Consider the following 69402-nt stretch of genomic DNA (forward strand, 5'->3'; position numbering starts at 1 on the left):
ACTCCCCCAGGTAGCCCTGGTGTTTCTGTACCGGGCGAGGTCGTTGATGTCCAAATATGCCAAGTCATCAAGGTCTTCTTGACGACCTGGGTACCTCCCGTTAGAAGTGTTTGGGCATGTCGCACTGGTAGGAGACCCTGGGGCAGACCCAGAAAAGTTGGAGGGACTACAAATGTCATCTGGCCTGGGAACGGGCAGATGAGGTGGGACGTTTGGGGTGCTTTGCTAGGCCTGCTGCCCCCGTGACCCGGCCCCAGATACACGGTTGAAATGAAACTAAGATGATCGTGCACGAGTTGTGTTGGAGTTTGTAAACAGATGTTTTGATATATTTAGATGTTGTTAAATGTGCTCCCCTTTGACTTCAGGGCATTAAGAGTTTTTTGGATTCTGCGTTCACTGTGGAGGCATGCTAGAAAAACAAAGTTTCCTTCACAAATTCAGCGTAACACAGAGTGTGTAACTGATACTCAAATGATCATTCGAATGGTGGAGTATTCCTTTAAACGAAATGATAGCAAGTCAAAACCTTTGAAGGATCTTTATTTGTTTTCTTACAAAACAGCCAATAAACATCGCTTTAATAACAAATAACATCGATTACACAGTGGTTAAGATATATACAGCAGGAAATATGAGACAATATAAAACAACCAAATAAATAAATACTCGTACAGAGGTTTGGGTTTGTGGTGTGGGACCTGAACATGAACATTTTTTTTACATCATAGTAAAAACTGATTAAAATAGCTGCTTGTGAAGTCCTGGTGAAAATGTGATGCAATGCTGGGATGCAAAATGGTGAGGTCATGATCTCCTGTCTGCAGAACGTAGCGTTGTGGAAGTCTTTATCTCTGTCAGTATCTCTGTTCATGAAATCTACCTGGCAACAACCACTGTAGCTGCAGATGTGTAGCAGAACTGCAGGACAAAGGTAGTTTATTAAGAAATAGCTGCAACTTCTAGATACTTCCTGCCTCTTAAAGCACAATGTCTCATTTTTACAGATGTATTTTTTGCATGTTATCACGTTATAAAAACCTAAACTTCCCCTGCTGTGAGATTATTTAGCTGAGATAGAAGCTTCCTCTGCTTTGTTTCCCAGTGATGAGACACTTTGGGTTTCCTTCTGTGCCGATGGCTCTGGTTCACCTGGAGGTTTGATCGCTGCTGGCTGGACTCCAATTGTTTGGTGTTTGTCGGCTGTGAGTGGGTCTCAACCGTGGGAAATAGGGAGCTGAAAAAAGAAGACAGTTTCAGTATGACTGATACAGATCCACAAATTAAAGACAAAGAATATTAAAAACACATCAAATTGGACAGATAAAATGTTTTTTATGTTCTAATGTTTATCAAGGTTCTGTGATGGTACATAAGGGCCATTGTAGGTTCAAAAAATAGGAAGCTGGGGAAGGTGGGTAATATTCCAAGACAAAAAGTTGTACATTTATGGAAAAAAAAAAAAACTCCTCACAAATTTACAAAAAAATATTTAATATTATCTGAGACTATAAAGTCGTAAATATATGAGAAAAAACAAACTCAGTAATTTATGAAAAACATTCGAATAGTCTCTGAAATTATAAAGTCGTAAATTTGTGAGAAAAAACTCAAATTCCTGAAAAAAAAAAAATCTTAGATATTCTCTGAGATTATACAGTCATACATTTATGAGGGAAAAAACTCACAAGTTTACAAAAAAATATCTTGAATATTCTCTGACATTATGAAGTTGTAAATTTACTAGAAAAAAGTTTAAAAAAAAAAAAAAAGTACCTTTAAGTCCCAAATTTACAGGAATAAAACTCAGATATTTATGAAAATAAACCTTGAATATTCTGAGATTATAAAATTGTAAAATTACAAAAAAACTCAGAAATTTACAAAAACATATCTTGAATATTCTATTAGACCATATAGTTTAAAATTTCCAAGAAAAAAAATGCAGAAATTCTTGAATATTCTGAGATTATAAAGTTGTAAATTTATGAGAAAAAAAAATCAGAAATTTACGAAAGAAATCTTGAAAATTCTCTGAGATTATAAAATCGTAAAATTATGTGAAAAAACTCAGAAATGTACAAAATTTACTAATTTACAAACATAAATTTACAGGAATAAAACTCAGAAATTTATGGAAAAAAATGTCTTAATATTCTCTGAGATTATAAAGTCGTAAATTTACGAGGAAAAAACTAACAAATTTACAAAAAAATATCTTGAATATTCTCTTAGACCACATAGTTAAAAATGTACGAGAAATAAACCCGCAGAAATTCTTGAATATTCTCTGAGATTATGAAGTTGTAAAATTACGAGAAAAAACTCAGAAATTTATGAATAAAACCTTTAAGTCATAAATTTACAGGAAAAAATGAGATATTGTCTGAGATTATAAAGTTGTAAGTTCATGAGAAAAAAAACTCAGAAATTTCCGAAAAAGAAAATCTTGAATTTTCTCTGAGATTATAAAGTTGTAAAATTACAAGAAAAAACTCACAAATTTATGAAAAAACCTTGAATGAGATTATAAAGTCATAAATCGTGTGCTGATTTGTGAGCACCAAGCCAGTTTGCTCCTGATCTGCAGCCTTTGTCGGGGGGTCTAAAAATTAGGGCCAAAGCCACGGTGGTGTGACCTCGGCAAAACACGCCGTCATAAGGTTCCCGCTGTGACGGGAGTGTAAAACTTTATAACTTGACCTTAAACTTTTTCTTCTTCCCCACATGTTCCTGACTTCACCTGTAAATCTGTCAGATTCTCAGATCTGCCTGGCTCCAGCACATTTCTCCAGATTTCTGTCTTTAATTTTAATAACGCATCAGAAGCCTGGATATTACAGAACTGCGTCGGTTTTGTTTTCAGTAACACTTTTATTTCTGCTCCAGCTGAAAACCAAAACAGAACTGGCTCTAATCAAACAGCTGGAGTTCTGCACATTGAAAGATAAAACCAAAAGACAGCGCTACAGTTTGCTTTGATCACTGCAGCATCCACAGACTGTCCATCCACAGTCTTTTCTTCACTGGGCCTCATCACCTGTCACCGGTCAGCTCATGAGACTGGACGCATTTTCACGTGTTTCCAGTTTTCTTCATGTGTTTCTGACTCATGTGTGCAAGTCTCAGAGCGGCTGGGAAAATGTAGCACTGAATTGTTTCTGCTTTCTCTCATGAAACCTGAATAGAAGACTTAACAAGCCAGGAAAGGAGCTTTTCCAAGTCTCATTTGTTTTTAAGTGATTAAAGTAGGGCTCCCTTTTCACTTCAAAATAACACTCCATGTTTAGTCCAACTTACCCTTCTGGAGCAAAGAGAACCGGAGTATCCGCTGCGGCAGGCGCAGACGTTCGGTCGCACACATCGACTGCCGTAAAGACACTTCTGTTCACAGTGAGCTGAGGAGTGACACGGAAACAATCAGCCAATCAGGACCCAGTTTTGCTGTTATTCTGAGGACACATTTTGGTGGGATACTCACGGATCTGACACAGCATGCCTTGCCAGCCCGGGGCGCAGTGGCAGGTGTTGGGTCCAACACACTCCCCGCCGTTCAGACACTTCTGCAGACAGCTGGCTGAGAGGCGACACAAGACTTTATACAAGTGCTGAACTCAGGTCACAAATATAACTGAAGACAAGACTTAAAGGAACACTTCACCCCCCAAACGACCACTTATATATCAAATTCTCTCCCTGCGAAAATGAGAGCGAAACTGTATCAAAATATCCGTTTACAAACTTACACATAACTCGTGCAGTGTAATTTAAGTCTCATTTATCCAGTTGTATTCTCAAAGATGTACTAATTAGGTTTTTGTGGCCAAGGGTCAAAGGTCAAGGTCACTGTGACCTTGCATCCATCTCATACTCAAATAAAAAACATCTCAAGTACAGCTTGAATGAATTTCTTCAAATTTGGCACAAATGTCCACTTGGACTAGCAATGAACTGATTAGTTTTGGTGGTCATAGGTCAAAGGTCAAGGTCACTTGTAAGGAGTTTATATCAGGACAGGAAGTGGATTCTGTCATCAAACACGAAGACCTGTAGTTGTCGATGTAATGGTAATTGAGAACGAAACAACTATTGTTATGCCATGGTCAAAGGCATTATGTTTTCAGGTTGTCCATCCATCTGTTTCATTCTCGTGAACGCAGTATCTCTTTAAATTTGGCACAAATGTCCACTTGGACTCGAGGATGAACTGATTTGGGGGTCATGGGTCAAAGGTCAAAGTCAGTGTGACCTCATTCGTCTCATTCTTGTGAATGTTATCTCAAGAATGTCTTCAGGGATTTTTTTTTTTCAAATTTGGCACAAACGTTCGCCTGGACTTGAGGATGAACTGATTCGATTTTGGGGGTCATGGCCCAAAGGTCAAGGTCAGTGTGACCTCATTAGTACTCTTGTGAATGTGGTATCTCAAGAATGCCTTCAGAGATTTTTTTTTTTTCAAATTTGGCACAAACGTCACAGGGATGAACCGATTAGATTTTGGTGCTCAAAGGTCAAGGTTAGTGTAGCCTTGCATTGTTCTCATTCTCGTGAACACGCTACCTCAAGTACACTGTGAGGGAATTTCTTTAAATTTGACACAAACGTCCACTTGGACTCCAGGATGAACTGATTAGATTTTGGGAGTCATGGGTCAAAGGTCAAAGTCAGTGTGACCTCATTCGTCTCATTTTTGTGAATGTTATATCTTAAGAATGCCTTCAGGGATTTTTTTTTTTTTTTGCAAATTTGGCACAAACGTTCCCCTGCACTCCAGGATGAACTGATTAGATTTTGGGAGCCATGGGTCAAAGGTCAAAGTCAGTGTGACCTTATTCGTCTCATTCTTGTGAATGTTATATCTCAAGAATGTCTTCAGGGATTTTTTTTTTTTTTTGCAAATTTGGCACAAACGTTCCCCTGGACTCCAGGATGAACTGATTAGATTTTGGTGCTCAAAGCTCAAGGTCAGTGTAACGTCGCATCTTGTGAACACGCTATCTCAAGTACACTGTGAGGGACTTTCTTTAAATTTGACACAAACGTCCACTTGGACTCGAGGATGGACAGATTCGATTTTGGGGGTCATGGGACAAAATCAAGACCAGTGCGGTCTCATTTCTGTGAATGTTATATCTCAAGAATGCCTTCAGGGATTTCTTTCAAATTTGGCACAAATGTTCACTTGGACTCAAGAACTGATTAGAATTTTGTGGTCAAAGGTCAAAGTCAGTGTGACCTTGACAAACATATTTTTGGCCATAACTCAAGAATGCATATGGTAATTACGACGAAACTTCACACAAATGTCGAACAGGATAAAATAATGAAGTGATGACATTTTTGTATCCAAAAGGTCAAACCTCACCAGGTGGGAGGGGCTAAGACGTGAGGAGAGGAGACGAGGAAAGGAATCAAGAGGAGTGAAACCAAATGTTGCAGTGAAGATCAAACCTGAGACTTAACAGACGCCTCCTGACAGATAACAGGCCGTGCACGTGATTGACAGGTGTTAAGGTGTCCAGTGATGATGAAGGAGGAGGGCGGGGCTAACACAGACTTCTCCCCTAAAAGTAAAAGCTTCAACAGATCATTCTTATCTGTGGCTAATCCTCTCTTCACTGATGTTCGTCTTTTAGGTAGCCGTTCCTTCAGCACTGAGCAGTCTGAACATCAGCCCCATAAAGCATGGCAGACATCAGAGCTGATGGTTTCCATATGGGAAGTGTCTCTGTGGGAAGCATCTGTCAGCAGAGAGCGTTCACGTGTTCTCATCGTCCCTGCTGCTGCATGGTGAGCTTCAGAGTAAGATGGCGCACTCTTGAGCCAATTATCAAACAACAAGCCAAACATTCTTTAATTCCAGCTTCTCAAAATGTGAAGATTTGCTGTTTTTCTCCGTTTTATTTCACTGTACACTCAGCAGCCACTTTATTAGGTACACCAACAGCTGATGCATCATGGGACCTGCACCGTACGAATCTGATTCTTGTATCGCGGCACTTACGTTTATCACATCTCTTTCCTCGCCAACCTGACGGGCAGTCGCAAACGTCTGGGCCGACGCACCTGCCGCCGTTCATGCACATGGGCTCACACACACCTGCAGAGAGAGAGTAGATAAAGGTGTTTTATTTTGTCATATTCTCCTTGTTTGTCATGTCTGCTTTCACTTCCTGTCTCTGTGTTTTCCCTCCACTCTTGATTGCCTGCCCCGCCCTGATGAGCTTCACCTGTCTCTCACTAGTGCTGCCGTCACCTCACCTGTGTTTGAACTGTGTCTTTTTCCCCTGGTGTTTAGTTTCCCTTTTGCTTTGGATGCATTTTGGGTTTCTACCTGTCGTCTGCATTCATCTGGACTCTTTCAGGTTGTTACCATCTTTGAGAATAAATCATTGCACTTTTCCTGCCTGCATTTTCATCAGTCAGTTCTGCACTTGGGTCCAAACTCTGACGGTTACAGGTGACTGTGTCATGTAGTGATGTCATTCAGTTGACAGAATCAGATCAGATTTTCTGATTTGATTTGAAAAATCTTTGGTAGAAAAGTCCTCTTAGTAAATAAAAAAAGAAGAAAAGGAGGAAAAAGAGATTTGAGTGAGGAGAGCAAGAAGAAGAAGAGGGATGAAAAACAGAACTAAGAGGATTAAGCAGTCATAAGTGAAGGAAATAAATTTGACAAATGCGTGACGGTGAGGACAGTAAACAGTAAAATAAAATGTAATTTAAAAATAATAATAATAATCTGATTGAAAATGTAATAACTTAACCAATACTGTAAAAAAATGGGAGAAAAAGTAATATAATTTTTACTGGTAATGTAATACTTTTTAAAAATTAAATATATTATTATTAAATATATATTTGATATTGATATATTTATATAAACAAATGATGACAAGGACAATAAACAAAAATTAAAAAAAAATAAATTAAAATTTTAATTTAACAATTTGATTTTAAATTCTAAAAGAATTAACCAAATTGAAAATGTAATAAACCTAAGTGACGTAATAACTTCACCAATACTGTAAAAAAAAAAAAAAATAGGGGAAAAAAAGTTATATAATTTTTACTTGTAATGTAATACTTTTTGAAAATTAAATATATTACTATTAAATATTTTATATTTGATATTAATATATTTATTTATTTTTATATATTTTTTTATAAATTTGACAAACAAATGATGATGAGGACAATTAACAAAAATAAAAAAAATTAATAAAATTTTTATTCAACAATTTAATTTTTAATTCTAAAAAAAATTAACCAAATTGAAAATGTAAAAAACCCAAGTGACGTAATAACTTGACTAATACTGGAAGAAAATAAGAAACAAATGTCCTGACTGATATTGTCATATTTTTTACTGATAATGTATACTTTTAAAAAAATTTAATATATTATTATTAAATATATATTTGATAGTTATATATTTATATATTTTTATATAATATGTATTTTTCATAAATTTGACAAACAAATGACGATGATGACGATAAAAAAAATTAAAAAATTAAATAAAATTTTAATTTCACAATTTAATTTTTAATTCTAAAAAAGTGAACCAATTGAAAATGTAATAAAACCAAATGATGTAATAACTTGACCAATACTGAAAAGAAGAAAAAAAAAATGTCCTGACTGATATGGTCATAAAATCTTTACTGGTAATGTAATATTTTTCAGGTGGGTGATTTTTTTTTTTTTTTTATATTATTTCTCTATAAAATATATTTTTGTAAAGTATAAATGCAACTTAATATATTACATAAAATATATTAATCACTTAAATATAAAATATATTTTAAAACATTTAATAGGTAATACTACTACTTGCCATCTGTTGTAAATTTCCGATTCTACGTAATGCCAAGAGTTGACATTTCCAAAAAAAAAAATCTGTGTCAGATGTTCATGTTTTCAGTCGGCTAACATGACAGTAACAGCACTATACATTCTCTGTACTTGCACACTTTACATTTCAAAGAACTAGAATCACCAACTCGTGGAAAACATGTACGCTTCACACACATCTTCCCATCATCAGTGTTGAATAAAAATGACCCATCTTAAAGGTTTTATCATCAGTCAGGACATTTTATGACATTACTGGGTTTCATTATATTTTCATTCAGGTTGAGTGAACTTTTTGTTACATTTTTAGGAAATCGTTATGCTATACGAAGGAGGGAGGAAGACTGACTTTTCTCGCATCGGCTCCCGGTGTATCCGTGCAGACAGGAGCAGAAGTTGTTCCTTATACACACACCGCTGTTCTTACAGGGAGGGCTGCAGACAGCTGGACGAGGACAGAGAATAAAGAAAATATTGACAGAACTGAAGGGTTAGCGTACTCTGTCTGATCAGTAATACTCCCTTGTAAAGTTACCGTTCTGACACTGTGCTCCGTAGAAACCGTGAGGACAGTCGCAAACATTCGGCCGGACACACGAACCTCCGTTGAGACACACGGGAGAGCAGAGAGCTGGAGAGAGAGAGGAGAGCATCACTGAGAGGTCAGTACACACACACACACACACACACACACACACACACACACACACTAAAACACACTCACCAGTCTCACAGGACAGTCCGGTCCAGCCTGTCGCACACAAGCACTCATCTGGAGACACACACTGGCCCCCGTTGTGACAGTGACGGCTACACACCACTACAAAACAGTATCGTCACAGTCATGACACTTAGAGCTTTGGAAAGTAAATACAATTAAATGACTATAGAAAACAGAAGATCCCAGTAACTGAACTCACTGGTCTCACATCGAGGTCCAACAAACCCGTACGGACATGAACAGGTCTGCAGTCCCACACAGGTGCCTCCGTTTTCACATGGTAACCTGCACAGAGCTGCACAGATGCATTGAAAGTAGTTATAGAACAGTTTATTTGTAAGCCATCATAATCATCGATCACCTATGACTGTAACTGAGTTGTGAAGTGACACTTTCTACCGTGAAAAATCACCAATAAAAGCTTTTCAACTAAAATCTTCACAACAGAATATGTTGGAATATGATCCAAAATCAGGGAGATTCAACAACAACGATTACTGGTTTCCCTTTTGTTAGCATGTAGCTACATGTAGCAGTGCACTTGCAACTGGGGAATGACTGTAACGGAGTATAGCGGCACTTTCTACCATGAAAAATCCCAGATAAAACCGTCTAAACCAAGCTCCTCACAACTAGACATGTTCCAACAGGAGTTTGTTACAAAATCAGAAAAGAATGATCAAAAACAGTAACCAAGATTACGTCTATCTCTGACGTTAGCATGTAGCAGTGTACTTGAAGCCGGAGTACAGCAGTACTTTCTATCATGATAAATTGCTAGGAAAATCTTGTAAACCCAATTCATCAGAAGTAATCCAATCCAAAATCAGGGAGAAATGACCAAAATCGCTAATCAAGACTATGTGTTTCCCTGGCATTAGCATGTGGCTACATGTACCAGTGTTCTTGCAGCAAGCAAATGACTGTAGAAGAGCAGCACTTTCTATTGTGAAAAATCACCAATAAAAGCCTCTAAACCAAAATCTTCACAACCAGACATATTCCAATGGTAATATGAACTAAAATCAGAAAAACATTAACAAAATCAGCCATATATTTAACATCTCTCTCTGATGTTAGCATTTAGCTACATGTAGCAGTGCGCTTAAAGTTGGAGTAAAGCAGCAGTTTCCGTCGCAATAAATTGCCAGTAAAATCCTCTAAAACAAAACCTTCACAACTTGACATGTCCTAGAAGGAAACTGATCCAAAATCAGGTGGAAATTGACAAATTTGAAACGAAGATTGCAAGTTTCCCTGACGTTAGCAAGTAGCTACATGTAGCAGTGCACTTGCAGTCGGGGAATGGCTGTAACGAAGTATAGCGGCACTTTCTACCGTGAAAAATGACCAATAAAACCTTCAGAACCAAAGTCTTCATAGCCAGACATGTTCCAAGAGAATTATGATCCAAAATTGGAAACCGAGATCTTTCTCTGATGTTAGCATGTAGCTACAAGTAGCGGTGTGCATAAAGCCGGAGTATAGCAGCACTTTCTGTTGTAATAAATTGCCAGTAGAATCCTCGAAACCAAAACCTTCACAACTGGACATGTTGCATAAAGAATCTGATCCGAAATCAGGGAGAAATTTACAAAATTGGCAACGTTTCCCTGACGTTAGCATGTAGCTATATGTAGCCATATTGTAAACACTTGCAGTAGCATGCCTTGAGCAGATGACCATATAAGAAATCAATTGCGATGTGATGTCATCTTGTTTTGAAAGTAGAAAAAACATATATTATTAAAAAAATTATTAAACTATTGCTTTCTGAAATTAATTTGTAATATTATGGGAAAATTTAGATGTTTGTAGACTTATTTTGAAAACCAGTGTGCTGAAGAGTAACTGGGAAAATGAGGCTAGCTTTACCTTCCTGACAGGTTTCTCCATGAAACCCTCTGGGACACTGACACACACCCGGAGCAATGCACACCCCCCCGTTCACACAGTCCGGCTCACAGATTGCTGTGAAAATATGGACAAACAAAAATAACAAATTAAAACATCGATATGACAACCCAGAGAGAAGTAATATCTACAATATAAGCCATTCGTGTGTTTACCTGTCTGGCAGTCAGATCCAGTGTAGCCTGGTTTGCAGCGGCACGTGTTGGGCCGAGCACACTCCATGTTCCTGCCACATGTATGCCTGCAAACAGCTTGAAAATCCGACAGTGCAGATGTTAAATCTGTGTAAAGGTGACGGATGTTCTGCACTATTATCAAGTGTTGACGACATTGTTGAAGACATGAAGCCTCACCTCGACAAGCTCGTCCATCTCCGGTGTATCCCACAGGACACCTCCCGCAGCGGAAACCCTCGTCCACGGTTGGTTCACACGGGACACCAGGAAAGCACGGCCGGTCGGCACAGGTCGTCGCATGTTTGTCTGCTGTTGTACCACTCCTAAACCCTGGCTGGATGGAGGTAGCTCTCTGTAGTGGGGAGCTGTACGCCGTCTTGGCCGGTGTTGTGAGAGGCAACGCCGGGACCACCTGTGGCAAATCTGGGCCTTCGGATCTCGTCTCACCCTCATCTCCATCTGCGGAGAACTCTGACTCAGACAGCGAGTATGACAGAGCGGTGAGGGCTGCTGTAAGTGGGAAGGCATGTCTTGGAGGGGTCCAGGGTTTGGCGTGGGTGGATACCATGGAGTTGAACTGGGGCTGGGTTGTCTGTTTGGACTGCGCCACTTTGCCAGACTGAGTGGATATGTGAGGTGCGGGCAGTGTTACCTTAGATGGTGTGACACTGGTCAACGCTCCTTGAGACTGCTGGGAGGTAAACACAGAATGAAGGTGATTGGATGTTCTTGCTACCTAAACATCAAGACGACACAGTACAAAAACTCACCTTGGAGACCGTCACTTGAGGAACCGTAAACTCTCTGGAAACAGTCGTGCTGGATCTGGTGTATGCCCTGGCATCTGTTCTGAGGTTGCTACCGTGGTGGGTGATGTGAGTATTGAGGGCGCCGACTGATGTTCTGGGAACATCTCTTGAACCAACAGTGACTGCCTCTCTCCTCCCCGTCCCGCCTCCCCTCCCTGAAGAAGGAACCTGGCGTGGTGCGTTGTCTCGGTTCGCTCTGGTGACGGACCAGGACAGGTGTTTGATACCGTGCCTGGTGGGCAGGTTGGGCAGGTGGAGCTGGGAGACTTTGCTGCTGCTTCCATAGGGGGATCGGCCAGTCTTGCTTACTGTCTGCTGCTGAGGAAGGTGATTGGATGCTGAGGAAAGACAGGAGGTGACATCAGTGCCTCGGGCAAATTAACCCCTCCCCCCAGACAGTTATTGTCCAGTCACAGTTTAGTTCTCCACTAGGCTTGGGGCAGTACTTATATTTTCATACCTTCATACTCGTCTGAGATTCACTGGAGTATACGGTATGACTTAATTTTTCTGCAGCGTTACCGACTTAAAATATGCCGCTAACGTTATCCCCCCCACTTGAAGTCACCATATTTGCAAGCTCAGCCACCTGTTCTACCACTGACCCCTGGTGGCACCTGATGTGCACTGCATACAGTACATCCTCAATAAAGCCTCTCCATATGAGTTTAAAAGAAAGATGAACGTCTGTATTTTTTTGATGGTATAGTCGGGATTTCTAAATACCATGGTATACTGTGATACCACCCAAGGCTAACCTCTACAGCGCATGTGATTTGGTCTGTAGTAAGAGCTATGCTTTTTATCCTTTCTAAAATCAACAAGAATTAGCGCCTTGTGGTTGTATGCCTCCACGAACCACTCAAATTGCTGTTGCAGTTTATATCCATCACTGTGAAAACATAAATGCTTCATACCCGACAGCACAGAAGATCTATACAATCAGCACAGCTTCAAGATTAGAGTCTCTGATTCCGTATCTGGCCAACTGTCTCCCCTTCTGTTCCTGAGATATGACGTTAAATAATGGACAGAAAAGTGTTTTAATATAGGACACTATGATGTCACAGTGAAGCTGACCTTTGACCTTTTGGATATAAAATGTCATCTTTTTACAATGATATCCCATTTGACATTTGTGTAAAACTTTGTCATAATTAGCATGTGTATTCTTACGTTATAGCCCAAAAACACGTTTTGTGAGGTCACGGTGACCTTTGACCTTCAACCACCAATTCTAATCAGTTTATTCTTCAGTCCAAGTGGACGTTTGTGTCAGATTCAAAGAAATTCCCTCCAGGTCTTTTTGAGATATTGTGTCCACAAGAATAAGACAGATGCACGGTCACACTGATCTTTGACCGCTGACCACCAAAGTCTAATCAATTCATTGTTTAGTCAAAGTGAACATTTTTGCAAAATTTGAGGAAATTCCCTCAAGGCGTTCTTGAAATATCACGTTCACAAGAATGTGACAGACAAGGTGACAATGACCTTGACCTTAGACCACCAAATGCTAATCAATTCACTGTTGATTTCAAGTGGATGTTTGTGCTAAATTTGAGGACTTTCTTGAGATGTGACCTTGACCTTTGACTACCAACTTCAAATCAGTTCATAATTAACTCCAAGTTGACATTTGTGCCAAAGTTGAGGACATTCCCTCAAGGTGTTCTTTGGATATTGTGTTGTGACGAACAGGGTCACAGTGACCTACGACCACCAAATTCTAATCGGTTCATCGCTGAGTCTAAGTGGATATTTGTGTCAAAATTTAAAAAATTCCCCCGAGGAACTTCTTGAGATATTGTGTTGAAAAGAATGAGACAGACGAGGTCACAGTGACCTTTGACTGACCACCAAAAACAGATTGGTTCATCATTAAGTCCAAGTGGACGTTTGTGCCAAATCTGAATTTAAAAAAATTCTCAGTGTTCTTGAGATATGGGTTCACAACCATGAGATGGATACAAGGTCACAGTGACCATGACCTCTGACCAAAAACTTCAAATGAGTTAATCACTGAATCAAAGAGGATGTTTGTGTGACCTCACACAACATGTTTTTGGCCTTTACTATCGAATTAATGCCTGGAGGGAATAAACTTGGCACAAACCTGACCTTGTGTAACCTTGTGTCCATCTCAGTAACACCTTGAGGGAATTTCTTCAAATTTGGCACAAACATTCACCATGCATTCTTGAGATATCAGCTTCACTAGAATGGGATGGACGGACAGACAACCTGAGAGCTGAAAACAGTAGTGCCTCTGGCCGCACACAAGCAATTTACAAGATTCTTGCTTTTAATTTAGTCAGCTGAGGCAGTGTTTAGCGTTAAGTGCATGTGTGCTGTGCAAAAATAGGGAATAATTATAAAGTTGAAAGTGTGAGATGAAGGAAATCTGTTTAAATATCAGCGTGAGGACCAAATAAATAGTTGAGAACATCTCTCCAAGCAGTGCAAACTGATTTAAACAAGCCATGTCTTGTTTGCGGCTTCTTGATTCATCTGCATTAACACTTTGTTCTGCTTTGTGCCTTCCCAGATCAGCACGATCCACAGTAAAGAGGTTTAAATTGGAATGACTCTGTCTCCTCTGAGTAATTAGGACCCTCTGCTCCCCTCGTGAGAAAACAACGTTCAGCAGTCTTCTGTCGAAACTTTGCGGCCGGGCGCTGACTCAAAAAGCCAAGTACCAAAGGTGGTTATTACATCCAGGCCGTCTCCAGCCACTCAAACTGATTTATCCGCTGTAATAAATGGCGTTCCTTCCATCCAAGAAAAACACATAAAACAACATCAGGAAAACCAGAACATCATAAGAACAGAATAAAAGATCTTTAAAGTAACCCACAGTGTGTAGGGGGAGATTTCATATTACTGACAGATGTTTGCATTAAATCTGGATCTTCATGTTTGTTAAAATTCATGTACGCATTCTTTTATTTTTATTCGGATTGTATTTTATGTGAATGCAGATGTCATAACTAGGTGTCAAAAGTCCCTTACCTTCCTTCGCGTTCTTCATGCACACACGTCCGTTGCCGTGAAGGCCAGGCGGGCAGCGGCCACACACATATCCGACGTGCGGCGGCCTGCGGTTGATGCATTGAACCCCGGGGAAGCAGGGCCTGCTGGCACACGTCGCCGACACATTCACAGCCAGAGACTGACCAGATCCTGAAAGACACAACCCAGAAAAAAAATTAAAGTTTCTGAACAAATAAATACAGTTGGAGGACACTGTTGAAATCTTACCTGAAGCTGCACTTCCTGATGGTTGGGCTACAGTGGAGGTCTTGGCAATAGCGATGCTGATTTTGGGCTGATCAGGCTTTACTTGGTCTGGTATAATTCCTGAGATGTTCTTGAAAGTGTTAGTTGAAGATGGGTTAAGTTTTCCTTGGCCTTTTCTCAAAGCATCAGTCTTTGTTTGGGTCACAACTGGTGTTGCTGCTGTGACGCTCCGGTTAGTGTCTGCCTGTGTGAGCGCTGGGTTCAGGCTCATTCCTGGAATCCGTCCCCATGTGGGGGTCTTAGTTTGCGATCGGTTCAGGTCAGTCCTTGGAACTGTCCTCCCCGCCTCAGCCCTTGTCTGCGGGGAGCTGCCACTTGAGGTCTTCCGGAACGTGTCTATCTTTATTTTGGGCGGTTGCAAAAGAACATCTGGTATCCTGTAGTCCGTCGTACGAGCAGCAGATGTGGGGGAGATGGGGACCGGCCTCACGACTGCTGTTTGAAGAAAAACACAGATTATATTTTGGATTGCCATATAATTCAATTCTAGGACACCCACATTGCAAGGAAACCAAATGCAAAAAGGAATGGAGGAACATACTGAGGATGAAACAAATAGAAATCACAGGAAGGAAGAGTCAGCAAAAAAATTGGAAGGGTCAAAGTCTTTTTTTTTTTTTTTAATAAGACAGATGCTCAGCAAGAGACTTTCGGAGCCAGTTTGTGTAAAGATCTCAACGAGGCATGACTACCACTCAGCCTATCAACACATTTACAAGCCACGAGCGTGGCAGGAAACACTCAGTGATTGACGTCGACATGCTGCAGACATGGCAGCAAGTCAAACAAACCTGACTCTGATTTGTCCTGCGTTGGCTCGGCCAACATTTCCTGCTTCGATCTGATACAACAGAGGCAGATTGAATCATCACGAAACTTCAGAGTCTTGACTCTTGTGACTCGACTTTACTTCTGTGTGGTTATCCAACTTTTGATTAATTGGTTGGTTGCTGTTTCCAATTGTTTTGAGAGACATACTGTTTATCGCTGTCGTTTTGAATAGCATATAGTTTACTATCGTTTGTTCTTACCCTGATTCTAGTTTGGGTTTTCAGTACACACTTTGAGACACTTGCAATTAAGGGCTTGGAAATACACCTCCAGGACTGGTTTATAGAATTTGATTTTACTTAGCCCTGACTCATGCTTTTGACTGCAGCCCTGATGTGAAGGGCTCAGTAAGAGGTCAAATAAGTGAAACCAAAGTCCCTTTGCTGGAGAAGATAAGAGGGCTGAAGAGTAAGCAGAGGAACAAAAGGGGTGAGGAAATCCAAGGACCTGTCCTCAGGAGTGTACCTTTACAGAGCTCCATAAAAATGACACACACTACATTAGTGACAGTAATTTACGCTGTGTGCTTTGCTGTGAGCCAAATGTTCCATTAGGGATGATAGCGTCTTGAAACATACACCTCGGTTTGATTTTTAGCCTGCTTACACGCCAGGTTTTGAGGGTCTTTGATTACTCAAAGGACAACAGTGGAATGGCAAGAAAGCCGCAACTCCATTGACATTTACCGTAGAAAGTCCCAATGTAAACACAAACGCTGGAGATTATTTGCAACTATTATTCAGCCCAGGTTTGTTTAACAGGCTTAAATGCTAAATACACAAGTTCCAATGCACTTGCTAGAAAAGAAAAGTGTTGGCAATGTACATCACCATGGATACCTTGTATTTGTGCGGATATATTGACACTTAAGGTTTCTCAACAACACTGTGGTTAACGTGGTTGTGCTTAGGCACAAAAGCCACTTGGTTATGGGTGGGGAAAGATTATGTTGTGGCTTTAAAAAAAAAAATTTGGGGGGGCTCAAATGTCACTTGGAAACCCCGTAATGTGTTGTTAAGAAACACCCAGGTCGGCCAGAAGCAATATCTCTCATGTCACAGTTTATTCAATGTTAATTTCCCTGTGTGCCCCAAAGCATGTTTGCTGGGCCTGAAATTGGACAATAATCTTTGCTCCAGATAACAAGATGCTTGACGATGCCGTTCTTAGTGCCTTTTTCGGGCTTGTTTTGCTTATATTCTTGAAGCAGCAGTACAACAACAAATTTGTTCTGCTAATGCTTCGTCTGTTGAGGAGGAGAAGGGAGGTAGAAGACTGTGCTGTGGCGACTGTCCAACTGCTCTATCTCAGCTCGTTGCTATGCGCGCTATATACGTCATCGCGCCAGAAGGACAAGGAAACGAGCATGCGCAGAAAGACCAGAATGAACTTAAAGAGGAATGAGTGTATACATGTGCGAGAAGTTCTTTCATTGGGAATTAAAAACAGAATATTCCAGCCCCTTACATCGGATTGAATTTTCAATCGCATTGGCCATTTTCATTCTGAATTAGGTGTTTACAAGATCACTTTTAATAGGAATGAAAAGGGAATTAAACTGTCCGTGTGAACACACTCAGTGTCTGTACACTACAACAGTATCCACAGTTTAAAAGGCTTGTACATAACAAATGTATGAGATGCAATGTATGTTACGTAACATTCTTAACGTCACCCTTGTATCCCCCTGCCTCCATCTTTTTTTTTACCTTTCTTTTTTTGGTTACTGTGTTAAGTCTAAAAGAAAAAAGAAACACTCAGGTTTGGTGCCACAAACACTGGTGGAAATGCCGCAAAGGGTTGCCGAAAACCAATTAGTGTTTTTTGTTGGTTTCAAAGCTTGGCACATCTCACCAAGGTGACGCACCATCCGCCATCCCGTTAACGTTTATACTGTACATATGAAATGTGCAAATGTAACATATTCTTGGTTTGCAGAAATGTACAGTGCTACCATCTTCTTCTGGCAATTGGGTTGCAAGTTCTGCACTTATCTGGCAAGCGACTCAAAAACAAATTCCACCATCGCCTTGTTGAACTTTTTGTGCAGCAAATCACAAACTTTGTTCTCTTTGTCAACCTGTCACCGCAGCTAGCGGCAAACCAGGTAGGGCTGCCCCCGACTAAGAATTTTCCTAGTCAGCCAATAGTCGTCATTTAGGGCCATTAGTGGACTAGTCTCCTGCATGTTTATGATATTAATTTAATGATTAAATGATATATTTTGGTGGTTTGAGTTGAAGGTGTGAGAAAGAATAGTATCAGTAACATTACAAAGAAATACAAACCGTACTAATGAACCTTCATTAATATAGGCCTATATTTTATCTCCAAGTGCACGTCACACACTGAGCGAGCCGCCTGTTAATGACGCTGTGGGCTAATGGGCATGTAGCTACTTTTATGTTTCAGATGATACGTCGTGTTCAGGACTAATTAAACAAGGGACTTATTAGCGATTAACCTTTTTTTTGGCAGAAAGTAAGAAAACCACCTGCTTTAGCTTAAAACAAAGTGTGTCTGCAACTAACCACTGGCAAATACAATTAAAACCAACTTTAACAAGCTACATATTAGCTCTAGTTTGGAAAACAAAAGATTCTTAGCTGCTGGGAGTTGTGAAGCAGCTGCAGACATGCAACACCAGGAGCTTTATGAATATCAGACGTATAATTTTGTATCACAACTATTAGTGTTTACTGTGTGAATTCACGTCTGTACATATGCATGTACACAAACATGATTAGTCGGAAGCAGCTTTTCCCTCCCGCAACGGGCTGTGTTTTCAAAGCATTAACTCCAGTTAGCACTCACTGCAATGCAAAGAGAGCACATGGAGGGAGGCGGCGGTATCAGCTGCCATCAGCCATCTGGTTTCCATTCAGCACTGTATCCCTGCTGAGTGTTCCTCGGAGACGCATGGCTGTGACAAACAAATTCACCTTCATGCTCTGGGCAGTTAGCTGATGCTCTTACCCAAAGGGATTGTGCAACAGCAGAGATATCTCACATGCAAATAATTGCATAGAAAAATAGATTTTTATGTGTTATGCAAGACCTTAAAACTACAGAATGGCTGCACACTTTCAAAGAGCAGCAGTATCTGATGAACTTTTTAATGAGAGTCAGGTTTGGGGGTAGGAACTATCTCATATCAGCATCAGAACCCGGCTGATTGCGAAGTTAGTTTTGTTTTGCACGTATGTGTGTACAGTTCCATGGAAAGTTATTTTATCATACCAGTCTTAAATTCATGTTTTTGTGAAAACATTAGCAATAGTTTCAAATATTTTTTACAAGTGCATCGGAAACTGAGGGAAACATCTCACCTATTCTTAACAAAACAGTCTTAAAATTGAATATATGTGAAAGTGAAATCATTTGTTCAGACTGACATCTGTTCAGTTTTTTATCATCCCATAAACCTGAGGAGAATCTAATGTTCTCGTTGTATTCACATGACGTAATGGTCAAACTTTGTTTTATGTTCTTTGGCCGTCAGATCGAACCTGACACTGAATATCTCTTCAAATTATTATTGCTTTTTAGTTGTTAACTGGTACGTTTCTTGACAGCAAGTTGTGGTAAGAACACAAACAGGTTATTCATTGCCTTGCTTAAAAGTACTTTGACAAGATACAGTATGTGCTGCTGCTGTTTCACAAAGCTGCAGCCTTCAGGCCTAAAAAATGAAGCCAACGCATAAGTGCCAGAAACTGCAGTTCCTCTAATGGCCACACGAGGGTGGCTCCAAAAGAAAGTAGTTTCCGAAAGAGAAATAAACATGTTTACAGCCTGGTACAAAACAGTTTTGGTCTCTACGGCTAATTTCAACATCCATGACAACTGTAAAGGGGGTAGCTTTATATATAACTCACCTATTTAAATGTTATTAAGGCTTAAAAGTACGCATGACGTGAGTGACAGGTGGTTGCTGTTTGTTGACAAGTCGCAACCATAGCGATAACATAACATAGCATAACCCCAAATTCACAGAGTATTGGCGTGATCATAGCTGTCAAAATTTCAGGTTAGGTTCATGAAAGGTAATTGACCCTTTGCTAAGTTCCGCCCCCGGAAGCAGACTGGCCAATCATAACGTAGCATCGTAGCTAGCTTGTAGTCCCCTAGAATCATTATTTCATTTTGTTTTAATGCCTGTTTTTGCTAAGGAATATTGCATGAGCATTATCACAGTTTACCATAGCTGTACTTTGCTAACCAAGCTAGCAGCTAGCGTTAGGATTATCTTATCCCCGTTAACCATAGCTGGAAGTGCACTTTTCTAACCAGGCTAGCAGCTAGTAGCTAGCTAGTATTGGGGTAATCTCGACCCTCTTGTCCAAATTTTTGCTGCGTTTTTTAATAAATAGAACTAATGAGCTTGTGTTTACGACATGGGAAGTTGTGCACATGGAGTTGTGAAAATTTCCACTTATAAGGTCATGAATGCCAGAAGACGGGGGTGTCCATACAGACTCTTCTCGTGGACGTGGTAAATGCGACCCCATTTGAATGCAGCAATGGTCACTTGTGGCTCCAAAAATCCAAGATGGCGATGGTCAAAACACCGACCTATAGAGTTCACAAACTGATTGTTGACGTCACAGTGGCTAAGTCCATTTCTTTATGGTCTTATTAATATATGAAAATTGTCTTAGCAGCCGTCCTGATAAAAATGCAGTGGGCTCATGCTTACCTGTGCATATTGTCCCATTACCCACCATGCCTGTGGGGCATGGCCCGCAGCCATAGGAGCCGAAGCTGTTGATGCACTGGACTCCTGGGAAGCACGGCTTCCTTTCACACTCATTGATGTCTTCCAGGCACGTTATACCTGCCAAAAACACACACACAGCGAAATAGTTTGTGCGATCATAAACCATAACTGACATGACATTGATCCTCTACACCTGCAAATACGTGATGCCAGAAGGGCTTGACATAACCTGCTTTCTGTGAGCTTCAAAAATCAAAGGCTCTATTTTTGTGGATTCAGGTAGATGGATTTTAGTGGCTTTCACCAACTTGTTACCTCTCAGTCCCACAGGACACTCGCACCTGTACCCACTGGCTGTGTTAATACACTTGCCAACTGCGCAAGGGGCCGACAGACATTCGTCCACATCTTCGTTGCAGAGGTCGCCTTGCCTACCCTCAGGACACACACACAGGTAGTTCCCACTGCCTGCTGGAAAATTGACGTCCGTTACACAGGTACCTCCGTTCTTACACCCACATGGCACCACGTCAATCTGTGTTACAGATGGGAAAGAAAGCGACACTGCTGAGGCATTGTTATCCTCCCACTTATGCCGTACTGTGGGCGTTAATGTCTCCTAAAATTAAGACCACATTTCCCATAAATCCTACAGTCTCCTGCACCTTTCCCTCTGATCGTCCTGATCTCTCCCTCTGCGGCTCTTACCTTCACGGTGGAGGTGCTCTGGGCGTTGCACTCGTCTGACAGCGTGAAGCGAAACAAGCTACTCGACTGACGCCCCTCCTCCTCAGGAAAAGATGGGACCCTCCAGATAAGAAGGCCGGCAGGGGAGAGGACGGCACCCTTTGGCCCCTCCTCCAGCTGGAAGAGGAGTGCCGAGCCCTCGGGGTCTGATGCTGCAAACTGGAAGACAAAGTTCTCCCCGGCAAATGTCCGCAGGGCGCTTTGAGGCTGGTGGAAGGCCGGCGGCTCATTGACTGAGGGCAGAGGAGGAAAAACGTGTACAAATACCACATACTTTCAACAACGATAGAATTACCGCCTCTGCAAAACCGTCAAGTTGCCATTACAGTTTCCATCCATGTCTGTGAAAACATGGATGCTTCACACACAGAAGATCTATACAGTCAGCACAGTTTCAAGATTAGAGTCACCAATTCAGTATCTGACCAAATGTCTCCCCTTCTGTTCCTGAGATATGACGTTAAATAATGGCCAGAAAAGTGTTTTTGCAGAACGCTATGATGTCACAGTGAAGTTGACCTTTGACCTTTTGAATATAAATTGCCATCACTTCATCATTTTATCCTGTTAGACATTTGTGTGGAATTTTGTCATAATTAGTGAATGAAATCTTGAGTTATGGCCAAAAACATGCTTTGTGAGGTCACCGTGACCTTGCCCTTCGACCTTTGACCACCAAGTTCTAATCCATTTACTCTTGAGTCCAAGTGGACGTTTGTGCCAAATTTGAAGAAATTCCCTAAAGGCCCGCTTGAGATATCATGTGACCTTGACTTTTGACTTTTAACCACCAAATTCTAATCAGTTCATGTCTGACGCAAAGTGGATGTTTGTGACAGATTTTTTTAAAAATTCTTGAGGTATCACATTCACAAGAATGCGATGGATATAAGGTTGCGGTGATCTTGGCTTTCGACCAGTTCATTGCTGAATCCAGGGAAACATTTGTGCCAAATTTGAAAAAAGTTCCCTCAAAGCATTCTTGAGATATCATGATCATGAGAGTGAGACAGACGCAAGGTCAATGTGACCTTTGACTACCAAAGTCTCATCAGTCTATTCCTGAGTGGAAATAGATGTTTGTGCCAAATTTGAAGAAATTCCCTAAAGGCCCGCTTGAGATATCATGTGACCTTGACTTTTGACCTTTAACCACCAAATTCTAATCAGTTCATGTTTGACGCAAAGGGGACGTTTGTGCCAGATTTTTTAAAAATTCTCTCGAGGTGTCCTTGAGATATCACATTCACAAGAATGTGATGGATATAGGGTTGCGGTGATCTTGGCTTTTGACCAGTTCATTGCTGAGTCCAGGGAAACATTTGTGCCAAATTTGAAAAAATACCCTGAAGGCATTTTTGAGATATAACATTCACAAGAATGAGACAGATGAGGTCACAATGACCTTGACCGCTGGCCCATGATCCCTAAAATCTAATCATCCTAATGAGTCCAAGTGGACATCTGTGCCACATTTGAAGAGATATTGCATTGACGAGAATGGAACAGATAGACGGACAACCTGCAAACATGGCAATAGTTGTTCCTTTCTTAATTACCATTACATTGACAACTACAAGTCTTAGTGTTTTATGACAGAATCTACTTCCTGTCCTGAAATAAACTCCTTCATGTGAGCTTGCTTTGACAAAAACATTCCTCCAGGCTGTTCCTGGTAGAGCCATTGTAAACACCCATGTCCATATCTGGAGGTGTTTCCAGCTTTTCTTTCCAAACTGAGCTCTCGACGGCCATGTTAACCAGATCATGTAGCATCCACTTCCTGAGATCACGCTCTCCCCCACAGATGTTCAACAGGAGGAAAGTGATGATAATCCCAGGGAACACCTGCTCAGCATGATGGTCATATGTTAAGAAACTGATTAATACGATTATTGCTATTACTGAATTCCAAACCTCACAGTCTAGAACTACGTCGGGCAACTTGGTGAGATACTTGCATGCCATTGCAGAGTACCATTGTTGTTGAGAAACCTTTTAAAATTACTGCCCTGAGGAAATTCAGGTTTTAATGTGGGACTAAACGACGTGTTATCCTGCGCATTTATCGCAGTGCTCAGCTATCAAAGCCTCACTAAACTGACTTGTGTTTCGTTGAGTGTGACTAAGAATGACTGTCAGTCTGTGTAGCCGTAGTAACAAACCATGTGATTTACCCCCGCTGCTCCCCTCTGTCTCAGAGTGGTGAAGCGACAGGTCAGGGCATGCTGGGAAACCTAAACCTCCGCTCCTTTGATCTACTAATGGGGACAAACAGGACCACAGTTGGACAGCTACCTCGCTAACAGCCAACCACGACTGTCACGGCAATCATGCAAGAAGATAAATGCTGTTCTCCCTGTAATTCATCATTAGTGGGCTACAAGCTGAGACAAAAACACCTCCTGGAGGTCTGAAACACTGGTTCCCAACCCAACCCCTAACTAAGTGAGATATTGTATGGATTTCATATTATATTCAGTGCATAACAATCATAACAAACCCACCCTGCCTTTAACCTGAGTTTATTTTTTTGTTAAATTTTATGTCTTAAATAGTAATCCGAACTTTTAAAATAGCAATTTTATTCAGTTTTCTTCACAGAAATCAACAAAATGCTGAGATATAGACCAACTGTTCAGGCAGCTCACATCCCAGCTCCATCAGCTGATCTCAAGCAACTCAATCAGCTGATGGAAGGGAGTCAGCTGATAGATCACATGATTCCGTTTCTATGCAACCAACTGGCGAATCTCATTCAGGGCGCCCTATTTAAACTGCTCTGGCCTGCCTACTGTTGCCGCTTCCTCTGGAAGCTGCTTTGCAACCTGCCTCCACCCCAGCTCCTCCTTTTCATGCTGTGTCTGACTTATCAATGTCATTTGTCACTGATGCTGCCTTAGGCTTTCCATGTAGGTATTTGGAGAGAGGTGTGCTCTCTCTCTGCCGTAAGGCTTTACAGGTAGGCGTGTAGAAAATCTTTCCACGTAGGCACATGGAAGGGCAGAGAGGTGTGCTCTCTCTCTGCCATAAGGCTTTACAGGTAGGCGTGTAGAAAATCTTTCCACGTAGGCACGTGGAAGGGCAGAGAGGTGTGCTCTCTCTCTGCCACATGGCTTTCCATGTACGTGTGTAGAAAGTCTTTCCATGTAGGCATGTGGAAGGGCAGAGAGGTGTGCGCTCTCTGCCTTAGGCTTTCTGCAAAGACCTAGGAAAGGCAGAGAGGCCCCAGAACAGCGCCATACCGCCAAATATGATAATGCAAATGGAAATAAAGTTTTCTTTGACTAAAGTTGTCCAAACTTAAATGTACTTTCTAAAAGTTGTCTTACATCCTAGTGGTGTTTTGGCAACTCCGTCTAGGGGTCAGGACCCCCAAATATAATAAAAATAAAAATAAAAATTCGCTGTATGTTTAGGATTTCCCATCATTGATCACTGATATTTAGAGAGAAAGCAAGTTGCAGCAAGTTTGGAAACCCTGAGGGGTGAGTGGAGACGCATTGCCCATCTTTAAATACAGGCGACAGGACAATCTTGTCCACATATTTTTGGCCATAGGGTTTACTTATACTTTTTATATAAGTGCTGTGTCTCCATATTGAATATTTCCATTCATACACTTCCATGTAGTACACTGTGTAAACTATGCACTTAAGAGTTTCATGGTCCCCACCCCTTCTGCTACATAACCGAGATGGTGACCATTGAGGGTGAGAAGTGTCTCGTGTTCCACGCTCAACTTTTTGACTGTTATGAGTAAACAATCCGAATTAATGACATAAAAAGACATAACAGACGTGCACATCCCAAAACTCTTTAAGGCAGGTGCTGGACGAAAAGAAAAGCCATAACACCATAGCTCCCTCAAGAGTTTTTTGCCTAATAACCTGTTGACTATTTGGATTCACCAAGGGCAAATTATGTACGGTTCTGTTGATGACGGATCTCTTTTCGTACCTTGATTCACAGACCAGGTGAATTTGGAGGTGTCGGGGTCACAGAGGAGGCAGGGGCTGCTGGGATTGGAGTCTCCCTCTGCGAAACACATCCCGTCGATGTTACACGTCCTCTCCTGGCGACCAGAAAGTGCAAAAGGTTTGTTTGCGTACTTATATTTACAACACTGTTTAAAAAATGCCAAAGCAGCTTCCAGAAATTACAGCAATATAAACATATTTCATCAAGCTGTTTATTTTCCTTCAGTGGGTTTCTCTGGAGGAGCCAGGTACACAACAGGAAATCTGCTCCATCTCTGCTTCGGCTAATTCAATTTAGTTCAGCTTTGGCAGGCACATGCAGATCTCTGAGTGTCTGCAGTCGCATGTTGTCCTGTCTCCGTTCCCATAAAAAGCACTTCCAGTAACAACATGGCCCCCTCTGCACCTTTGTTGGGTTTTTAAAAAGCCAGCTGCTGCATGTTTGGAGGAAGGAAAATCACACTGTCTCTGGTTTAGTCATTCAACAAGTTACAAGTTGTTCAGAGCGCTGATTCTGCAGCCCTAACAGAGCATATGAAACGCTTCGCTGCACTTTTCCTCTAAACACCACTGAATCACATCTGTCTCCTAAATCTGTTATACAAATACACAAACACAAATTTTCCCAACAAGTGACCTGCTACGTCCATTATTTTATTCAGTTTATGATGTGGAGGAGATTAACAACTGGACATGGAGGAAAACGCTTCTTTTTTGTATGCGAGTTACCTTTAACTTACAGAGTCCTGAGCGCGATGCGTCGCACACCTGGCAAACGCCATCGTAGATCGTCAGCACCTTGGCCTGACTGTACTGGGAGCCATCGTTGGTGACCTGGGACAGGAAAGAGAGGAGCTGACATGACATGACTAAACATCCACCAACAAACAAACAAGAAAAGAAATGAGACGTTACCTTAATCTCCCAGCGTGCGTATGGTTTGTCGTCCATCATGAAGTCTTCTGTGTTGACGGCTGTGTTGCTCAGAGACGGCACGGCACAGTCTAAAGCCTTGGAGCTGAGGAAGGTGGCTTTTGTTCTCTGTTTTTCCCCTGGAACCCAAACTCCGTTCATGTACTGTGGGGGCAGATTAACGCAGTTCAGAGGACACATCGTGAAAACCTCTTGAAGGCATTCAGCCTGACCTTTGACCTTGCCTTTCCTTACCTTAAGTCTGTTGGCGTGGCAGCTGAGGTCAGAAGAGTCGATGAAGCCGAGGCCAAACACTCGAACGCTGCGACAGTTGAAGGTGCGGATGTCACACAGTCCACCGTTCTCCAAATCTGTTATTTCTAATGGCTGGCCTATCAGAGGAGAGATAATAATGATTCTACAGTTGTAGCAAAACACAATCATTGACCTTCTTTACCAATTACGGACTGGAGCAAGAGCCTCTGGGTACTCACTGATGGCCAGGCTGCAGTCGTAGAAGCTGTGGCTGGGGTAGCACTGGCAGCCCCACTCTGTACACTCTCCATTTCCGTTGCAAAAGTTGGGGCAGCGCAGCGCTGTCACCACCTCCCTGGATGTTCCTGGACGACCAGACACCTCCAAGGCTCTCAGGGTCCGGTTATCCAACAGCCTCCTCTCACACTCATTCTCCAGGTACGGCAGCAGCGCCTCCTCCCAGCCCAGGTCGTCTTTGAGCTGCAGGTCCAGAATGCAGAGATCCACTGCCTCGTCCAGGCGGCGTCCCAGTAGCCCTCGGCACATGGCGCCAACGGTTGAGTTGGCCAAAGCGATCTGGCACACCTCCAGAGCTTTGGCGGAGGTCAGGCCGCTCGGTGTGGGCCACTCAGGCTGCACCTCCGGCCGGGCTTCCGCCAAGTGATCCTCAGGGAAGAAGTAGGCTAGGTTCTCCAGATCGGCCTGGCTGAGGCTCTGAGTCGTGAAAACAGGCTTAAATTCAAATGACGCCTGTCTCTTTGGTCTGTCAGTGGAAAGCAGAAGATCCTCCCTGAACTCACCGTCCAGTTCAAGACCACCGTCACTGTTTTGATTGTTCCCAGTGTGAAGCCCAAGGTGCCTCCTCTCCAGAGGATGACTTCTGAAGGCAGACATATCCAGGATGCTTTCCTCCCTCTCTGGACTCTCGATGTATTCCACTGTTGTGTCCATAGAGGGGAACACAGATGTGTAATCCACATTATTGTATGCTATGCAGTCGGAGTGAGCAGAAGGATCGTACAAGTTCCTCATCCCTCTGCCGGTGTGATGGGAAGTGCTGTATCCTTTTTGGCACTGACAGAAGGGCCTCTTGACCTCCTGCGTCGTCCCAGGAGGTGTCTCGTCAAATAAACTCTCACCGGGTGCTATCCTAGCACACGCACAAAAGAAAGGAAAACCACAGGAACAAAAAGCTCTGTGAAGAATCTGCCTTTTCAGGTCCAAAACAATCACATCAATTTTAATCTTTATTTGTCTCAGACTGACCTCCAGCTCTCTATGAAGCGATGCAGGTCATCAGGACCATAGGAGCCACCATCGGAGCCGTGGAAGTCGTTGTTGCCATTGCGGTCGAAGGTGCCGCAGAGGCCCTGCGTGTTGCTGTAGTCAACGCTGGGCGCCCGTACGGACAGGCTCATCCCCCAGTCGCCAACATCGGCCCTAACAAAGGCCCCGGAGGGAAAGATCAACTACGAGAGGAGAGTCACATCCAGCAGTGCATTAACATAATCTCCTCATGCAGGAGAAATGAACATTTAGACCCTAAAAGAGCGGCGCATTCTTGATCAAATTTATATGATGGATGTATTTAAAGTCAAGATCCCTCATGCATTTGATTTGGAGGCACAGCATTGACTGATTTTCCAAACAATTCTGCACCAGTGTGAAAACGTTCGGATACCTACGGTGACCTTCTTCCCCTGGTGGGACTCCAGCACCCTGACTCCACTGCCATCCCTGTCACCTAGGTTCTTCAGGGTGAGCTGTGGCCTGGTTTCCTGCAGCTGGCCGTTGCACATGTCAAAGATGGCAATATCGTTTCCCTCTCGCACTGCTAGCCCACAGTTGCAGGCGACAGCGTAGTGCCGGCTGCCACAGTCCCACTGGCGAGAGTGGACCTCGAACTCCCTGACGAGGCTCCGGTAAAGGATAAAAGTGCCGGTCTGGTGGTTTTCATAACGCCTGCACAGCAGAATGAGAGAAGGACATAGAGATATATCAACGTCTGAGCCAGACTGGAACTCAAATTACCATTTGACGGCCGCTGATAACTGATGAATGGGTAAATTACCTGCCGTCTAGTGTAATGACATGTGGGTCAGTCAGAGAGTAGCAGATGGAAGTAGGAACGTCCTGGACCGTGACCTGGGGGAAGATGGTAAGGAGAGCAAAGATAAGGAGGGCTCCATGCTGTGACCCCTTGACCTTGAGCTTTGATGTTTTCACCCAGTACAGATGGGAAACTCCTCTCGGCAGGCTCTTCAGAGACACACTGTCTGGAGGGCTGACATCATGTCTTACACAATGTAATGGCTTGTGTGGAGGCAGCTAATGACTACGCAGAATATCGCTCTTTAAACATGATGTCGACTCATCAAACAGGCACATTTTTGGCCCTCAACCCCCACCGTCCCTTCCAGGTTTATAAAGCACTGTGTGTACATGTAAACAGTCTAACAGACAGACCTGTGATTAGAGCCATCTTTCTAATTAAAGTAATAGTTAGATAATTATATCACATTGCTCTTCATTGTTCATTTAGTTTGGGACCCTGGTGCCCTCTTAAGAAGTTCAGGATGCCACTCCTGGAATCCCCAAGGACCACTGGAACCTCCCTAAAGACCCTTCGGGCACCCTCAACTGGTCCAGGAACCCCTTTAACGACTTTGTCCTGTGCAGTTTGCATACCACAACAACATCAAGAATCCATGGCACCCAATTACCTTTGAGGATGGAGAAAGCGACATGTGTGCAGTGGTCTCATGAATAGTCGGTCCATGTGTGTTTTTTGGGTAAAAAAAAATGTAATCCGCATTTTTGATTCTACTGTTTATTTCTGTTGTGTATTGTGCAGCACCCTCCGTTAATGACACATCCATGATGTCAGTGGTTCCGCTCAAAACTGGTAGCATCAAGGTTCCAAGACCACCTGGTCTCACTCCGAAGTCATCAAAATCCGGTATTGGGCAGTGACTTGCGGCGTCACACACTGACGATAAAAGCCATCCTTTAACATCGGTATGATACGCGGCCGGTCATCATTATTGTTTAGCCGCGCTCGGCGGCATCAGGGGAAACGCAACTGGACAAGAACGAAGGTTAAGGCGGCAAAAGTCATGTGTTTTTGTTGCCTAAACTTAACCACATGTTTTTGTTGCCTAAACATGTGTTTTTGTTGCCTAAATCCATCCACGTGTTTTTGTTGCCTAAACCCAATCATGTGTTTTTGTTGCCTAAACCCAGTCATGTGTTTTTGTTGCCTAAACCCAATCATGTGTTTTTGTTGCCTAAACCCAGTCATGTGTTTTTGTTGCCTAAATCCATCCACGTGTTTTTGTTGCCTAAACTTAACCACATGATTTTGTTGCTTAACCCAACCATGTGTTTATATTGCCTATACCTAGTCATGTGTTTTTGTTGCCTGAACTTAACCATATATTTTTGTTGCCTAAACATGTGTTTTTGTTGCCTAAATCCATCCACGTGTTTTTGTTGCCTAAACCTAGGCATGTGTTTTTGTTGCCTAAACCCAACCAAGAGTTTTGTTGCCTAAACCCAACCATGTGTTTTTGTCGCCTAAACCTAGTCAGAGGTTTTTGTTGCCGAAACCCAACCATGTGTTTTTGTTGCCTAAACCCAACCACATGATTTTGTTGCCTAAACCCAACCATGTGTTTATATAGCCTATACCTAGTCACGTGTTTTTGTTGCCTAAACCTAGTCACATTTTTGTTGCCGAAACTTAACCATGTTTTTGTTGCCTAAACTTAACCACGATTTTGTTGCTTAACCCAACCATGTGTTTTTGTTGCCTAAACCCAACCACAAGATTTTGTTGCCTAAACCCAACCATGTGTTTATGTTGCCTAAACTTAACCACATGATTTTGTTGCTTAACCCAACCATGTGTTTATGTTGCCTAAACTTAACCACATGATTTTGTTGCCTAAACCCAAGCATATGTTTATGTTGCCTAAATCCAACCACATGATTTTGTTGCCTAAACCCAACCATATGTTTTTGTTGCCTAAACCCAACCACATGATTTTGTTGCCTAAACCCAACCATGTGTTTTTGTTGCCTAAACCTAACCATGTGTTTTTGTTGCCCAAACTTAACCATGTGTTTTTGTTGTTGAAGGAATAAAATGTCAATTTGCCATGTTGTACTGATGTAGTGCTTTTATTTTGAAAGAGACTGTATGTAAACTGTGAATTTCCTGTGAAAACAGAAGTGTATTTTGAAAACAGACGATGCATGTAACAGGCAGAACTTTATATGGTGTCCCAGAACGACGTCCCATGACCAAACATCGATTTGTGACGAGGTCGAACGGACAACGTGCTGTCCAAGAATCTTTGATGGAACTGGTTCAAGAACCAGAGCTAATTTGGTGGACAAGGGGTACCTGAAACCTCCTCAAAATTTCCAGGATAGTCATCAAAGAGCTCTGAAAGCCCCTCAACCTCCTGTACTCATTGATTCTCATTATGGTCCACTAATATGTATTCAAGGATCCCTCAGTGACCGATGAAAACCTCTTAAGAACACCCTCAAGAATGACTTGAATGTTTTCCTGAACCCCTGGAGACCCTTGAGGATCTCTTGAACGCTCTCAAAGCGTCACTCGGCACTGAACAGCTTTTCCTTCAGATGAAATTCCTCCTGTGAAAGCATCAGATTTATATACGTTTATCCTTAAAGGTCCAAGAAATTTAATTTCAACTCACTTTCAGAGACGTTGGGGCGTAGCTTCTCCAGATTCTCGGTGCACTCGATCCGGGTAAAACACCGATCAGACTCAGCCGATTCCCATCACGTGTGAAATCGGTGACGGCGGTGATGAAAAAGCTCACCTGGCCGCAGCTGCCTTGGCTGCAGGCGCTGGGCTGGAGCTCCACCTGGCAGGCGGACAGCGCCACATTTGGGGCCTCATGTCCGAGACTGTCTGCAAATGTCAACACAGCGGTGAGTTAGTGTTAACGGACGGCACACAGCTGCCTGCAGAGCTGTAATAATGTCTTCCTGAGCTGGCTTTGATGTGATGATGTGCAGGGCAAGTCGGAGCATAACAGAAGAGGAACCCAAGACATGAAATAGCTGTTCTGATGAGTCTTTTGTGAGCTAATCGAAGATGCTCATAACAACGTATGCATATTTTAGCAAAGGCAATTTCTTTTAAAGGATCATTTATCAGTAAATACAAAGAATTCCAGTTCCCTTACGTTGTTTTGGTCACAAATTCGAATATATTTGTCCAATCAAGGGGATATTAAGGTGAATAGAGTGGTATGTTTGGTCAGCTGCCGTGGTTGCTGCAGGCTCATCCCACCCAGCTCCATCCTATTTCCAAAATTGGGATTTTCTGTCCCCAAACAACTGCACAAGATACTCAAACACTATCTCCTGTTTCCTGCAGGTCTGACCTGGGTCGTGGACGCTCAGAGCCAGAGGGACTCCACACTGGTGGCCGTGGTCGGGGTCGAAGCAGGGGATGGGTACTGTGCTGTGCACGGTCACCTCGTGCTCTTTACTGTTCTCTGCGATGTGGAGCGAGTCTGGAGAAAACTGAAGGGAAAGAGGAGACAAAGAGCCGTCAGGTAAGTTTGAACGTAAAGCTCTCAAACACTCACATGCTGGAGTTAAAACACAAGACGAGAACGTTTACCTTCAGTCCTGCGTAGAAACCTTCACTTTCTTTCGGAGAAGATCTGCTGTGGCTGAAGTTGGCTCTGAAAGTTGACACACTGCAGGAGAACTGCAAGGAAAACATCGCTGACATCACTTAATGCTCTTATTAATCCATAAAATAACATGCGTATAAGAGACGTTAAAAATAAAGCCAAAACCAAAACATACCAAAACCTTTCCTAATGTAGCTCCAAGAGCACTAACTCATGGTTTAAGACAAACGAAGCCGACCTTTGACCCAACTGAGCTGCTCTATCAACACGTGTTAAAAAAGGTCTGTGAGGATGAGCCCACCCTTCTGCAACACGTTCCAGACACAACTAACACAACCCCGGTGTTCAAATATGGACAATAAGCACAATGGCCCACAGCTGCACGAGGGCCAGCAGTCACAGTGACATCACCTCACTTTCAAACAGCATCACGTTGAAAGTCTAATAACTTAATGTTTCCAGGCAAGAGATAATTTCGACAGGAAATGAGAGCCGTCAGAGTTGAGACTGTGCAGCAGACTGTCGAGAGAAGACGTTTCATTAAAGTAATTATTACTCCAAATGCAGAGAAGACATCCACTTCAGCTGTATCAAAGAAGATCCATTACGTCCTGATCTGATCTCAGAGATCAGTACCGGGGCTGATCAAGGCATTGTAATAAATGGGATCGGCTTTTTTTAACCTAGCCGATCATATGTTTTACGCCAGCTGTAACGCTTACATGCACAGCAACGCAATGAGTGCAGCTGTCATCAACTGTCCACCGGGCCAAAGCTTCAAGGGAGGTCACCCTCTTAGTTGTAATTTTTGCCCCCTCTGTTTAACAGGTGGTATTCGCGAGAGATGCCACCTGCTGGGGCGAGGCACGACGCGGTTTTGCCAAGCGGGACATGCTCCTGGAAAACACTGCATTCAAGCAATCCCAGCCCTCTGACGTCATCAGCGTGCTGCGCTTGTGCTTCTTTCAAAATTCCTTTGTGTGTCTTCAGAGCTAAGCTAGTTAGTACAATTGAACAAAATCCTTATCGACATTGAACGACAACCTTATAACCTACTGCAGCGTTGGTGAGTTCAGGATTGGGAGCAAATAAACTTAACTGGGACATCCCTTAGTGAGAGACCAAAAGTCTCCAACGACTTAAGGCCCTGACACACCAAGCCGACAGTTGGCCGTCGACCAAAGTCAGGCCGTCGGTGAGCGTCTGTCAGCCTAGTTTTTGTGGTGTGTCCCGCACCATTGGCCCTTCAGCATCGGCCGATTGAGCATGTTGAATTGGCAGCGGAGCTTGTTGGTGAGAGAGATCACTCTGACTGGCTGTTCAGGTTTTATTTCCTCCCCCTGTAGTGAGTGAATCTGCCGGTAGTGAAACCGGGGTTATTCAGGTTAAAGTGTGTCCGCACCTTTAGGAAACTTTGCCAAACTGTGGACACTCTAACTTTCAGATTCCTTTCTTATTTTCCGGCTCACCAGAATGAGTTTCACGAGCAATTATTCAGCCTGGCAACCGTTAATATCTTCAATTTCTCTGCTTATTGGTCAGCAGCACAAGACTCTTGTGTCCGATCTAACCAGCAACAACCCCTGCTGAATGTAAGATGAAGTTCCTCTCCTTGCTCCTCGATCCTGGATTGAATAATGATCTTGACGCTCAAATCCGACCTCTTGCAGAGACAAAGAACGGTCTGATCAAATGCTTTGTATCACCTTATGTCTTCTGGTAACAGAAGCCAGCTGATGGCCGTCTGACCCACAACATGCACAAAAATGAGGACAAATCAGATTCGTTCTGGAGCGTCTTTGCCACGAGTGATTGCCCTTTATTACTCTGGAAATAAACTTCTGTCAAGATACACACAGCTGAAGGTCGCAGAGGCTTACAGAAGAGCCGACTCCCACACCTCCAGAAACTTCCTGTCAGGAGGCAGGTTTACAGTCGGACACTGGAACTGAACTGGACAATTTGTGCAATTAAAAGAGAACAGCCGAATGAGTGCAAGTGTTGAGAACAGCTTTATCTGTGTATCCGTGTGCATCCGTCCATGTAAGAAAAACATCCCCAGAATTCACAGTGAAGGTTTGAATGGGGAGGTTTAAATGGGAAGCATGTGGAGCGAGGCTTTCCCAACCTGCAACTGATTTAAATTCCCCACCCTCTTCTTGCCTTCTCTTAACGGGACACGACATGCGTTGCCTATCTGCCTTTGCTTTGTGAACCCAGGCAAAAAGAGGTCAGCATGATCCATGGCTTACGTTGCCCACTCGAGGGGTCAAGCCCTCCACATGTGCTCCCCGAAACTCTCAGCACGGTCTGGCAGGAATTACCGTTTCTCCGAGCCTGAAGTGAACGCCATCCATCTCCACCAGAGAGAAGGGCTTCAGCGTGGATTCCTGCCTGATCTCGGCCTTCATGCTGTGGCCGATGTGTCTGGCCCAGACCACCTGGAAGCCCAGTGGCTGGTTCCAAGGCGGTGGGATGAAGGAGCACCTCAGTTGGACACTGTGGCCGATGAGCTCCGGGGTGATCACTGGGCGCGACGGCAGGGACGGGACGGCAGCTGAAATTTACAATAAATTTGATGTCATTTGCTACAGTATTGGTATAAATATAAAATATATCCCAAGCACTGATCAAAGTCCACTTATCTTTGCTAAGATTGTAGAAGCCAACATTGTCAGAAAGTCTCACCTTTGCATCGGCCGTTGACTTCGACCTCACCTGGTGGGCAGAGCCTGGGTCCTAACTCTGGAGTGACTGAAACATGAGAGTTCTTCTCATCATTATTGTGCACAAATATTGTATATATTCATCAGGGGTCGGCTGCAAAACACCTTAAGATAAGATTTTCCTTAAAGCCGCAGTTAAAATTTACTCACATTAAAATCGGTTGCACAAAACCGTTTAAGAAGGTATTCTTAAAGTGTTCACTTAAGTATTCATGGTTTTTTATTCAAGGTACCTCTGACTCTATCTTAACTACAACATGACTGAATTTAAAGATGATAAATGAAAGGAATTCTTTGCAACTGTGTAAGTCCCTCAGCTAAGCAGAAAGTGTCAAGTGTCATACTTGAGGAGAAAACTTAAGGTGTTTTGTGCAACCTGTCCCAGATTTTTAAATCTCTCAATATCAGTGTAGGTATTGGCCTCAAGATTCCTCTCTTTGTGTGACCTTTGACTTTTACCAAGCGCACAAAGCACTTAAGAACATGTTCACCCCCAAACAAAAAATATCTCTTATCTGTAGTGCTATTTATCTGTCTAGATGGTTTTGGTGTGAGTTGTCTACCTTCTCTCCAGTATAATGGAACTAGATGGCACTCAGCTTGTGATGCTCAAAGTGCCAAAAATTTTTTTTTTGAAAACCTCAACAATGTCTCTTTCCAGAAATCATGTCTCTGTTTAAGATAATTCACAGATCTTGTTTCACAGAACTATTTTCTTTCTACCAAACTACAACCGCCAACCTTATCATCACGCGGAAGGAAGAGTGCATCTACTGCTAGCTCACCGAGCTAACGTTACAGCTCAGCTGAGGAGGACGCCATTAATGTTTACATCGCTCACTGTCACAAGCCAGGCTGTTCTCATGCAATGTTTGCACATTACCAATGCGCTGAGAGAAGTAAAGACTAAAGAGGGAAGCGATAAGGAGACAGGTTAGGGTGTTGGACTGACCGATGTTCAGAACCGTGTGAACTTTGAGCTATTTTAAGGTACATCGTCAACGTATTTCTTTTCCTAAACCTAACCTATGCTAAGTGCTTAACTTTACGTTAAGTACATAAGGTCAACAGTGCTAAAGGGGTACCTAGAGCGTCATAGTTTGACGTGTAGGGCCACTGGCCAGGTATCAGTAGTGGACGAGTTGGGAGTGAGAATGTGTAGGAACTATTTACTTTCTGTCGAACTACACTCGGCAACCGTGTCACTCTGCAGAAGGAAGCGTGCATCTACTGCTAACTCACCCAGCATCACTGAGCTAGCTAACGTTACAGCTTAGCCAAGAAGGACACCATTAATGTTTACATCTGGCACTGTCACGAGCACAAGCCTCTCGTCTGTGAGTAGATGCACGCTTCCTTCTGCGCGGTGATACAGTAGGCAGGTGATGTTCAGTACAAAGAAAATAGTTCCTACATGACACTTCTCACAACAAGGTCTGTGGATTATCTTGAGTAACTGCGTCATGATTTCTGCGAAGAGACACTGATGTTGAGTTTTTTTAAATGTACTTTTTTGGCGCTTTGAGCACCACAAGCTGAGTGACATCTAGAGAAGGCAGACATCTCTACGGCTGATATCTCCAACACTCTGCAACTCACACCAGAATAATCTACACTGATAAACAGCTCTACAGGGAAGAGGAAAAATATGTGTTTTTGATTTTGGGGTGACCTGTACCTTTTAAGGTCAGCTCAGATTCTGCTCACCTTTAGCGCAGTATCCCATGCACCCCTGCGTGGGCTGCAGGTGGTACAGCAGGAACTCGCCGCAGTTCCGCACCGTGATGGGGATGCGGAAGAGGCAGCAGTCCTTGGTGCTGCCTTGGAAGAACTGCCAGGTGGCGCAGGCGGAGAGCTGGCGGACCTCGCCAGGCCGGGGCAGGGAAGCATCCTTCAGTGACAGCCACACCGGAGCCTGTGTACCACAGCGGTTCATCTGCGGGGCGGGCGTCAACAGAAACAGTCATTACCTGTAGTAAAGGGGGTTATTATACCCTCCACCTGGGCTGCAGGTGCTCATTAAACCTGCTGGATGCTAGATGTTTGCGCAGGGAGAGGATGTTTGATGCTATTTTTTTGGCAGAGATTTTATTTGAGGATTTTGACAATCAGGCAGTCGGAGCAGAGACACAGGACGTTGTGCAAAGATGAAAACACAACCAGTATTTTTGGTGTCTTACCTCAACGCAGGTGGTTGGCATCTCCGCTGGCTTGTTGTTGATCTTGAATCTGTACCAGCCTGGCAACAGCGAGTGGTCACAGATCAGGTCCTGGATGGCCGTGTTCTGGATCTCTGTGGAGTCAAAGTCGACGCTGCGATAGGGATTATGCAAAGTCCGATGACCTCCTGGGTAACACTCTGGAGCTGAGATGTGAAGAACAAGGACGGTGGAAATTACACATTAATTTAGCAGATGTTTTTCTGTGTTTAAAGTTGGTTTAAGGAAAAAGGATCAGGGGAGAAAAATGATTGTTCAGACTGAGACACAGACACTAAATGTTTCTGTGGCCTGGCTTTAAAACCTCTTAAAATAATTTTCCACTTTTGGAGAGCTTTAATCTCTTTGGATGCTTGCCGCTGCTGAACATTTTCCAACCCCAAATCTCCTTGAGAGGAAATGGAAACTGAAGAATCTCAGGCTGTGATCAGATGAGCAGGTTTACCCCGGAGTCATGTCTTTATCTGTGACTGAGTCCTGCTGTGTGGTTGTGAACAAGACGGCACTGAGAGGACAGACGTGATCAAGATAGACAAAACAAAGGCAATTTGTGTCATCAGGGGAAACGGCAAACAAGGGCTGACTGTCCTTGGCTGGGCTGAGAAGTTGTCTTAAACTGGAGTGTGGAAGTTTATGCTTGGCCTTGGATAGGGAAGGTCCACTTAACAGTATTTTCTCTTTCTCTTCTTTTATTTGCTCAAATAAAAGTTAATTTTTAAAGGGTCAGTTCAGTGTTTTCCAACCTCGACCCTACTTCCACATGTTTTTGTCTAAGTGAGGAATGGGAACAACAATTTTTGAAATTGGTCCAGTACAAATACAACATGCTAACTTCATTAGCGCCAGCCTATGGCATTTTACATTGTATAAATTAGCCTAGCAGCTAGCAAAGATTTCCTCTGCTCATATGAAGCCAGGATAAATCACACACAAGACTTAAAATGCTATTTTAGTGGAGGCTTTACTGTCTTCACAATTTATTGTTTCTTATCTGTGAAATAAAAGTAAATAACATCTTTGTTTCCACTGAGGGAAATGGTTTCAGCTTACAGAGACAGACAGGAGGTCTGCGTCACCATGACGTGTGGTTACATTTCTGGGGAGTTGCACATCACCGTGCGGCGTAAGGTACAGCGGCAATTTGTCTGACAACATTATGCGAAGGATCCCTACAGAGATAGACCTTTTAGTTAAAGAGTAAGATCCTCTTTGTTTAACCAGAAACAGCCCCGAAATCGCCATCATCAAACCCACCAGACTCCAAACTGTAATTTCAACATGTATAGGGCCAGCATATTTTCTAGGTGGCACCCTCCAAAAATGGAGCCAATACAGAAGTGCCAAAACCTGCAGTTCCTCTAATGGCCACTTGAGCCTTTTCCAGCTGACACTGGATAAGAGGCAGGGTTCACCCTGGACAGGTCACCAGACTATCACAGGGCTGACTCATAAGCCCCTTTTACACTGCCAGATTTTCGGCGAATGTTGGGCCGTTTTGCTGGCAAGCTGCGAGCGTTTAGACACACAGAGCCGGATTGGCGAGTTGATCCAAGGTGCCCAATTTTCCGCCTCGTAGGGTAGACATATTGGTGGAACCCTTTTAGTTTAAACAGATCGAGGCGGCTTTGTGCAACGGGAGGAGCTGTTGAAGACTTGTGGGAGGAGCTGTTGGTGACGCTACACGTGCGAGTCACTGGTGGTGGATAAACAGGAAACTGCTGATAGCAGGAATTAGCGAGCAGCTAGTAGCAAGAGGGAAACACAAACCTGACAGACACTGTAAAGATGAGCAACTGGGGAGACAAGGAATTGTACGCCCTCCTTGTCCTCGCAAACAAAGAGGCCATTAACCGTCAGATGACGGGGACGGTGAAGAACGGGCCGACTTACGAGAGAATCTCTGAAGGACTGACCAGCCGCGGCTTCCCTCCCACGTCACTGTTTACGTCACACGCTGAGCTACACGCTTTGTTACTTGCTCACGCCCCCCATTGCCCCATTATTTTGTTTGTGTCGACTTTAAAAGATTATAAAATTACTGTAAATGGTGTCTAGCGGGTTTGTCGATAGCAATTTCGGGGCTGTTTCTGGTAAAACAAAAAGGATCTTACTCTTCAACACACAGGGCTATCTCTGTCGGGATCCTTTCTATGACATTGTCAGACACTTAGAATAACAATCTGAGCCTGTCAGTGACAAAAGCAAACATTTTTAGTGGATGTACATTGACACTTCACAATACTGGACCAGTTTAAAAACTTGTTCCCATTCGTCACTTAGACACGAAAACATAGAAAACTAGCTGAGCATATTTTAACATTATGCATCTTGAGTGTCTTCAGTCATATGTTTATCGACCTGTAACCATCATACTTTATTGATTCGCTGTTGAGGAACTTCATGAATAACAGGAAATGGAAGCATGGAAAAGGTGACTGAATCACATGTACAGTTCGCTCTTTAAACTGTCAGTGAGCATTGAAGAGGTGAGCAGGAAGGATCATTTCACCCCCAGAGGTTATCTAAATTACTAAGAACAACAGACATTCCTGTGAGCCTCTCGCCTCTCTAAACTCGCCCCAGGAAAGGACGCTAAAGCCAATGGCGCATGACTGGCCTCTGAACACCGCCTGCAGCTGCAGGCTGAAACAACCGGGAGAATTATTTGAGCAGAACATGTAGTTTTCCACACTGGCACACTCTCAACAGCTCCACATCTGTCAAGTGAAATGGGTCAAAGTCGTCAACAGAGGCCTTTCTCAACAAACTGCCACTAAAAAGGATGGGCTGTTCTTTCACCTTGTCCCCTTTTCTGTGTTTGAGTTTGATTGTGGCGGCTGAGTAAAGTCACATAAAGGAAAACAAACATTCGGGGTATTTAGGATGTCTTGAGAGCGTCAAAGCCTTGAATGGACGGGGCGAAGTTACTGCCGCTGATCCCAAACCTAAACAAGGTCTTACAGGCTGGTCTTCACGTTGACAGCCCCTTGAAAGCAAATGCTCTTGTTTACATCGCCGCCTGTCTGCGTGTTCACCTCGTCTGGAAGCTCCAGTGACAAGATGCGAGGTCACAGGTTGTCCAAACAACCAGGTTCTGAGGCAAGAGGACAATTGGCGAGACTTTGCCTGCTGGCTAAACTGTTCCTATTGGCAGCTTAATGAGTTTACGGAGCCGGAGGGGGACTGGGGTTGGGAGAGGGCGGGGGCGGTGAGCTAATGAAGCGGCCCCCGGGGGGAGGAGATCCCACTGGGAGGGAGGCCCTCAGCAGCCCAGATGTGCAGCGACTCTGCAGGGAATTCTCCAGTTTCTCAGGAAAGAAGATTAATTTGGGAGAGCGTGGTGTTAACACAACTGAGGTTACCGGTCTCTTTCCCAGAGGGTCTGTCACTCACTGCGAAAACAGAAACTACAGTCAGACGGACACAGACGGGGTCATGGGTCTGGATGAGATCTGCTTAAATAAAATAAGACTCATTATCACTAATCATTCAAGCATCTTTGTGGTAGAATTTAAGAGCAGAGTTTGGACAACATGGGTTTTTAATAACCGGCAGTGACAGAGAAGGTTTTCTTTGATGCCAAATTCTTTCTTGACAAGGCGGAAAAGCCGCATTTGTACCACCGCGAGACACAAAAGCTCTCAAATGAAACCCTGCACAAGATAAATGAAGTTAAAGGGCTTCACAGGAGTGAGGTGGGCGACGACTACTACCCAGCATTTGTGTTTTCGCCATGCTAGCAGCCATTCGATCAATTTGGTCCAGACTAAAATATCTCAACAAGCATTCGATGGATTATCACGACATTTTGTCCAGACATTCATGTCCCCCAGAGGATGAATCCAACGGACTTTGTGCCACCATGAAGGCTGACATATTTGTATTTTACTGAAATGTATCAACTACTATTGGGTGTAGGGTTGACACCTTCTGGTCGGTTGGTCGATTGTTTGGTCGATACTCGCTCGTCTGATCAAAGTCTCATTGGTTGGACAGTCACTGGTGTCACTTTTAAAAGACCATGTGTCCACTGAAGCATTTTTTCCCAGCTGAAAACACCATGTTGGTGTGATATGGAATATACATGGTGGTAAAGATGTTGCACAAGGTCGTGGCTAGATAGTATCCCGAGATTTAGGAAACTCTTGCAAGCCACTTTAAAATATTCTTGTCTCGCTGTTTTGTGGTGCGACAACGCTGTGGTAAAGTCCAGTTAAATGATTAAAATGAAATGAACAGCTAAAACATGGAACATGAAATCCTGTGGGAGTTTCTGACAAATCCGGGGATATCATCTAGACATGACCAAGGTAGAGCACTTCCTCTGGATGAAGGGAAGGCTGAAGCATGTGGAGAGAGGATTCTCACTCCGACCGCGTCACATCTCGATGTTTGGTCATGGACTTTCCACATCCAGGTACCCAAGGTGCGATGGTTGTTAAGATAATGGATGCCGTACAACTTCAGTCTGTTACATGTGTTGTCTGTTTTCAAGATACACTTCGGTTTTCACAGGAAATGCACAGTTTGCATACAGTAGTCACTGTCGACTAATCTGTCAATTATTTCCTCGATGAGTCGACTAATCATTTTATCGAAAAATGTGTAAAAATGTGTAAAAATGTTGGTCTGTCTCTCCCAAACCCCAAAATGATGTCATCTAATGTCTTGTTTCGTACTCATGCCAAAGGGTTTTAGTTCACCGTCATGGGAGAGTGTGTAAAGCTGCCAATATTTGAACACAAGAAGCTGCAATAAGAGTATTTTGGGTACTTTATTGTACTTTTATATAGAAAATGACTCAAACCGACGACTATTAAAATAGTCACCGATTATTTTAATAGTCGATTAGTCATCGATTAGTCGACTAATCATTGCAGCCCTACTTCGGAGTGAGATCGGGTTGGTGTAGGACCTATTAATTTTACTCTTGTTGCAGTGGCATGATATGCCAGTGGGTGGCATCAGTTTGTAACGCAGATGTAACGCCACAATAGATCGTTTCATAACTTTTTAACAGACTTTTCCACCATAGAAACCACCACTGAAAGTGCAGAGGGTGAGGCTAACGCACCTATCAATGCTACAACTGCTGCAGTTAGCAGCTAGGCAAACAAGAGAAGACCCGAAAAATATTCAGAAATATCTCAAGTGCAACTCTTTTTTAAAAAATATATGTAGTAGGGGTCCCTGCTGTCTGTCTTTGGGCCAAGGGGTCCTTAGCCTGAAAACATTGAAGACCCCTGAATTTTCCTCGGGGGACAATAAAGTGTATCACATCATGACGTGGCCGGATGGCACCTTTTGTGGCGGTATGATATACTGCTGGACGCCGTCAGTTTGAAACCGTGCTGGTAAAGACGCAATATAAGGAGCTGTCGTCAATGGGTGTGGTGGATGGGTGCAACAAACCCTGGACTTTCACTCAGGAGCTTTCTGTTTGCTTCCCGTCTCAATGTTGAGTCAAACCATGATGTTTTTTCTGAACCTAACCATGTGCTTGTGTTGATGTCAGCGTTGTTCGTTGCGGCATCCTGAAGGGACAACAGCGGACGCAGGAGGACACCTAGCACGTAATACGTAGATGTGAGAGTTCACTGACAAAGCAGCGATATGTGACGACTTGGGATGAGAACGTGTTGGACACAGTGCTATTCACTAACACATGCGCTCCAGTTTTTTGTTTAATGTTACCAAAAAAATCTGGTAATTTGTGTTTGCTTCGTGGCACATATCACTGACATCCAGAAAATGTTTCTATTGATGATCAACTGAAGCCATTCAGTGTTTGATTCTTTTCGTCACCTGGACAAATGTGTGTCCTGGAGTTACAGCAGACTTTGTTTTGGCTCAGAAATGCCTGGTATTCTCATTGCAAATCTCTGCAAGGACCCTCAGTGTTACATTTTACGATGGCCTGCCTTAAAGTTTACGAGTGTGTGCTTTGATGTGCTGCTGGACACCCTGGAGACAGAGATGTGAGCGCGATGGAGGACAGGGTGGCACGCTGGTCCGACCAACACTGTTATGTTATAGTCAAACAAGAGCAGCTCATATCAGAAAGAGAAAGGCATGATGGGACAGTGAAGAAGCAGAATGAAGCAGTTTACTGTAGGGAGTCGGTTCCAGCTGCATCGTTATGAGGGCTGCTCTCTGATTTCTAACACTGTTACTTTTATTTCTCTTCATGCTGCTTTTACTGCACTTTTGCCTCAGTAAGTCCTGACTGTAGCTGGTTGTTTCTTGATAATGGGAACCAAAATGAGTGGTCAGATAAGGGCTGCTTCCTTCTCTCTGTGATTATAACCCGACAGAAACTGCGTGTCATTCAGCTGAAACATTTATTTCTCTTCGAGCAAAGCTTTGTCCTTTGCCCTTGTGTGATCTCCTCTCTGTCTCTGAAGGTCCATCTAACCTCTGGACCTGCTGAGGGATAGGAATGCAGCCTCGCAGGCCAAGTCACGCAGCAACTTCCTTTTTCCTGCATTGTATTCACAGATATAATCATTTGAAAGTCTGGGTTGCATTAGACATCATCTAGTTCATGTCTTGTGGGTAAAACCATCTGCGTCATGGCAGCTGGGCACCATTTGAAAATCATAATGGACACAAAAGGATTTAGGATGCTCGTAAGCCATAGAAAGTTCCACCTACCATGTTGTGCAAGTGCTCCTAGTTGCACGACCCACAGCAACGCGATGCGTAAATATCCAAATGCGCAACAGTCCATTTCTGCGGCTCCGGGTTTGAGAGATGCGGCAGGCAGGTTTCAGGTTCCCATTGGGAGTTTGGAGAAACGGTGCGAAAGTGGCGCAAACTGCACTTATCCACCCGCTCCTGTTGTGGAAATTACAGACTTAAATTTGCGCTCCGCTCGCTGCACACTGCGGCTCCCCTGTGCGTAAGATCACCACAGAAGAGCAGGGAGGGAGGAGGCACAGTCTGCTCCTATAGGTGGGTCCTCTGTCTCTCCATCAACGCATCACGTGCATAAAATCGATAAATGATCCATCCTAAGCGTCCTAATGGAAACTGAAATCCTCTCAGCAGCGTCTCCAAGGCTTCAGCACGGGTTACAAACACTTCTCAACTTCAAGAAGTGTTTGGAGTCACTGCTGGGAAGCGCCACATCCATGCGTAAAAGTGAGCCAGAAAAATTAAACTCATAACGTCAGATGAAAATCAGCAGAGACACATGTGCCACATGTTGACATCTCTACAGTCCAACCCTCTCGTCATCTGAAGCCACATGTCGGACTTCAAATCACTTTCATCAGCAAGCCGAGGAACAAACAGCAATTTGATGCAAAAGCAAACAAAAAAAAACCTTTCACTCCGGACTGTTGAGACATTTGTGCAGCAGACTTTATATACTTTGTGTGTACACGCAGTATTGCGCAGCTGTTTGTACTCGGTATGTTACTTATACTCACAGCATGTCAGCAGCTGTAGAGGAAGTGAGCCTCCAGTCAGGTTTTAATTTAGAGAAACATGAGGATAAAATGATGCACATGAAATTAATTATCAACAGTGCAGGACATGTGTGTGACAGGCTTTATTTAGGTTTATTCAGTAAACCTGTCCTCACTTTGTTTATGTAGTATTTTATCATCAGCAAATTAGTAGATAAACTTAAATGCAACTTTTTTAAAGTTTATTTTTAAACACATTGAAGCAATGAAGATTAAAACATAATTAATTTCATATTCACTTGACCAAACCAGGCATTTTTTTTAACAAAAAAAAATCAGCCATGTTTGTTGCAATCAAGCTACATATTTTTCTACCAGACACTGAGACATAAACACGATTGGACATGTATCAACCGCTGGTAAAAAAAAAAAAAAAACAAAAGACATGTCCTGATGTCTTAATAAAGACACTGGAACATTTGGGTGGGTGCCACAAACACATTTGGAAATGTCCAGATGTCTTGTTTGAAAATACTTGTTTGCTCACCACAGAAATGGTTTGAAATGTCCTGACCGCTCATAAAAAAAATACCTGGTTTGGTCACCACAAACATGTTTGGAAATGTCCAGATGTCTCATGAAGAAATACCCAGTATGGTTGCAACAAACATGGCTGGAAATGTTCCAACCTCTCGTCAAAAAATACCGCCTTTGATTGCCGCAAACACAGCTGGAAATGTCCTGACCTCTTGTCAAAAAACACCCGGTTTGGTCACTAAAAACACGGCTGGAAATGTCCTAAACTCTCGTCAAAAAAAACATACCTGTTTTGGTCGTCACAGTCACAGCTGGAAATGTCCTGATGTGTCGTTTGATAATATCTAGTGCCGTTGCCACAAACACATTTGGAAACGTCCAGATGTCTCATTAAAAAATACCCAATTTGGTCACCGTAAACACAGCTAGAAATGCCCTGACCTCTTCTAAAAAACACCCGGTTTGGTCACCACAAACACAGCTAGAAATGTCCAGATGTCTCATGAAGAAATACCCAGTATGGTCACCACAAACATGGCTGGAAATGTCCTGACCTCTCATCAAAAAATACATGCTTTGATTGCACAAACACAGCTAGAAATGCCCTGACCTCTTCTAAAAAACACCTGGTTTGGTCACCACAAACACAGCTGGAAATGTCCTGACTTCTCATCAAAAAATACATGCTTTGGTCACCTTTGGAAACATCCAGATGTTTCATTAAATAATACCCAGTAAAGTTGCCAAAAACACGGCTGGAAGTGTGTGGATCACTTGTCAAAAAAATATCTGGTTTGGTCACCACAAACAACTAAAAATGTCCCAACCTCCTGTTAAAAAATACCCGGTTTTATCGCCACAAACACGGCTGTCTCACCTCAGTCTTACACCATCCACCATATCCCCCTCTGAGCTCATATGTATGCAATCTGAACTACATCACTTTAGAAATGTTGAAGCAGCGTTAGAGCCGAATGAATCAGGGAATCACTAAACTATAAGGGCACCTCCAACCTTTTACTCTGAGGGCATCAGCAGGCTTTCTGCTGGCGGATACTTGTTGGTTTTAATCCCAAAAACCAAGTCTAGTTGATAAAACATGTTCCCTGACTGCTGCAGTGTGTTGCAAAGTGTTTCAAACATCTACCGTCTGAAGACTGAGGATCTGAGACTTTCTCACAGGATTGAAGTGAAGTCTGAATGAAAAGGCGAACGCAGAACACCTGCTGCTCCTCTCAGGTCTTTTATTTAGTGGAAAGGTATGTCTCTTTGTCTTTGTAGCCTCCAGCACCTGATGTTTACCTAACACCCGGGAGGCCGACCTTATCTGTTTCAGCTCGGCAGGCGCTCACTTCCCCCCTGCGGTGAAATCATCTCAGTCACAAAGTGTTTTCAGTCACATGAAGAGATAATGAGTGAGCAGACGAGGCCTCTTCAGTGGTCGGTGTTGTAGCAATGTAAAATGCATCATTTAACAAAGAAGAGACATTTTGGAAATTTGGAGGCCGTTTACTTTTTGCCTAAATTTCTTTTTTGGATCTTCAGTTTTCACATTCCCCGATTCATCCTGGCCTGACCTTGCTTTAGCTTACATGTTGCCGTATGTATCATATCAACATTTCTAAAGTGATGTAGTTCAGATTACATGGATATGACTTTCTTCTCAGGAGACAGCAACATTTCCAGTCGTGTTTGTATCAGCTTAACTGGGTAGTTTTCAACAAGAGGTTGGGACATTTTCAGTTGTTTGTGGCAGTCAAACTGGGTATTGTAACAAGGCGTTGGGGCCCTTCCAGCCATGATTATGGCGACCAAAGCATGTATTTTTGAACAAGACATTAGGACATTTGTAGCCTTTTTGTGGCGACTGAATGTAGTTTTTTTTTTTTGACAAGATATTGGGACTTTTCCAGTCGTGTTTGTGGCAACCAAACTGGGTATTTTTTAAAGGGGTCAGGACTTTTCCAGCCCTGTTTGTGGAGACCACACCAGGTATTTTTTAAGGAGATGTTGGGATGTGTCCAGACACATTTGTGGTTACCAAACCAGATATTTTTTAACAAGAGGTCAGGACATTTCCAGCTGTGTTTTTGGCACACATACTGGGTATTTTTTATTGAGAGATTGGGACATTTTCAGTTGTTTGTGGCAGTCAAACTCGGTATTTGTAACAAGGCGTCGGGACCCTTCCAGCCATGTTTGTGGCAACCAAAGCAGGTATTTTTAATATTTGTGGTGACAAAACCAAGTATTTTTTTTTTTTCAAGAGGTATTTTTTAAGGAGATGTTGGGATGTGTCCAGACGTGTTTTTGGCGACCATACCAGGTATTTTTTATTGAGAGGTTAGGATATTTCCAGGTGAGTTTTTGGGGACCAAACCCGGTATTTTTTCAACGAGATGTCTGTATATCTCTCGCCATGTTTGTGGCAACCAAACGGGGTACTTCTTTTACCAGACGATGAGACCTTTCCAGCTGTTTGTAGTGGCCAAATTGGGTATTGTTTAACAACACGCTGGGGCATTTCCGGCCTTGTTAGTGGCAAACAAACCAGATATTTTTTAACAAGAGGTCAGGACATTTCCAGCTGTGTTTTTGGCACCCATACTGGGCATTTTTTATTGAGAGGTTGGGACATTTCCAGCCCTGTTTATAGGGATCAAACTAGGTATTTGTTTAAGGAGATGTCTGTGTATCTCTAGCCATGTTTATGGCAACCAAACATGGTATTTCTTTTACTAGACAGTGAGACCTTTGCAGCCGTGTTTGTGGTCGCCAAACTGGGTATTTTTTTGGAAGAGGTCAGGACATTTCCAGCCCTGTTTTTGGAGACCATATCAGATATTTTTTTAGGAGATATTGGGATGTGTCCAAACATGTTTATGGGGACCAAACTGGATGTTTTTGAATGAGAGGTCATGACATTTCCAGCTTTCTTTGTAGTGACTAAATAGGGTATTTTTTAACGAGATGTCGGTGCATTGCCAGCCAGTTTGTGGCAGGGTCTTCACAACATAAAATTAAAAACTGAAATGTAAAAAAATGTTAAATTTGAACTTATCCTCTACCTATGAAACAAACAAATTCAACACATCTGAGGGTTGAAAAAGCAAAATGTTATTTCGGTGAATGAGTTGCTTTTTTATATGATAATAGTAAAAATCTTAATGTTTTCTTTCAGGAAATTCAATAAGAGATAAACTGACCAGATTCCATTGACAGCTTTAGCGAAGATAGCTTTTTAAATACCTTAAAATTAAGTTGCTTGATTGTATAAATACTCAGAACCTCACTGGCCAAATACAACTAGAGACAATAAGGAAATTACTCACAATATAGCAAAAATATTGGTATCTATGGGTAACTCCTAGGTGCTTGGTATCTATGTTTGTGTATCTCCTGATATTCATTGCCAAACCTGACTTGGTGTTAACATGGAAAACTAGAAATCTCCCACAGGACACTGGGGACATAAACTTAAACTCCTTGTGTACACTCTCCTGTCATTCTGCCTGCTGTACTACAACCTCAATTTGTCCTGTAACTCTCAACCTTTTCACACCTGTCCTGCATGTGTTCAGAAGTGCCATATCATCCACATTAGACTCTCGGGAACCTCCCGAAAACCCCCCTGGTCTGAGACTGCAGTGGCGGCTGCTCCTTGCTGAAGTGCCTGAACAGGAGAGAAAACATTATCTGCCGCCTCCTTTGATGTTGGTGCCCTGAGAAACGACAAGGGGGGAAGTTTCAGTCCTGCCTCCTGAGCGCTTCCAGATGTCACACATCCTCCTTTACTGTGAGAAAAACAAGGGCAGAACATACATGAGGCATGTCAGCGGCTACAATGCAAACCCAAACATCTTGCAACCATATTGCTTCTGCACTCTTAAAAAACCTTGAGTCATTTTAAACACGTCTGCCTGCTCAGCTTTCTCAAAACACCAACTTGTGCTGATGCCTGTGAAATGAGTTTTTTTAAAGAGTGCAGTTGTGGTATAAATCTGTTTTCTGGTTGTTTTGTTTACGACCGTTTGTCGCAGAGAAGTTGCAACAAGCTAATTTGCAGCTATTGTTTCCAGCTCTTGTGGAAAACAACCATGACCTGATAATGAAAACTTAGAGAGCGGGTGAACGGGGTCAAAGGTCAATCAGCTTGACCCAAAGGGCACTTCTACTAAAGCTTTCCTGAAGGTCATGTCAGCAGTGAGCTGAGTCAGTGAGGCGGATCTATAGTTTCAAGGCTTATATGGACTCATCTACATGAAGCGTGAAGGGACAATGCTTTGTAATCATTCATGCTGTTAATACTGGCAAAGGAAAGAGTCCTTTGTGATTTACTTCTAATGCAAGTGATGAGGAGAGTATTTTTAATGAGCAACATAGCAATATTTCCAGCCGTGTTTGTAGCAAATCAGGTAATTTTTAACTAGAGGTTGGGACAGTTCTGCTTTGTTTGTGGCAACCACACTGGGTACTTTTAACGAGAGGTTAAGACCTTTCCAGCCGTGTTTATTGCAACCAAACCTGGTATTTTTTATTAACAGGTCAGGACATTTCCAGCTGTGTTTGTGGCAACCAGATCAGGTATTTTTTCACGAGAGGTTGAGACATTTCCAGTTGCATTTGTATCGACCAAACCGGGTATTTTTTATCAACAGGTCAGGACATTTGCAGCTGTGCTTGTGGTGAACACATTGGGTATTTTTTCAACAAGACATTTAGACCTTTCCAGCTGTGTTTGTCGCAGTCAAATTAGGTAATTTTTAATGAGACGTTGGGACATTTCCTGCTGTGTTTGTGGCAAACAAACTGGGTATTTTTATCACGAGGACAGGACATTTCAAGCCGATTTATGGCAACCAGATCAGGTATTTTTTCATGAGAGGTTGGGACATTTCCAGTTGCTTTTCTGGAGACCAAACTGGGTATTTTTTATTGACAGCTGTGTTTGTGGCGAATACACTGGGTATTTTTTAACAAGAGGTTGGGACAATTCCTGCTGTGTTTGTGGCAATCAAATTGGGTGCATTTAATGAGAAGTTAGGACATTTCCAGTCATGTTTATAGTAACAAAACCTGGTATTTTTTAACAGGATGTTGAGACCTTTTCAGCTGTGTTTGTAGCAACCAATTTGGGTATTTTTTAGCAAGAGGTCAGGACATTTTCAGCCATGTTTGTGGGGACCAAACCAAATATTTTTAAAGGCACATGGTGATATTTCCAGTCGTGTTTGTAGCAACCAAATCGAGTATTCTTTAACAAGAGATTGGGACATTTTCTGCTGTGTTTGTAGCAATCAAATGAGGTATTTTTTAACAGGATGTTGAGACCTTTTCAGCTGTGTTTGTGGTGGCCAAAGTGGCTTATTTTTAATGAGATGCTGGGACATACCCGTTGTGTTTATAGCGTAAAAATTCTGTATTTTTTTTTATGAGAGTTTGGGACTTTTCCTGCTGTGTTTGTGCTGAACAAACAGTATTTTTTCACAAGATGGAGACCTTTCCAGCTGTGTTAGTGTCGGCCAAATTGGGTGATTTTTAACAAGATGCCAGGACATTTTCTGTCATGTTTATGGCAACCATACCGTATATTTTTCTGAAGAAAGGTTAGGGCATTTCCAGCTGTGTTTGTTGTTAACAAACTGGGTATTTTGTAACAAGATGTTGAGACCTTTCCAGCTGTGTGGCAATCAAACTGAGTATTTTTGAAGAGACAGTGATATTTCCAGCCAAGTTTGTAGTGACCAAATTGAGTAGTTTTTTAAACAAAGTTGGAACACTTCCTGCTGTGTTTGTGACGACGAAGCTAGGTATTGTTGAGACAATTCCAACAGTGTTTGTGGCAACCAAACTGGATATTTTTAACAAGACATTGGGACATTTCAGCTGAGAGTTTTACAGGTTGTTCCTCAGATCCAGTAAACAGCAAATACGCAATGAGTGTTCGGGGTCATGACTTTATTTTAAAGGAGTTCCCCAAGGCACCCTCTCGGGTCCTTTGAAAGTTCAATGAATAAATGAAAAAAATAAAAATGTAGTATATGTCAGTCAGAGTGTGAATTCAGGAGGTTTAGCAAAGATGTTGTTTGGCAGATGGTCCTGGCCTCACTTTGAGTCAAAACACAGGCTGCTGGGCCTCACCGAGGGACGGTTACACCTCCATACTGGAGGTCAGAGGACAGCACGACCTCTAAACCTTCAGCGTTTGCTTTTCTCACTCTGTCAACTTTGATTATGAGACATTTCCCAAACAGTGAGGTGTCACTGATGCACTGTCAGGTTGCTGTGAGAAAAAAAAGTCTGTTTTGCTCTGATATGGGTAATTAAAAACCCCACTCATCATCACTGTACTCGGCTCTGATTGGCTCTCCGCACTTTATTAAATCGGATGTCGTTTTAGACAAATAAATTCATCTTAATCAAAATAATATTGTGCTTATAATTTACACAATGTGTGTTTTATTTCAGGTCTGAGCACAGTTTGATGCAGTTTGGATGGAAAACAACACCTTCAGCAGGAACTCCAGCTAACGTGATGAAATGAAAGCAGACGGCTTAGCGAGCTGTGAGGAGGAGACGAATAATGAGGCAGAGGAAGAAGAGAAGGTGAGGAAGAAGATCCAATAAAACTCTTGTGAACTTAGAGTACAGAAAAGCAGACGAACACAAGTCCCTAAAGTTATATTAAGAATATTTTAAGTGATTTTCACATAAGGTTTATTCAGATTTTAAACACAAACTTAAAAACAAATCACATAGTGATGCATATTAAACATTCACAATGAACGTTTGCTACAAAATACAGCAAAACACAACCAATAACAGTCAGATAAACAAAAATATAGTTCAATAATTACAAACTGTCTAATTTCGTTAATGAAAAATAATTTATGAATAATATTAGCTTTAACATAGTACACACGTACTCATTTTTATTTGTATTTTTTCTGTTTTAGCAGCACATCGTATTGATATTATTTTTCATTTTTAAATGGTATTTTTATCGGACATTTTATTCATATTTTTTGGACATATTATTGATTATTTTAGTATTTTGACATTTTTCATACATTTTATTGATTTTTTTTACATTTTATTAATATTTGTTCAGACACTTTATTGAAAGTTTTTGGACATTTTATTAATTTTTTTAGACATTTTAATATTTTTGTTGGATATTGTATTAATATTTTTGGACATTTTATTGATATTGTTTGGACATTTTATTAACTTTTTTTTCAGACATTTAAATAATATTTTTGTAGGACATTTTATTCATATGTTTTGGACATTATTGATAGTTTTTGGACATTTCATTAACATTTTTCGGACATTTTATTGATTTTTTTCTACATTTTTTAAAATATTTTTTCAGACATTTTACTGAAAGTTTTTGGAGATTTTATTAATATTCTTTTCTGACATTTTATTGATATTGTTTCGGACATTTTATCAATATTTAGTGGACATTATATTAACATTTTTTCAGACATTTTAAAAATATTTTTTTCTGACATTTTATTGATAGTTTTTGGATATTTTATGAACATTTTTTGGACATTTAATTTATTTCTTTTTTTTACATTCTATTTGTATTTTTTTCTGACATTTTATTGATTTTTGGGGGGAAATTTTATTGATGTTCTTTGGACATTTTATTGTTATTTTGTCAGTCATTTTATTCATATTTTTCCAACATTTCATTAATATTTTTTTCAGACTTTTTTTCATATTATTCGGACATTTTTTCCGAAATATTTTTTGGACGTTTTATTGACATTATATCTAATAGCAAACTAAATATTCAGGCCAAATTACACTGTATATACCTACCATCTTTATTCCACTGAATATATTCACTTTAATGTTTTGTCTCTTTCCTTTGCTTCCATCTAGTGGAACTTTATCTGAGTTGAATTTATTTCCAGAGGAACCAGTTGTTCCGTAACTGAGGTTTTGCCTTTTGTGGAACTTCACTCTGTCTGTGCGGATTTTCACACATGAAACTGAAACCATGAAAAAGGGGAACTCTCTTAAAAGGTCATTTGATTACAGGACTTAGTCTGATCCCAGAGTTCTGACATGAAATATCTGTTATTGGTTGGTTAATAATCTGAGATGTTATCTCACGTTTAGTTCATTGAAACAATGATTAACTCAAGGCTGAACACAGAGGTCAAAGAGTCGAGAATTCACTCTGACTGCTCTTCAGTCTGACCGCTATCTGACGACAGGAAGCTCATCCACACACGGTGAGTTACATGTTTCAGTTCAACACAGGTATTTTCTTCATGAAGGAATTAATAACTCGTCCTGCAGATGATTTATTGTGTAAACCAAAAGCATTACACCTGCAGAATGTAGGCCTGCTGTGTATTCAGAGCTGACAGATGACTGTTGTTGTGTTTAATTATGACTGTTCACTTATCTTTAAAGTAAAACGGTCTGGAGGGCAAATTTGTGTTTTTTAGTTTCGGGACAAATGACATCTTGAATGAACAGAGGTTGATCATCTTATAAATATTCAAATATTTTTACTGTTTTTTTTGTTTGTTTGTTTGTTTGTTTTTTAAATATTTACATACAGTTTGTTATTATCTGAATTGAGTCTGCCCCACATCCACAGGAGACTGGCCAACACATCAAGAGTGGAAGATAAATAAATGAATAAACAAAAATAATGAATACAATAAAGAACATTATTAATTAAATAATAAATGAATGGAGCAACAACTAACAAATTCACATGTTTAGATAGAAAGTAAATACATAAATGAATAAAAAAAATAAATAAAATTAATGAATGTTATAAAGGATATAAATATATAAAAAATAAATAAATAATTGGAAGAAAAATCTAACAAATTCATATGTTAAAATAGATGAAATAATAAATAAATAATAAATATTTTGATAAATAAACAAAACTAATTGATACAATAAATAAATGGAGCAAAAACCTTAACAAACTGACATGCTAAAATAGATATAAATAAATAAATATTAACATAGAAAATAAGCAAAAATAATTAATACAGTAGATAAATAAATAAATAAATAAATAAATAATAAATAAATAAATGGAGCAAAAACTTATCAAATTATCATGCTAAAATAGATATAAATAAGTAAATAAATAAAAAGTACAATCAAGAATATAAATAAATAAATAAATAAATAATAAATAAATGGAAGAAAAATCTAACAATCATATGTTAAAATAGATGACTAAATAAATATTTTGATAAATAAATAAACAAAAAAAATGACTACAATAAAGATTATAAATACATAATTGACAAATAAATAAATGGAGCAAAAACTTGTCAAATTAACATGTTAAAATATATATTAATAAATAAGTAAATTAATTAATATATCAAGTACGATCAAGAATTTCAAAAAATAAATAATAAACAAAGCAAAACTTAACAAGCTTCCATGCTAAAATAATTATAAATAAGTAAATAAATAAATAAATAAATAAATGAAAAGTACAGTCAAGAATATAACTAAATAAATAATAATAAATAAATGTAGCAAAAACTTAACAAACTTACAGAGAGAAATAAAATGAACGTCAGTAGTGAAACGACCACTGCAATTACTTCTATATACTCTGTGGGAAAAAGCCCTTTATAGTTTATATATTAAGCCTTAAAGGTGAAGTTAAGCTTATTAATAAACTTAAGTTAATTTACCAAAACCATATTTACAAGTTAAAATACATCCATTATTAATTTCTACCTCTGTGGTTTCCCCCACATTTACCTCAGTCTGACTCCTCCTGGCCTCTGATTGGTCAGCTCAGTCACATGTCACATGAACCAGGAAGTGCTGTGAGGCTGAGGAGGTGTGGAGGACCATGTGGAGAGCAGTGAGGAGCTGCTGATGGTAGCTGTCCATCTCCACCCTGCTGTCTAAAACCTGCCCGTCACAACATGTCCAGTTTTAAAAAGCCTTGTGTTTTCTGTCTCTGCAGTCCAGCAGCCGCCCAGTCCCACAGTCATGGACCTGTTCACTGGCTCAACTCCCACAGAAACTCTGGAGCGAGTTTCGGCCTCTCTGGGCTGCAGTCCGACCTCGGCAGAAGTGGCCGCGTACCTCGACAAACACGACAAACTGAGGCATCTCAGGGAGAAATTCCTTGTGCCCAGAATAGCAGATTTGCCTCCCTGTGAGTACATGAGCATCAAATCATCTGGGTAACCTCAGTGTCTGCAGTAACTCAGGCTGGATACTTCCTCTGGTGTTTGTGCAGCTGATCTCTCGCTGGTCGACGGCGACAAGGAGTGCATCTACCTTGTGGGGAACTCGCTGGGGCTCCAGCCCAAGATGGCCAAGAAGTACCTGGACGAGGAGCTGGAGAAGTGGGCCAAGATGTATGTACGATCATATATTTGACAATTGATTTCAATAAGATGACAATGTTCAGTGACACTAAAAGAGCTCGTCTTACAGGGGCGTCCACGGTCACACCGAAGGCTCTCGGCCTTGGGCGTGGGCTGAAAACAACATAGAGGAGCTCATGGCTAACGTTGTGGGTAAGAGACAATGTAGTTTATCTTCTTGAGTTTAATTCCTTTTCCAAGTTCGCACCAAGAAGCTTGACTGTTCTGTGGAGGTTTGTGCTCTCCAAGTGCCCTCCTAGTTCTGGATAGTTGATGCTCGTACACCTTTTTTATACCTCCACACTGGCAATAGCCATGGCCGTATGCATTATGTTTTCGGTACGTCTGTCTGTCCCATCCTCGTTGAACATGATCCCCCAGTCCCAAATGGATCCCTTACTGGTTCTAGGTCTGTAAGTTCTTGGGGCTTGAGTCAACGAGTCTGTAAGTAGGAACGAGGGCTGCCCCCTGACAGTCAACCAGAAAGGTTATTATTCGGCAAGATGTCATTGGTCGCTTAGTCACAGAAAAACAAAATAAAATGTGAAACTCGATTAGGAGCTGCACCTTGTCAAAATAAATCAAAACCTCTAGGATTGGACCTTGTGGGAATTTAATGTGAAAAGACAGACACAGGAAGTGGCCACGTGTTCATTTCCAGGGCTGGTACCTACGGCTATTCCGCAGGCTAGTTGATAACACGTCGGGCAGGAAATCCGAAGTGTGGGATCATTTTGAGAAGGTGAAGGACGAACCCAAGGTGATATGTAAACTCATCTTCATTGGTCGACTACAAACATGACGTATCATCTGAAACATGGAAGTAGCTACATGCCCATTAGCCGACTGATGGCCCTAAATGACGACTATTAGTCAACTAGGAACATTCTTAGTCCAGAACAGCCCTATCAAGAACACCCCAAGGGAATTTCTTTAAATTTGGCACAAACGTCTACTTGGACTGAAGAATAAACTGATCAGAAATTTGTGGTCAAAGGTCACTGTGACCTCACAAAACATGTTTACGGCCATAACTCAAGAATTCATACGCTAATTTTGAGAAAACCTCACAACTTTCTAACAGGATAAAATAATGAAGTGATGACTCTTTATATCCAAAAGGTCAAAGATCAGCTCCACTGTGACATCATCATGTTTTAATGTCATATCTCAGGAACAGAAAGGGAGACATTTGTCATGGGCCAACGGTCAAGGTCATTGTGACCTCATTTGTCTCGTTCTTGTGAATGTTAAATCTCAAAAATGCCTTCAGGGATTTTTTTTTCAAATTTGGCACAAATGTTTCCCTGGACTCAGCAATGAATTGGTCAAAAGTCAAGATCACTGCAACCTTATGTCCATCACATTCTCGTCAATGTGATATCTCAAGGACATCTCGAGAGAATTAAAAAAAGAAAAATCTGGCACAAACATCCACTTTGCGTCAGGCATGAACTGATTAGAATGTGGTGGTTAAAGGTCAAAAGTCAAGGTCTCAGTGACCTCGTCCATTGCGTTCTCGTGAACATGATATCTCAAGAGGGCCTTGAGGGAATTTTCTCAAATTTGGCACAAACATCCACTTGGACTCAAGAGTAAACCGATTAGAACTTGGTGGTCGAAGGGCAAGGTCACGGTGACCTCACAAAGCATGTTTTTGGCCATAACTCAAGAATTCATTCACTAATCATGGCAAAATATCACACAAATGTTCTCACGGGATAAAATAATGACATTTTGTATCCAAAAGGTCAAAGGTCAACTTCACTGTGACATCATAATGTTCTGTATAAAACACTTTTCTGTCCATTATTTAACGTCAGATACTGAATTGGTGACTCTAATCTTGAAACTGTGCTGACTGTATAGATCTTCTGTGTATGAAGCGTCCATGTTTTCTGTCAGAGACACTCCATAATTCCTCTATGAAGCAACTGGTTCAGGTCGCTGCACTTTTTGTAGAGTCCAAAGGTCACATAAAGGTCTTCAAACAAATCTGCAGTTACATACACACGGTCTGAGTGCAGTCTGCATTTTGAACTTGTGTACACAGGTTTGTTCAGGTGTGTAAGTTCACCTGATTTTCAGTTCCTGGGCTCAGTCATCAGTGAGATCATGAACCCTGGTGGCTGCAGCTAGCTCTTATTTTCATTACAGACAAATCTATTGATTATTTTTATGGTTACATTATAAATTGTTGGGTCTAAAAATGTCAGATCTTCTATAACGTTCGTCAGACAACAACAGTCCAGAACTCATAATGAAGCTGAAAATAGTAAATGTTGAGCATTATTTTCTTGCTAAATTAGTTACTGGATTAATTATTTCAGCTCTGGTGCTTTTAACAATCTCTTGTGACAGATTTCTTAATGAATCTTCAATGATTGCTCTGTTTGTTCCAGGAGCTAAACCTGAGGAGGTGGCACTGATGAACGGCCTGACGGTTAATTTGCACCTCCTGCTGGTAACATACAGTCACTTCCTTCAATAGTTTACATTGTTAGATGCCAAAACAAAAGTCTGAAGTTCTCAATATGCAAAAGATTGTCAGGAATTTACGATCAACCACCTGTAAACTTGAATTGAATGTAGATATTCAGGCAACTTGAAGCACTAACATTCGTTGTGTGTTGTCAATCTGCAGCTGTCCTTCTACAAACCCACCGCAGCTCGCCACAAAATCCTTCTAGAGGACAAAGCCTTTCCGTCAGACCATGTGAGTAAACCAGCAGGTGTTTTCAGGTGCTTGTTCTGTTCGGGTCAAAGTCCCAACACCAGTTTTCTATAAAATCCCCCCTTTGCTTCTGGAGGATGTGTAAATCCCGTTTTACTGCATAGCTGCTGTAATACTGCTGCACTGATTGGATGTTAAGAGTTAAAGGCTAAACTGAGTTTGTTCTGCATGATGCAAATGTGGTTTTAACATCCAGGAGGGAGTTTAACGCAGAAAGAATTGAGATGAATACACAGACGAAGGCTTCTTCAAGTGACTCGTGCAAATATAGGACGAGGACTGAAGTTGTCAAAAGTATTGTCTAAATTAATCCAAGATCATCCGCACATTACCATCTGTTCTACGATTTCAAATGAAGTTTCAACCTCCCAGAAGATTCAAAGGTTTTCCTATGACTCGTATGAACGCTACTATAGGATTCGTTTTTTAGTGAAATCAAATCGGTCTCAATAAGCATTCATTACTATATTTTATTTGGAGCTTAAACTTTGCAGAGTTGGCGGTAAAAGCAAACAACTAAATTCTGTGTTCTTCCAAAACCTTTACTTTTTTGGATTTGGACTCTAGAGCTCGCCAACCAAGGGAGACTCAAGGCTACTGTCGCCACTGCCACTGAGATGTGGGAAACGAAGAGGAAAAGGCGCTGGGCTGAAGACGATTGACACATATTTTAGCTGCGGAAACCGTCCGATTGACCCAAATCGTGATTGAAATAACGACAGGAAGTTTGTGTGAAATAAGAGATTCGGATGAACTTCAAGCAGATAGTTTCTGGTGATTATTGCGATTATTATTGTGATTATTGAGTTTTCCTGATATGTTTAGGAACTTTTTATGGGATTCTCTGTATTCGTTGTAGCGTTGTCCTGCCGACAACGCCAATTATGTTGTAGCATCAAGGAGACTTAAAATAAGAGAGGCTGAGACATGGAGTTGCACATTCGAGGGTCTTTTAATCTCAAGACAAAGCCAAAGAATTGGTACATCATGACAAACAAGCATCCATACGTTCTTTCCATTACTTCAATTCCAAGTGTTATTTCTTTCCATTGACACAACGAGCTCTGCGAACAATTCAGACCACCTTGAAAAAGACGCTTTATCTCATCTTAACAACGTAAGACCTTGGCATTACGAGATCCTGATGTTGTAATTACGAGATCTTACCTCGTCCGTTCTCATTCTGAAGTCGTCACACATTGCCGCTTTGTCGCCTTTCACATCTGTATATTACACATGGCAACTTCATCCCTGGATCAGGATCTAGATCAGGATCTCGAAAGTTCGTCTGTACTCTTGTCTCTTCTTGTGTTGAGTCCAACGTCTCTCCTCTGTCTCGTCCTCAGTACGCCGTAGAATCTCAGATCCAGCTGCGAGGATTCGACCCTCAGAAGAGCATGCTGCTGCTGTCGGCCAGACTGGTACCAGAGCCTCACAGTTTACCCACAATTCATATCTACTTTAACTCTCACCCACAACTGACGTCTGTAACTGATCATCAATCAATGCTTCGTCCTGGCGTTCTCTTCAGGGAGAGGAGACTCTGAGGACTGAGGACATCCTGGAGGTGATCGAGAAGGAGGGCGACTCCATCGCGGTGGTGATGTTCAGCGGAGTTCAGTATTACACCGGGCAGCTGTTCGACATGGCCGCCATCACCGCGGCCGGACAAAGGAAGGTAACATGGATAAATCTATCGTCACTTCCTGTTAGTGTTTCCTGATTTCATGTACTCCATACTTTACTTCTACTCCACTACATTTTGGAGGCACATACTGTACTTTATACTGCTCATACTTTTTAGTACCACAAAGCAATAATTCTACTTTTGTCCGTCTCTCAGGGCTGCTATGTTGGTTTTGACTGCGCCCACGCTGCCGGAAACGCCGAGCTGAAACTGCACGACTGGGGCGTCGACTTTGCCTGCTGGTGCTCCTACAAGGTCAGACCTGGGTCCTTTGTGTCCACTGATTGTGTCATCAAACATGTGTCGGGGTGAATTTTGCGCATGTGTAAGTGATGACTTCCTGTCTTCTTTCAGTATATCAACTCAGGAGCTGGTGGTCTAGCCGGGGCGTTTATCCACGAGAAACATAAAGACACCATCAAACCTGCGTGAGTGTGGACAAACACCGTTTACAGTTGTTAGTTTTTGTCCAGTTTTATTGAAGCTTTTTTAGTTCAGTGAAGTTTTTACAGTTAGCTTTCTTTAAGCGACTTAAGGGAGAAACCAAATTCTTAACTTAAAGGGTGACTTTGGTGTTTTTCAGTCCTATTTTCCCATATTTTTGTGTCTAGGTGACGACAGTTTCTACAGCAAAACGGGCTGCACTGTAACACACCGTCCATTTACATCCACTAAAAGTGTTTGTTTTTGCCACTGACAGGCTCAGGTTGTTATTCTAAGTGTCTGACAACATTATAGAAAGGATCCCTTGGAAACAGCCCAAAAATAGCTATCGGCAAACCCACCAGACTCCATTTAAATTAACAGTAATTTTAGTGTGTATCGAGGCAGCATGTGTTCACATCTAACTGGGTGAGTTACGGGTTAATTTCAACTAAACCGGTGTTGGTGATTGCTGGAGCAGTGGAAAGACGAACCAGGACGGCTTTTTATGAGCTTTAATTAGCTTCTATCAACTTTTAACTTAGTGTATTTTATGGTAATAAAATTATTGTTTTTTTAAATGGAGTCTGGTGAGTTATTAACTTAATTCACAGTCGACACAAGCAAGATAAAACTCTTGCTTAGGGATGGGCATCATTAAGACTTTAATGACTCTACGACTCTTAACGATACTGCTCGGCGATCCGGTACTTCAGTGGTACTCTTATTGGTTCTTTTTTCTACGACTGAGTATTAGGGCCATATTGAAGAAAGAAAAAAAAAAATCGGAGATTTCGAGAAGTAAGTCGTAATATTACGAGAATAAAGTCGTCGCAAGAAAAAGTCATAATATTTACAAGAATAAAGTCGTAATTTAATGAGGAAAAAAAGTCATAATATTACAAGAATAAAGTTGTAATATTTACAAGAATAAAGTCCTAATTTTTATGAGAAAAAAGTCAATATTTACAAGAATAAAGTTGTAATTTTTTTGAGAAAAAAAGTCATAATATTACAAGAATAAAGTTGTATTATTAAGAGAATAAAGTCAGAATTTTTATGAGAAAAAATGCCAATATTTACAAGAATAAAGTCGCAATTTTTATGAGAAAAAAAGTCATAATATTACAAGAATAAAGTTGTAATATTTACAAGAATAAAGTCCTAATTTTAATGAGAAAAAAGTCAATATTTACAAGAATAAAGTTGTATTATTTACAAGAATAAAGTCGCAATTTTTATGAGAAAAAAAGTCATAATATTACAAGAATAAAGTTGTAATATTTACAAGAATAAAGCTGTAATTTTTATGAGAAAAAAAAGTCAAAATATTACAAGAATAAAGTCGATATATTATGAGAATAAAGTTGTAACTGAGAAAAAGTCATAATATTTCCGAGAATGAAGTCAGAGTTTTTAAGGAAATAACCAACAACAAACAGAATGGGTTATATTACTATATGGGGATATTACTCAAATGTGTGTCGAGGCAACTCACCTGAGACAAAGAGCAGCTGCCACAAGCAGGTTCATCCTCTCACCCATTCTGTTTGTTGTTGGTCATTTCCTTAAAAACTCCGACTTTATTCTCGTAATATTCTGACTTTATTCTCAAAATCTCTGAATTGTTTTTTCTTCAGTGTGGCCCTCATACTCCGTCGTATTTTTGGGACTTCAAGAGAAAAAAAAAATGAAATAAATTAAGAGGTGAACCAACATTGTCTATGTATGTTAGTACAGTATGCAAATTAACATTCTCAGTTCAATTTTTAATTTTCTTTATACAGCCCAATATCACATACGACGTCCCTCTGTCCCTGGACCCTCACAGTGGGTAAGGGAAACACTCCCCCCAAAAACCCCTTAACAGGGAAAAATGGTTGACACGTCAGAAACCTGAATGAATTATTGTTATAGAATTTACCAGAGCTGAGGTGGAAGGGGGAACAGGAAATGAACTACAAGCTAGGTGGTGACAAACGGTGCATTACCCGCCTGTATGTGATGCTCTTTCACTAGACGTTTGGAAAGATGGGTTGAGTTTCTGCCCTCCAATTTCTCCAATACCGACAGCAGAGCCGTTACTGTCTTTGGGCCATGGAAAGAGAAAGAGAGTCACGCAGGAAACCTTGGTGTTATCCTGGACTCAGATTTATATTTCCACGGCCACATCAAATCACGTCACATGCCTACTACCATCTAGAAAACACTGCTAGAGTCAGAGAACTAATGTCAGAGCAAGACCCTGAAAGGCTCACCAACAGTAATTAGAGTACTGCAGTGGCCTGTTCAGGGCCTTCAGCGTAAGACCTTCCTTCACTCAGAGAACTGATTTCAACATCCTGCTGCTTGTGTGTAAATCACTCTGTGGCTCAGCGCCCAGATGTATCTCTGACATGCCCGTGACATATGAGCCTTCAAGGACCCTGAGGACTTCTGGGGGCACCTGGGAACACTTGGGGACACCTGGGGCTGGCCTAATGACCGTCCCAAGAGTCAGAACGAAACAGGGTGGAGCAGGGTTTTGTTATTGTGCTAGCGGTACATTCCTGTGTAGTGTTGGTGATGCTCAGAGGCGAAGTAAGGCAGCTGTTTGCAGAGAGGTAAAAAAGGTGTATTTTCTATTCATTCTGATTATTTCCAGCATCACCATCCATCATGCATGGGGCTTGATTTGTTCACATTAACATATGGCTATCTTTCACTCATTCACTTCAGAGTTTTCCTCATCTCCACTGAACTGATGGATTTGCTAAATGTCATAATCTGCAATCAATGATGTGATAAATGCGATGGTTGACATGAAATAGTAGAAAAAGCCTCCGCTCGCTCCTTTCCTTTGCCTTTTGACGCTCTGCAACATGTTCGGCACTCGACTAGTTTGGGCTTTTTATCTTCTTTCTGGGCACGTGCGTGAGTTGAGGCTCAACAGGTGAGGCTTGATTTAGCGTCAGTTGGAGCCAGCTGATTTCACTTGATGGAGCTAGACTGGGAGCTGGCGTGTAGTCAGACTTCAAGATGACACCTTAGTCTGGATGTTCTTAGCTGCGCTGATGGAGTACCCCCCCCCCGATGACTGAGAATCTTCATCTCTGCGAACTGCTTCATCACATCAGTTTCTTCCTCTGTGTCCGCCTCCTGCAGGCTGATGGGGTGGTGGGGACATGACCTGAAGACTCGGTTCCAGATGAGTAACGGTGAGCTCAGTCATGTTTTATAACCTCTGATGTTTCTACATGACGTCCAGCTGCAGGCTGCGGTGCGACGCGCTGCTGCTTCGTCTTCACTGTTTGATATAAAAATGTCTCCAAGCTTCACCTGTTCAAGTAGCTGAACGCTGCCATCTTGTGGTCTCATTGGATATTCCATCAACACCTGCACCCTGAATGCGTCTGGTTAAATGTGTCCTCATGTTTGTCCGTGCTTAAATGTGTCAGACACAGATGATGCTGTTGTTGTTGTTGTTGTTGTTGTTGTTGTTTACTGCAGCAGTGACGGTGTTTGTGTGTGTTGTCAGTGATGGAGCTGCAGTCTGGAGTGAACGGCTTCAGACTGTCAAACCAGCCCATCCTGCTGGTCTGCCCCCTGCAGGCCAGTTTGCAGGTACTGCACTGATTACACTCGATCAGTTTAACAGCCCCCTTGTCAAAAATATGCCCTCAGATTATCTTTGTTTTGGTCTCTAGATAAAATGTCATTGTCCCGTAAAAACACTTTAACTTTTTAAAGAAAAACAGCAGTTTTTAGCTCAGTGAAAATTGTTTTGTTTTTCAGATATTTTAGAGGTTTTTTGTTTGTTTGTTTGTTTGTTTTAGGTTTATTAGGTTTTTAAAGCAAAAAATAATTAAATAAATAAAAATCAGCCTACTAATGAATATTTAATCTTTCAGTTTGAAAAAACATTTTTTTTTAGTAAATATACATATAGTCAAACCGAATAAAAACAAATCAATACAAACAGAAATATATAAAGATAAAAATAAAACAAAGAGATGGTAATAAAAAAAGTAATTTAATTAAATTACTAAATAGTTGTATTAATTAATATTATTTAATTAAAATAATTTAAAATTAATAATAATTTTATTAAATAAAAATAAAGAGATAAAATAAGAATTAAAATAACTTCATACTACTAGAAATAGAATAAATAAATATAAAAACAATATAAGGAGATGGAGTAAAATTAATTCAAAAAAGATAAAAAACAAAACAAAATAAAGAAGACTTAACTGAAAATAAATCAATAATGAAAAATAAAAGTATAAATAAATAAATGTAAAAAATAAAAGGTGTTAATTAATCAAGTAGAAATGAATCAGTTAAAAATAAAAATTAGAGAAATAAAATAACAGATGAGACTGAATCAAAAATAAATTCGTAATACAAGAATATTGAAAGATAATGTAAAATATATGTATAAAAATAAAAGATAAGAATTAAAAATACATTCATAACACAATATAAATATTAATAAATAAAATAGAAATGGTAACAAAATATAAATAGAAACTAGGTAATTAAAAATTTGAAAAATAATATAAATAACATAATAAAAGTGAATAAAAAGTATAATAATAATAATAATAATAATAATAATAATAATACAAAAACAGAAACAAAAAATATTAGGTAAAACTAATAATCAAACAAAATAAAATGAAGAGATGGTAATAAAAATAGTTAAAAGCAATTAACATTCATAGATTAAAAATAAAACTTAAAGAGATAAAGATCTACTTTAAAAAAAATAACAAGAGGATAAGAGATAAAATTAACAATACCATACTTCGTCTAAAAGGAAAAGTATAATTGTTATTTTTAAGCCCAGGCTGTGATATATACTGTATGTTTTGTAAAGATTTGAACATCAGATGATAAACAAAGCCTTTTTAACCCTTTGAAACCTGGAGCGACCTCACTTTTTTCGTGCTGCTTTCAGACACCTTTCATAAGTATTTAAGCTTTTAACGTTGATGGCAATGATCAACTTGGTAAGAAATGTCCTGCAAATTGCAATAAATGAATAGATTTAGGAAATTTTTTTTTTTTTTTTTTTTTTAAAAATAGGATAAAGTAATATTCATTATTTATATTATTATTATTATTATTGTTACATTTTAAAATCACGTTACAGAGTTATTATAATTTTTAAGTAATCTTTCCTTGTTTGTTTGTTTTTAACTGTATTTTTTGTTTGTTTGGTTGTTATTAATTTTCTTTTTTAGTTTTCTCTTTTCAGTAATTTCTTGCGAATTTTTGGGATCATTTCTTCTTTTGGTGCTCATTGCCTTTTCCCCACGTTTTCAAAAGAAATCAATCCAATTTGCTCAGGTTTCAAACGGTTAATCAGTGACATCATTTTCATGTCGCCAGGTGTTTAACATGACCAGTATGCAGGAATTGCGCAGGAAGTCCCTCCTGCTGACGGGCTACCTGGAGTATCTGATCCGCCATTATTACAGCGAGGACCCCACGCAGCCTCACAAACCCCACGTGCGCATCCTCACGCCCTCCGACCCTCAGCAGAGAGGCTGTCAGCTCTCACTCTCCTTCTCCATCCCCATCCGAAAGGTGTTCCAGGAGCTGGAGAAGAGGGGGGTCGCTGTGAGTATTGAACAGCTGTAGCAGAATCTTCAGAGGAGTGGTGAACATATCAACATTAACTTTGTCCTTTGGTGTGGTTCAGTGTGACATGAGGGAGCCCAGCGTGCTGCGCATCGCTCCAGTGCCGCTCTACAACTCCTTCAGCGACGTCCATCGCTTCGTAGAAACCCTGGGAGCAGCGTTCACTGCCGGCAGCCAATGAGTGAAGAGAGGTCTGTGGTTTCACATCAGATCCACTGACTTGGATGGTTTGTGCAACCGAAACAATGGATCGTATTGTTAATGGAATCTGTACTTGAAGCACAGTTGTAACCTCGGCTCTTTGACTTGCTGCCTAATTAAAACATGTAAACTTGATGATCGTCAACAGTTTTGTGGAATGACAGTCAGTGGTTTATATTTGTCCGTTAATATGCATCAGTGGGAATTATTTTTACTCCACCAACTCTAAATAAAATGAGAAACAGTCTTCAAAGTGTTTTGTTTTTTTAATGTATTTTTACAAGACAAAATTATGTATGATCTTTTGGTGTTTAAGTGGATGAGTGCAGTTCAAAGGTAACATTAACGGGCAATTATGAACCGTCAATGTACGTTCACTAAAACTGTTGTTATTATGAAAGTCTGACAACATTATGGAAATGATCCCAACAGAGATAGACCTTTTTGTTCAACCAGAAACAGCCCTGAAATCACCATCGCCAAACCCACCAGACTCCATTCAAATAAAGAGTAATTTTAGCATATATAGAGGCAGCATGTTTCACATCTAACTGGGTGAGTTAAGGGTTAATTTCAACCAAACCAGAGTTGGTGATTGTTGGAGCAGTGAAAAGACGAACCAAGACGGTGCCTGTGAGTTTTATTTCATTTCTTTCAACTGTGAATGAAGTGTGTTTTATGATAATAAAATGACTGTTCATTTAAATGGAGTCTGGTGGGTTTGGTGACGGTGTTTTCAGGGCTGTTGGTGGTGAAACAAAAAGGTCTATCTCTGTAGGGATCCTTTTCACAATGCGGTCAGACACTTGTGACAACACTTGTGATAACAATTTAAAAAAAAAAAAAAAGGTCTCCAGTGTTCACTTAGACACAAAAACATAGGAAAATAGAGTCCAAATTGATAAATACCAAAGTTACCCTTTAACTGCAGTTTTGAGGTCCTTGGGTCGGTTGCACAAAGCACCTTAAGTTTGCTCTTAAGGACACTTAAGGTTTAATTTTTGTGACATTGATATGTTGGTTACAACAGCCTGATAGAATAATGACATAACTGCAAAATAAGAGCTAATGAAATAAAAACTGCGTGGACACATGTACACATTTTACAGCCTTAAGGATTAATGTATCTGTTGATTATATTTCCAGTCCAGTGTTGTCTCTGTGAGACTTCAAGAGAGTCCATTTCTCCCACTGTCTTTCTAGTTGTGCTTCTTGTAGTCTCAGTATGTGTGTCAACATTTCTTCCACAATTTTTAGCCATTGGTCCTTCGTTGGTGGTGTGTCTTCAAGGACATTGGTATTTAATTATCGTCTGGTTTGAGGACATTGGGACTTTATTATCGTCTGGTTTGAGGACATTGGGTCTTTATTATCGTCTGGTTTGAGGACATTGGGACTTTATTATCGTCTGGTTTGAGGACATTGGGACTTTATTATCGTCTGGTTTGAGGACATTGGGTCTTTATTGTCTGGTTTGAGGACATTGGGACTTTATTATCGTCTCGTTTGAGGACATTGGGACTTTATTATCGTCTGGTTTGAGGACATTGGGACTTTATTATCGTCTGGTTTGAGGACACTGGGACTTTAATATCGTCTGGTTTGAGGACACTGGGACTTTATTATCGTCTCGTTTGAGGACATTGGGACTTTATTATCGTCTCGTTTGAGGACATTGGGACTTTATTATCGTCTCGTTTGAGGACATTGGGTCTTTATTGTCGTCTCGTTTGAGGACATTGGGACTTTATTGTCGTCTGGTTTGAGGACATTGGGACTTTATTATCATCTCGTTTGAGGACATTGGGACTTTATTATCGTCTCGTTTGAGGACATTGGGACTTTATTATCGTCTGGTTTGAGGACATTGGGACTTCATTATCGTCTCATTTGAGGACATTGGGACTTTATTATCGTCTCATTTGAGGACATTGGGACTTTATTATCATCTCGTTTGAGGACATTGGGACTTTATTGTCGTCTGGTTTGAGGACATTGGGACTTTATTATCGTCTGGTTTGAGGACATTGGGACTTTATTATCGTCTGGTTTGAGGACATTGGGACTTCATTATCGTCTCATTTGAGGACATTGGGACTTTATTATCGTCTCATTTGAGGACATTGGGACTTTATTGTCGTCTCGTTTGAGGACACTGGGTCTTTATCGTCTCGTTTGAGGACATTGGGACTTTATTATCGTCTCGTTTGAGGACACTGGGACTTTATTATCGTCTCGTTTGAGGACACTGGGACTTTATCGTCTCGTTTGAGGACATTGGGACTTCACTATCATCTGGTTTGAGGACATTGGGACTTTATTATCGTCTGGTTTGAGGACATTGGGTCTTTATTGTCGTCTTGTTTGAGGACATTGGGACTTTATTATCGTCTCGTTTGAGGACATTGGGACTTCACTATCATCTGGTTTGAGGACACTGGGACTTTATTATCGTCTCGTTTGAGGACACTGGGGACTTTATTGTCTCTCCACTTCTTTACAGATTGTGTATTATCTGGTAATGAAAACATTTTCTCTACACTGCACCGTAATAACTCCCACAATCCCTTGCCCCCGTGACCCTCCTCTCCAGTCGAGCGTTTGGGCGCGACACCCAGAGAGCTCGCAGCATGGGGTTTGCGGATGACATGATTTTGGGGGGTGAAATCTGATGAGATCCCGTCTTCCTCCCCTCCTCACGCCGCTGTACATTACACACATGAGTTAGCCGACAGTCCTCGGCTCACCAATTAACACCTACTTTATTATAACGTTGACTTCTCCCTAATGTTCCCGCATGTGTTTATGCACTATTACCTTGACGGATGCCTGCTCCGCGTTGAGACGTAATTGGCATATCAATATGCAAAACCTAAATGGATTAACCTTCTTTAAAACTAATGAGCACTTGGATGCCCAGCTGGGGAATGGACCAGAATTAGCATTTGTCATCTTTTTGGGCTGATGTGAGAATAAATAATTGAAGAGAGGCTGGTATTGTCTTTCCTTGGGCTACTTAAGCGTAAAGTGACGGTACTGTTAAAAGAAGAGGAATATGCAGATTTACTGTCTTAATGATGACTGAGGGCTCGCTGGTTTCACACAGACACAAAGACGCTGTGTCTTTATGGCACAGTCTAGTGTGACATTTTGATGAAATTTCTTTTATGGCATTCTACACTACTTTTTTTTGTACACTACAAAGTTGAGTCGGCATACTGCGCTATGACAAAGAAATAAAAAAAACAAAGAGTGCTAGCTTCAGAGTGATGTAGGGAAGTTCTCAGAGCAACTCTGAGCAAGGAAGAGACAGAAACTTTTACCGTAGTGAGGAGGTGTGGTTGTGCCCGTTCTTTTAACAGATGTGATTGGTTGTCACAGACACGCCCTTTGTCTCCTCTGAACAGTTTTTCACCTTAGGCGCTCTTTTAAGGTCTAAGATGCTCTGTGAGTAACTTTTATGTTTACAAGGACTTCATCTAAACTTTAAGAAAACATCACAATTCTGAGAATTTTCCGAGAAATCTGTCACTAGAGC

At 41.3% G+C, this 69402-nt stretch overlaps 2 protein-coding genes across 4 annotated transcripts; one reads left to right on the forward strand and one right to left on the reverse strand.

The window, feature by feature from the left end:
• Window positions 1-540: 540 nt before the first annotated feature.
• si:ch211-246m6.5 (von Willebrand factor D and EGF domain-containing protein) lies at window positions 541-44200 on the reverse strand. 3 transcript variants are annotated; one of them, XM_049570145.1, is made up of 33 exons: window positions 43506-44200; window positions 36813-36997; window positions 36340-36568; window positions 34595-34660; window positions 34231-34463; window positions 31891-31980; window positions 31649-31790; window positions 30953-31170; window positions 28294-28367; window positions 27908-28184; window positions 27489-27691; window positions 26462-27372; window positions 26223-26359; window positions 25971-26132; window positions 25785-25889; window positions 25036-25150; window positions 21037-21308; window positions 20644-20863; window positions 20308-20445; window positions 14739-15209; window positions 14490-14660; window positions 11439-11815; window positions 10846-11359; window positions 10648-10743; window positions 10454-10549; window positions 8778-8873; window positions 8582-8677; window positions 8393-8488; window positions 8207-8302; window positions 6005-6100; window positions 3482-3577; window positions 3301-3398; window positions 541-1237 (listed from the first exon to the last, which is right to left on the reverse strand). In XM_049570145.1, exons 1-33 carry the CDS (start codon window positions 43579-43581, stop codon window positions 1217-1219), a joined length of 6273 nt encoding a protein of 2090 aa, XP_049426102.1. In that variant the 5' UTR covers window positions 43582-44200; the 3' UTR covers window positions 541-1216. The 3 variants fall into 3 exon arrangements, with proteins under 3 accessions (XP_049426102.1, XP_049426101.1, XP_049426100.1); XM_049570144.1 differs by having other exon boundaries at window positions 10846-11356; window positions 14739-15212; window positions 43506-44199; XM_049570143.1 differs by having other exon boundaries at window positions 14739-15212; window positions 43506-44199.
• Window positions 44201-52757: 8557 nt separating this feature from the next.
• kynu (kynureninase) lies at window positions 52758-66111 on the forward strand. The gene is made up of 14 exons (XM_049570155.1): window positions 52758-53052; window positions 54783-54977; window positions 55062-55182; window positions 55262-55344; window positions 57594-57655; window positions 57836-57907; window positions 59272-59346; window positions 59457-59603; window positions 59769-59867; window positions 59967-60040; window positions 63180-63232; window positions 63553-63638; window positions 65412-65642; window positions 65725-66111. Exons 2-14 carry the CDS (start codon window positions 54809-54811, stop codon window positions 65842-65844), a joined length of 1392 nt encoding a protein of 463 aa, XP_049426112.1. The 5' UTR covers window positions 52758-53052; window positions 54783-54808; the 3' UTR covers window positions 65845-66111.
• The last annotated feature ends 3291 nt before the right edge of the window (window positions 66112-69402 follow it).

Source organism: Epinephelus fuscoguttatus, linkage group LG24 (assembly GCF_011397635.1).
Source record: "Epinephelus fuscoguttatus linkage group LG24, E.fuscoguttatus.final_Chr_v1".
NCBI lineage: Eukaryota > Metazoa > Chordata > Actinopteri > Perciformes > Serranidae > Epinephelus > Epinephelus fuscoguttatus.

Coding starts and splice junctions, on each gene's coding strand:
- si:ch211-246m6.5 (XM_049570143.1), bottom strand. CDS start 43,581: ATGGACTGTTGCGCATTTGGATATTTACGCATCGCGTTGCTGTGGGTC. Junction 31,171..31,648: donor TCTGAGCGTCCACGACCCAG/GTCAGACCTGCA, acceptor TGACATTTGCAG/ACAGTCTCGGACATGAGGCC. Junction 28,368..30,952: donor ACGCCCCAACGTCTCTGAAA/GTGAGTTGAAAT, acceptor ATCTTCCCCCAG/GTCACGGTCCAGGACGTTCC.
- kynu (XM_049570155.1), top strand. CDS start 54,809: ATGGACCTGTTCACTGGCTCAACTCCCACAGAAACTCTGGAGCGAGTT. Junction 54,978..55,061: donor AATAGCAGATTTGCCTCCCT/GTGAGTACATGA, acceptor GTGTTTGTGCAG/CTGATCTCTCGCTGGTCGAC. Junction 59,604..59,768: donor CCGCGGCCGGACAAAGGAAG/GTAACATGGATA, acceptor TCCGTCTCTCAG/GGCTGCTATGTTGGTTTTGA.